The sequence below is a fragment of the Gallinula chloropus genome (genome assembly GCF_964237585.1).
Source record: "Gallinula chloropus genome assembly, chromosome: 1".
Taxonomy (NCBI): Eukaryota; Metazoa; Chordata; class Aves; order Gruiformes; family Rallidae; genus Gallinula; species Gallinula chloropus.
This window is the reverse complement of record NC_140085.1, coordinates 111,670,562-111,742,413: the sequence shown is the minus strand read 5'-3', so window position 1 is coordinate 111,742,413 and position 71,852 is coordinate 111,670,562. Positions and strand designations below refer to the sequence as shown.

At 45.4% G+C, this 71,852-nt stretch overlaps 1 protein-coding gene across 1 annotated transcript; it reads left to right on the top strand.

Annotated features, from left to right (window-relative positions):
• Positions 1–13,290: 13,290 nt before the first annotated feature.
• Positions 13,291–71,172, top strand: CYYR1 (cysteine and tyrosine rich 1; the record flags this gene model as incomplete). Its single annotated transcript, XM_084274131.1, has 4 exons — positions 13,291–13,375; positions 15,062–15,167; positions 67,919–68,076; positions 71,039–71,172. The coding sequence occupies 4 exons, from the start codon at positions 13,291–13,293 to the stop codon at positions 71,170–71,172; spliced, it is 483 nt and encodes a 160-aa protein (XP_084130257.1).
• Between the last annotated feature and the right edge of the window lie 680 nt (positions 71,173–71,852).

Here is a 71,852-nt window from a genome sequence, read left to right as displayed (position 1 = left end):
CAGTGTCTGTGGAGAGACTGGAAAAGTGTTACTTTAATGCTTTATTGTCCATGCAATCTTTTTCATGTGTTTATTTTTATGTAGTTATTCTAGTAGGTAAAAATATTGTATTTTGCCTTTTTTCTGGTTCTGGGTTACTTTTAATTATTATTCTTTCATGTTTGGGTAGGAACCAACAATTCTTACCTTTTATTCAGGAGACTAGGAACGCTCCATCTTGGGTAAATACATATTTATTCATACTTAATTGAGCAAAATTACTCCCACCGGAGCTATTAGTCTATCAGCTAAGTATGTAATTAAGCTTTTTTAAAGCATATTATGTACTCAGCAGACCAGAATGACAATACAGAAGTTACTCCAGTCTATCTGGTAAATAGGCAATTATACCTTTTATTCAAATTTTTATTTACCATTTAAGAGAGTCATTCGAGTCCATTAAATCTTCCACAGACAGTCCTCCTGTTCATCTTTGTGTGAAACGTTTCATTTATTCAGCTGAACTGAACATATATTTTGAGTTGTTAGCGGGGTGTGCGTGAAGAAATTTATGTTAACCAACATGTCATGAAAGTCTTAGTCATATAAAAAAATTGCATCTAGGACGCATCACTAACCTTCTGCCTGTTGTTGCCTCTCTTGGGGCTCCTCCAAGCTTCCCAAATCCCTACCACGAAGCATACATCAGCATTTTGAGAATTACAGAACTCTGCCACAAAAATAATGAGAATGATATATAAATATCTGGTATTCCTGTCCTGTCTATTGACAGGACAAGCACTGCAATATAGGTAATAGTAGCTGGACATGAAAGCCTTACACTGTAGGAAAAGGAACATCCCAGCTTTTCCTTGCAGCTTTTCCATGTGTTTTCAGGAACATTTCATGGCAGCCTTTATGAATTAAGTACATCCATGTTTAGCAAACGTGTTTTGGAAGTGAACCAACATTAAGAATGAGTTTGAGCGCCGTGCTCAAGCACGTTCTCAGTGTATATCAACTGCGAGAATATCCACACTGAAGAGTGATCTCTTTTTAAAAAATGTCTAGAGACCTCTATGCAATTTAAAATGCCTTAAAATGCCACTTAAATGATATAGTTTTCTATAAAATATGCAGGACCAGCATTGTAAATGGATTGGTCCATGAGCAGTGATCTGCAAAGGTAAACAAAGTGGTAAAAGCTTCAGCTTTTAGATGTTGATCCAGCGATGCTTTGAAGCACAAGCCTAACTTCACCAAACAGGTAGCCCCATACTAGTAATGAGACCATCCCTAGAAATATTAAAAAATAGACCTTTTAATCTTTTTGGGTTTGTACAGAAGACTATGCCAAAACTGATGAATGTCCAGATCCACCATATCCTAGGTGAATGGCTTACAATTAGATAAGCCGTTTACTTTCAGAAGCAAGAAAAGTGGTTACTATTGACAAAATACTATTGCAGATTTTTAATACTGCCCTCTCAGCATAAGCAACTGCAGTTTTATAGTAATTTTTAAAAAGGTTTTTGTGGAACACAGAATTTATGCAAGAAACCTTTTTGAAACTAGGAGGATGGTGGTGGTGGTGGTGGTCTTTGTTGCAGGCTTGAAGAAGAGACTGAGCAGAAATCCTGGGGCTCAAAGTAATGCTTCTTTTTTTCTTTACTCAACAGAGAGAATGGTAATAAAAAAAAGCAGCTCTTGTAGGAAACAGACCTTTAAAATCCAGGCCTATTAAAATCTGTGAAACGACCTCTCTTCTGGAAAATGTGGAGGATGCTGAGTCTCTTTCTTCCTCCAAATAACGAATGGCCTTGGATATATTCAGCTACATTCCAGCCTTCAGACAAGGATGCTACCACGAACTATACATTCACTTGCACAGCATATTAGTAAAGACTTCTTTTATCCTGGTACAATAATGGAACAAACAATGAGAAAAGTATTAAAAGCCTCATTTTTACATTCTCTGTTGGCAAGTGACCAAGATTTTTTTCCTCTCTGAATTTTGGTTATCAAGTTCCTTATGACAGCACAAGTTCATCAACAACCTCTGTGTTATCAAAAAAATTCTTTATTCCTTTTACTGCTGTGCTGACAAAGCAAAAAGTGTTATACATTTACATTTATTACTTACTGATTTATTACACCTAGAGAATTTGAAAGACAAGATATCGCTTACCTTCTACAGAAAATTCTGTCATTGGTTTTCAATGTATCTCACAAACAACAGTGAACTAAACACTGTGTGGGCAGCTGTTATTATCCAATTGAATTTGTAGTTTGACAAACAAGGAATACAAAGGTTAGGGAGCTCACAAAGGAAATCCTTGCCACTTCTGACAATAACTCTATTTTTTTTTTGCTTTCAGCCCTCTGTTTCTGTTATTTTTTCTCATTACGGCTTCCAAAAAGTAATTGGGATTTGATCCTGTGGTTCAATACCTTCCCCATTTATGAGTTTGCATTTATGCTTTCCTGCACTTCTCATCTCCTACAAGCTTTGTGCAAAAACATCCTGAGCCAGATCCTTACTTGCTATAGACTGGTGTAACGGCTCGGACTTCAGTGGCTGTACAGCACTTCTTAACAACAGCAGAGGCTCTAGTCATGAATTCCAAGCATAAATGGCGTGTTTCACGTATCTTCCCTTCATTTAATGGGTTTTTTTAATCTGAACCCTAAAGCAGGATTTACCTAATCCCCAAACCCACTGTTTTCTTATGGACAATTTCCTTTTTTTTTTCTTTATTACCCCAGGTGCAATCAGGCCCTGTAAGGGTATCTCTGTCAAGCTGGAGTTTGAATATCACTGTTTCCTGAAGAGGTCACTCCTTGACTGTTTGTCTTATGGACACAAATATTACTGGCCAATAGTACTGCCTCTTGCAAGTTATGGTTATGAAGACACATGTATTATATGTGCTAACTTCTTTTTTATGTCTTAGTAAAACTGTATGTGGCTAGTTGATGTAATACTGTGGTTATAATTAAGACCAACTTTTTTTACAGATAGAAATATTTTCTGTTCTGGACAGAGAAAATATCAATCATTGTGTGATAACTGTCTGAAAATCCTAATTTTCATTGACAATCACTTTACTGTAACTAATTACATGTAGACTTATGCATAGTCTGTGAAACATCCTTGAGATTACTTGTATTCATTGATTCTTCTTTTTTTTAATTGGTGTTGCATTACTAGCTCAGTATACAGCCAAAAGAGACCTTTGGAAAAGGTTTTGAGGCAAGGAATCGGTTAAAAAATGACCATTCATAGCTTCAGTTTTCCAGTTGATTTCCCTGAAGTGACCCTCACTGGTCATCAACCAGTTACAATAATTACCTCTGATCACTGTAAACAGGTGAAGGGAATTTTAAACTCGGGCTTCATCACAGGAATGTCTTACAGGAAGAGAACTAATGAATGCAATGTAAAAGGCTGGTATCGTAGATGGAAGGGGACTCCAGATAGAACAAAGGAAATGGAAAGGATATGCTCATTATGTATGTTGTGCCTTGCATAGACATCTGGCCCAATCTTGCTCTCAGAAAATCACCCAAGCAGAAAAGTTGGGGTTTTTTTCAAAAATGAAGCAATGGTTAGCAAAGAGCAGTTCCTCAGTCCTCCTCACCAGGTGATCCCATTGATTCCTAAGTCAGTAGAAGAGAAGAGGATACCAGGCACAGAAGGGGAGCATAGGTGCAGAACGAGGTGGCTTCTTTTGTAGGAAGTTGCCATGTAAGGCATTTGCAGGACTGAGCTCAGTTACAGCTGTCCACACTGACCTAAAGCCATTGGTTTTCGTGGGAATCGCCCCGAGCTGGCAGGAGAGTCCAGGCAGCTCTCCTGTAAGCAAATTACATGATTGCACTGGTGCATCCCATACATATCAATTTTGGCACATGGACAAATTAGGCACTGAAGAGCTGGAGAGACACAATTATGCAACAGATCAGATTTTTAGCCACCCAGTATGAATACACAGATGTAGAGTTTCCCTATGTTCCTTCCTCCTCTGTCACCCACCTTCCTGGGATCCTAAGTAAATCTGCACAGAGTGCTGTTTTCATGATACACTGAGGACAAAGTCCTGTGCTGCAACAGTTCTCACAAACCAACCCATTCTGGTGTGTAAATGTGATCTTCAGGAATAATGTCCCTACAGGGGAGGGCTGAAGTACTAGACAAAACATTGCCCCTACTGCATCAAGTGCACAGGGATTAATACATGAGAGCAGAGCTCACTTCCCTACCCTTTACAAAAAAAATAGTTACTAATTGTACACTGGGTAAACCATTGTGTGATCCATTGTAACAGGATAATTCTGGATAGATGCAATCAAATATAAATGGACATGGAGATGCCTTCTCTTCTGATTAAGTCAGTAATCTCTTGGCTTAACTCCTACAATCCATTTTACCAAGTATTTCATCATGCTGAAAAGATAATTTTTTCAGTTCCAAAACGGAATGTATATGGCTTGATTATAACGGCCCCCTTATGATTATATGCCTGTGCTGTTCCAGCCCTTTGCTTTTCAATTCCACATCTTGTGTCACCACATGAGGAACTCTGCAGAATACAATTAACAGCTGTTGTGCTGCTGATGAGGGTGACATTGCATGCAAGCTGCCTCCTAATTCAGAAGAAAAACCTAAAAAAAACCTTCTACCCCAAAAGTTAAGGCATACCATGAAAAGTGAGCCACTGCTTGAAAATGGATCGCCTGAACTGCTGTGGTAGCTGAAATCCCTAGAAAATGTTTTCTTCTTAAAAAATCATTCCTTAAAAACCTCTAAGCCTTGATCTCTGTAGGAGAGAGCAGAGCCTCCCAAGGCCCAAGTGTCTGGAAAGAGTAAAGAAGATGCATTTCTCACTTGTTAGCCATGTTGTTATTAATGGTACTTTTGATTTGTGTTAACAGCTGCTTGATTCCAGTAAGTCCTTCTTACGGCAAAAAGTCATTGTAAGACGTCCGTGGGGCGTTTCTCAGAAGGGTGAGCTTTAATCTTCCATTTATTGGTCCTTGGCACTTACTTCTGAATCCCTGTGCTTTCCCTCTGTCTCTAGCCCCAGGAGTTGGAGACTATCAGATCTCAGCATTTGAGGTGGAAGCCTGCGGCCGGCTCACATAAGGAACAGAGAGCGCGGGACACCACAGAACCAGAACAAACAGCTCTGTTTTTCTGTGCTGTCTGCTACCAAGCAGACTTGCCACTACTTACTCTTCTGCTGTAACATCTTGTGAGACTTGGAATGGAGGGGTAAGGCTAACTAACCCACCTAGGTAACAGAACGGCAGTAACGTTAAGAGGATTGCACCAAGCTGAGTGGTGTGGTTGACACAACAGAAGGAAAGGAGCCATCCAGAGGGATCTTGACAGGCTGGAAAGATGGGCCCGGGGGAACCTAATGAGGTTCAACACTGCCAAGTGTCAGGTGTTGCACTTGGGCCGGAAGAATCCCAGACACAGATACAGACTGGGAGAAGAGCTCCTGGAGAGTAGCCCTGCTGAGAAGGACTTGGGTGTCATGGTGGATGAGAAACTTAACTTGAGCCAGCAGTGTGCTCTTGCAGCTCGCAAGGCCAATGGTATCCTGGGCTCCATCAGAAGAGGGGTGGCCAGCAGGGACAGGGAGGTGATTGTCCCTCTCTACTCTCTACTCTGCCCTTCTGGAGTCCTGTGTCCAGATCTGGGGGCCCCAGTACAAGAAGGATGTGGAACTGTTGGAGAGGGTTCAGAGGAGGGCCACGAAGATGATTAGAGGGCTGGAGCACCTCTCCTATGAAGAGAGGCTGAGGGAGCTGGGCTTGTTCAGCCTGGAGAAGAGAAGGCTGTGGGGGGACCTCATTACAGCCTTCCAGTACCTGAAGGGAGCATAGAAACAGGAGGGGATTCAACTTTTTAAAAGAGTAGACAATGGCAGGACAAGGGGGAATGGATTGAAGCTAAAGGAAGGAAGGTTTAAATTAGCTATTAGGGGGAAGTTTTTTACAGAGAGAGTGGTGAGGTGCAGGAAGAGGCTGCCCAGAGAGGTGGTGGATGCCCTGTCACTGGAGGTGTTCAAGGCCAGGTTGGATGGGGCCCTGGGCAGCCTTGTGTAGATCCAGACCTGGAGACTGGTGTCCCTGCCTGTGGCAGGGGGGTTGGAGCTCTATGATCCTTGGGGTCCCTTCCAACCCAGACCATTCTAGGATTCTATGCTTCTGTAATTTCAGTTCAAATCTTGGCTCTGTCACTGACTGCTCATAGTGCATTAGAAAAGCCACGTAGTGTCTCTACCTGATTTCCTTACAGGCCAGGGAGCAGAACATGACTGTAAGAATACTGACAATATTTTTATTCTAATGTCCTTTTTTTCATGAGGATCAATAAAGAGATGCACACAATAAAGAGAGGACACAACTTGTTCTGCTCATCTTTTTGGGGAAGCTGGAAAACATCTAGCAATTGTGAGGACAAGTTTTTTTTCCTGCAGTTTATTAATACAAATCACTTGTTTATACTGCCAGTTCTAGTGAACTAGCAAGCTGCCAAGGTGCTAATGAGCCTACAGTCTGAATAGTAATTCCAGTGCCACTGGCCATGATGATTAGGAACATTGCTGAATATAGATGGTGCTGTCTTGACCCTTCTCTCTGCCTCCAACTTGAATGAATTCTACCCTGCTCCAAAACATTTGTCATCTTCTTTAACTTAGAAGTTTAGAACATTCTGGTTTGTTTTTCAATGACAGCACACTGCCACTTCTGAAAGCATCCTTACGTAAGGCAGAGAAACAGCCAAAGATTTGCTTCCACATCCTGAAGCTGCTCAAGGAAGAGCAACTGCATTTGGACTCGGGCAATTCAAACAGTGAAGCTAATAAAAGTGGCTGTCTTCAAACATGTGGCTTTAAGCCTTCCATAGCTGCAGAACTGTGATCAGAGTGGTTGCTTTTTTTTCCTTCTCCATCTCACCAAACTCCTCATCTACCACTGCTGTTCCTCTTATCAATTTATATAAGAGTTTAAGGTGTAGACACACAAGCCAAAAGAATTTTGAAATGCAAGGCAAATACAGTACAAATAGCTATATTTGCTCAAGCAAATATGTAAGAATATAGCACTACAGTAGACTACCTGTTTCAACCCCTGTAATTGCAGGCCAGGGACTAAAGGATCAGCACAGTAACTATTTCCTCCCCCTTATAGTATAGAATTAGTATCTCCTCCCTCCTAAATACAACAAGCGACAGTTCCTACCCAGTGTGCTCCTCCTTATTTGCCACCAGCCTTAGCCATTTTCTGCTACTGGCTCTTTCGTCTTTATTCAATTTCTTTATGCTGGATTAGTTTGTAATCCAGTTTACCAGCAGACTGAAATGAATAATCTATAGTCTGATGTTTGTTTCTATAAAATAGCTTCCTAGATAGGAAAGTTCTATCTGAAAGAAGAAAAGTAAACTTAGCAATATTTTTTCACAAAGTTCTCTGAAGGTCACAAATACCAGCCAAGCAGCAGTAATTCCAACGGACACGGATAAGGGAACTTGAGGCTACCACCCTATATGCTGGATGCTGCAGGAGAAGGTGACATTTGGCTGTTTGCACTGTACATTTCTTGGGAAAAAACAATTTCAGTAGTTCCCTTATATGGGGCGGGGGGGCCAAAAGGTCCCCAAACTCAGAGACCCTCCTACCACCCCTTCATTCTTCTCTTAACATAGGTGCTAAACAACAACAAAAAATTTGAGGTAATACATGATGTTTTGGGAAAACACAAGGTAGAGCAGACTTTGTAAGTGAAAAAGTACCAAGCCAGAGAGAGCTGTTCTTTGGACTCACATGTGTCCTTCACCAGCAACTGCTGATCCAACGAAACTTCCATCTGCCTATCCCCAACATCAGCTTTGAAAATCCCTCTCAGCATTGAGTGGTGGGGGCATCGTGGCTGTGCTCTGTGTGATTCTGCTTGAAGCTAAAAAAAGGACTCTCTCTGGAGCCGAATCTTGAAGTTGAGCAGGTTCGTTCCTTCTTAAGCAGGCATATTCATCTGCTTCTTGTAAATGTAATGTCTTTAAGGTCAGCCTCTGCCATGTCTTCAGAGGTCTGGCTTTGTTTGCATGGAATGTGACAGAGGCCAATGTTCCTATGAAACGTCCTTCCTCAGTGTACTGTAATATATATATCAATAATTTGTAAACAATCACCTTTAATAAAGAGGAGATAATGTTTATTAATATCTAAATATATTTTCTACAAGTTATTCATATAATTTAAATTTTTCAAGCAAAATTCTTAGGTATAGCATCCTTGAATCAACATGAGAGAGACCTTTGAGTCATACTCATGGTTCCCTGAATCCTGGGCTGCTGGATCTTCCCTAAGGCACAAATCTAAGTATTAGAATAATGCTAAATCTTGGTAACAGCCTCTGACGAACTATGGGGATTTATTGCTTTTTGGGGTATATCACTTTTCCTGGCACTGAGATATTTTGATACAGAGCTCTATTTCACGCTTTCTGGTGTAACTGAAAGCTTGGCTGATTGTTTAAAACATTCTGAGGAACATTAGACATTGGAACGGGTGCCCAGGGAGGTGGTGGAGTCACCATCCCTGGGGGTGCTCAAGGAAAGGTTGGATGAGGTACTTAGGGACACGGTTTAATTAGTAATGTAGGTGGTAGGGGGATGGTTGGACTAGATGATCTTGGAGGTCTTTTCCAACCTTAATGATTCTGTGAATATGAAAATCAACAGTGACCAGGACATCCATACCACCTTTTAGCTTGGTAATCTCCAGATTGTTGCTCATCCCCTCACGTATCTTCCTCACAGACTGTCATTCTAAAAAATGATGCTGTTCACAAAAACTTACCGTTGTCCCTTAAAATCATGTGCAGAATAAAGATAAGCTATTTCTGCTGGTAGCTGTTACTTCCTTGTTAACTCACTTCCACCATGGGTTTTATGTCAGAGATGAGCGTTTAATGGCTAACGCTTACTTTCAAAAGGAAATAAAAGTCTAGTTTGGACTATGCTCTTATATTTCTGATTTTGTTCCTGTCAAATCATACATGCTCAAAAGCAGTCTAGATATTTAAGAAAAACTACCTCATTATTAAGATTCCGAATTCTCGTATTCAACTGGAGGGAAAAAAGCCCTTTGGGAGGGGGGTTGGAAGTGAAAAACCATAAATGTTAATGCCTAAACCCAAGACTGCTGTGGTTGGTGAATTTTCCCCAGACGTTGTTAGTGTTTGCTAAGCTTCACCAAGCACTACTGATTAGTTTATTAAATAAATGTTTCATTAAGGAAACCAATAAAGCACACAAGTGCCTGTATTTATAAATAGTGTTTATCATGTCCAAATGAAGTTCAGCCTTTCAGCAGATGCCTACTGTCAGCATAGGTTTATAAATCACTGCCTGGTGCTCTCCCAGAAAGGCTACAGTGGTTTTTGAGACACTCTCAGCACCTAACAGAAGTAACACCAAAGATGTTCCACTATTTCCCTTCCTGTAGGCAAATGCATGAAGATGGTACCAACAGGGAAATTTCTGACTTGCAAGTAATTAAAAACCACCCACCTATCCTCTTCTCCTCTGCCTTGAGCTCTCCTGTAGGCAAACTGTAGGTAGAGGTTTCACTAGCTTTTCCACACATTTACCAAACCAGCGTATTTCTACCCGCAGAATCCTGCTGTTCCGTAGAACACAAGCGCCACGCTGCAGAGATCACGCTGGCCTTACCATGGCAGATAGGACTGAAGGGGACACAGGTGTGTTGTCTGCTGCCTAATGGCATTCTGGCAACACGCTCCTTGCGAGCTTCAAACAGCAACAGGCAGGAGCGCTGAGTGCATCCCTCACGTGACAGAGACGTGCAGAGACGACAGCTCTCTTGTAGCCTTCTAGGAGCTCTGTGATAAATTCCCCAGTGTCAAAGATACTGGAAGAAATCAGAAATCTCGAAGGAGATAATAAAGTGGCTTGTCTAGTAATGCAATCATGGACAACATGTATTTTTTTGTGTGTTTTAGCCATTAATAGTGTATGTGTAACTATTGCCAATACTAGAATAGACCTAACGCGTGCTAATGGAGCAGTCAGGAAAAGACATGGCATTTTGGCAAAGGAGGACAGACTTTGATATTGAAAATCCATTTTAAATATTGCATTTAGTATTCAGGCCATCCTCAGAAAAGAGATGTAGCAGGAAGAGCATCCCAAAGTGGCAATGAAACTGATTAGAAGTGTGAGAAGATTTCCGTTTAAAGGAGAAAAGATTAGGCCTTTTTGACTAGTGATAAGTAAGGGGAGATGGAAGGAATCAGAAATTAAAAGCCCAGTCCAGTTAACAGTGGAGTTGCTGGGAAGCCTCTCATTAGCTTCAGCAGAGGTCGGAGTATGCCCTCTGGCAGCTAATCCTGGTTGTTTTTTCATGATGGGGGAAAAGAGAAGATAGCGAATGAAATGCACAGTGACATTGTATTTGCCATCTGAAATACAGTGTTATCTGTTTTAATCTCTACCCCTGGACAAGGACACGGGGAACCTCTGTGATAACAAGGGTGAGATTCACAGACCTCCCAAGCACCAGAGCAGATACGAACACCCCTCCTGACAGAGAACCACACACACCAATCTTGCAGCGCCAGGAGGTGAAGGTGGTGCTCAGAGGAGGCTGACACTCCGAGGGGAAGACTAGCCCTCAATGCCACCAGAGGGTAACAGCCAGAGAGGGAAAGGCATTTTACCAGCCTCCTGAAACAGGGAGTCTGCCAGACTCAACAGCTCCCCTGTGGCCACGAAGTACATCCAGGCTCTTCTGAAGTTGGTCGGCTGGCTGCATGCTGGAAAACTTGTCGAAGATTTATCATTCCTCACGTTCAGCCAGTTAGTGAGTGGCTTGAGTTCCACAAGAGACCTCTTCAGTATGTATATAGATACGTATAAGATACCCTGTTAATTGTTTTTTAAGTGATTTCTCTAGAGGTAGTCTAGAGGTAAAGAAGTTTAAATGCTTGCCCTAAGCATGTGATTTTTTTTCTCTATGAAGTTTCCTCTAGTGCTCTATGTGTGATAATTACTGTTTCTACACTGCTAATTAAGCTTCTGGAGACAGAGACGCCTGATTATAGTGAGTTTCAAAACACTAGTGCACTGGGAGCAGAATTTTCTCCTTGAACTGTGCCTGAAGATTGGCACTTCAAGGCTTGTACGCTTAATGTAATTTTATAAATCCTGCACACTTTTCAAAACCATCCTTCAAAAAAACATTTCTGATACGATTTTCCCATCATGTGGTGCTGATACGGAGTTTTCTAAGAAGGGTAGGACCTTTGCTCAAATCTTTTGTTGCTTTTTGCTAGGAAGTTAGTCTTCCTTTCGAATCTCTCCCTGAGAAAAAGAAATAGCTTTTGGTCCCAATAGACCCTTACCTCACCCCAGCACAACCAGATGATACCAGTCTGACAGCATTCTCCCTTTTCTCAGCCTTCTACAAATGCCCTCCATGATGCTGGGAGCAGTATAAAGAGGACAGAGATATTTCTCTTTGTCAGATGGACCTTTCAGTCATTTGCCCCAAGGATGGTACTTGGGAAATAATAACTAGGGCTGGGGAGGGCTAGAGGGGCTCAAAGGACTGGACCCCTCCTGACAGAAAGACATAGCAGCTACACAAAGTTTGTTTTGTGCAAATCAGTTCTGAACTCAAAGGTGCTACTCCGGCTTACAGCTACTGGGTAGTTTTACCCGACACTTTTGGGGAATTCTGAAACATGACTTGCCAAGAGCACTGTGAAGGGGAAGGAGATGCAAGGGGAGGAATCCACAGCAAAAGCAGAAGAACAGAGAACAGATCCCACAAGAAGGCTTTTCTAAAAGAGGCTTTCATGGTGATTGCAGGTGATTAATTAAAATAAAGAAGTGGGAGATGTCAGAGCTTCTGGGTATTACCTACCACACCCGAGTCTGCTTTATCTGATAAATTCTTTTCCTTTACTGCCAATGCTATCTGTTGGCAAAGCCGTGTTGCTTGTTCAGGGATTCGTTCGGGGGGGACAAAATGTGGCCTCTGTGCCCAGGTGAAGACACCGGGAGCTGATGCAACTCCCCTGAAATTAAGTTACCCACCTGGTCCGAGTTTTCCACTCAGCAGCTAACACATAACTGAAATTTCCTTTTATGCGTTTATTTAATCCAGGCTGATGCATAAACCAGGGGAACACTGCGGGGCAGTTAAAAAAAAACCCAAAAACGTAAGAAGTTGTTTTTCTTTGCTGACAGTCAGGTTCTGGCATACATTTAAAAACACCCGAACACACTCATTTGTGCCTTGGATAAACAAAGCAACCAGCTTCCAAGCGATTTGGCTTGGTGAGCTGGGGTTTTGTTGTTGCCCTCCGTGCAGAATCCTTATTTTTAAAGAAATTAAAAAATAGAAATTCACTGTATTTTCCTGCGTCAGCCTTCCCCTCCAAGCCGCCAGCAGCAGGAAGCCCTTTATGAGCAGAAACACCTGTGGATGCTTCTCATTTTTGCGTGCATACTTCAGCCTTTCGAAGGGCATTCCTCGACTGTGCAGCTCTCCCGGGTTTTGTTTCGTGAGAGCACGGGGGAGTGGGATGGGGCAGATTTTGCCCCCCTGGGCCCTGTCTGCGGGAATCCTCCCGCAGAGTTAATTACGGCCGCACCCAAACGGCTACTGAGAGCGGGCCTGGAGAAACACTCGAGTCGGGGCATTACTGGTTCTGGCCGGGTGACATCTTTGACGCTGAGGAGCGCCGGACCGGCACAGCCGGGGTTTGCAGCCGGCAGCGTGGAGCCGCAAGCCCGGCCCGTGCTGCCGGCTGGCACAGGCGGAGCGCCGCGGCCGCGGGCCGCCGGCATCCCCGCCCCTGCCGCAGCGCTCCCCGTCCCGCACACGGCTCCGGATCACAACTTTAACCCCACCTGACAAACAATCACGGTTTTAACCCTGGCAGGGGGGGAAAAAAACCTCGAATAAATGCAGCGCCTACGTCCGAGGGCGGCCGCAGCCTTTCACAGCCCCGCAGGTCCCAGCCGGACAAAGGCGCCGGGAGGCGTGAGGGACCGTGCAGCGACGGAGCGGCCTCGCCGCCACCGCCACCCACGGCGCCGCCGGACTCGCTCGAGGGCGGCCTCGGCGCAGCAGGGGACAGCGGGCCCGGCCCGGCCCCGACGGCGCCGCCCGCCCCCGCCACCCTCCCCACCCCGGCCCGCCGCCGCCCCCGGCCCGCCTCCGCGCCGCGACGGGGCGGTCGGCGGCTCCGCGGCCGCCGCCGGCATGGAGGCAGCGGGGTGGCGCGGCCGGGCCGAGGGGCGCGCTGCCCGGGGGGTGCTGCTCGCCCCTCTCCTCCTCCTCCTGGCAGGTCAGCGGGGCCGGGCGGGTTCGTTTTGGGGGGTGGGAGCCGCGAAGCTGCAGACGGCGGGTGCGAGCCGGGCTGGGAGGGCGGCGAGGGCCGGGGCCCGGCGGTGTCCCCCGCGCTGCTCCCCCCCCCGGCAGCCGCTGTGGGCAGCGGGGCCGCGGCGCCGCAAGGCAGACGCGAGGGCTTTGCCTTGCGGTCGGTAATTCGCAGCTGGAGTTGGAAGAGGCTCTCCGGGGTGTCTCAGCGGACCCGTCTCCGGCAGGGCGTCCTGTGTGTGAGACTGGTCTGGGCTCCAAGGAGGTTAAACCCGCGCTCTTCGGTGCCGTGAGATGTCCCGGCCCCTCGGTGCGACTGCCGGGGTTGGCGAGCAAAGGGCAGCGTGAGGCGCGGGCGGCCGCTGCTCTCACTCCTTGCCCGGTATCTCGTGTTTGCCGGGCACCTTGGGGACACACCCGGCGACGCAAGAGCCAGTGCCAAAAAGGGGTAACAGCAGAAGCCTGGAGCCGCAGGGGCGCGGAGCCCTGCGAGGGCAGCAGGGAGGGGAGCCTTGGCACCCGGAGTCCCGCACGGCGGTTGCCCCCCGTTTCTGCTCTGCCACACCCGGGCCGTGCCAGTCGCTAGCCTCCCATCTCCTCCCGGAGACCGCGGCCCCTCCAGCTGCCCCAGCTCGCTTGTTGGGGAAACCGGCCTTCAGAGTGGTAGTAGGTCAGTTGTTAGGCTCTTCTGTGCTTGTGCGTTTCTCCAATACAGGAGTAAGGGCACAGGGCTATCCTGGCTGCAGCAGAGGCCCCGGCAGTGGGGAAGGAGAATCTGGGATGACGGGGGAAGTGGGGGATCCCCGAGGACATTCTTACAGTGCAGCGGCATTACCTGGAGACTGTACCGTCTTGCTTAGGTGGGGGGACCTGGCTTACGGCTTTGAACACACTGAGTTGCGAGAGCGCAGGACATGGGTAGCTTGAAAGTAGCTTCTCACAGCAGTAAAAGGATGCATGTTCTTCCATGTTTATTTTAAAGAGCTCTCTTACTGTTGTTTCACAGTTTTAGTTGTTGCTCGGTGAGGCAGAGGATCACCACTGGGAATGTTAGTGGCCCTGGCTGGGCAGAACAGATCCTGATGTGGCAGAGAGGGCACTGCTGGCCCCCATGCTGCGCACTGCTGTGCCATGCTGGCCATGGCCCTGGAGCTGTAGCAGAGTGAGGACCTGCTGTCAGCTAGCAGGAGATGAGGGACCCCCAGGCAGCTCTAATGCACACCCCAGGCTGTGGGTGAGCAGGGACTGGGAGAGGTAGCCAGTTCCCAGGCATCATCCTTCTCTCCTGCCACTCTGCACTTCAGCAAGTTAAACAGCCCAGCCTCATGTGTCCCTCTAGACTCCTTGCTGGAGTGGACCGAGGTGATCTGTGGTATCTCGACATTTCAGAATGTTCTTTTTTATTTTACATTATTAAATGTGAGAAGGAACTGACACAGCCAGCTACAAAATACCCGTGCTTTTAGCTCCCAGCTTTCTACTGAAATGCAGAGTGAGTGGCAATGGGCTGTCATTTGGATTACAGGGTCAGGTTGTGCCTCCAGTGAAGTCCCGTGATTGTATAAAACTGTTAGTTTGCATTTTCTTTGAAGCTGTGCTGCACGGCATTTTGTTGTTGCTGCCATTTGACCGCATGAATGTTATTTTTATGCAGCAGAAGATTGTCTGGCTCAGTGTGATAATGACTGCAAAGCTTACTGCTGTGATGGGACTACTCCCTACTGCTGTTCATATTATGCCTACATTGGGAATGTCCTTTCGTAAGTATGTTTGTGCTTTGGAAAAAAACTGATGTGCTGTGTTCATGGACCTGGTGAACCCCCTCGGGTTGGGGGAAATTGTGTTTTGGCATTCAGCAGTGGCAGGTTTGGGGGTTTTTTGGTTTTGGTTTGGTTGGGGTTTTTTCTTGCTTGGTACTCCCTTAAAGTCTTGTGTATATTTTTGAAGCACACCAGAAGACTTGCTAAAATTGAGGGTTATGTTCTTAGCTTGTGTACAATAATGTAATTTGTGGATGTGAGCTGTAGAGGTGGTGGGAACTTCGCTTCAAGCTCTTCAGATGAGGAAAAAAACTGAGTAGCAATCTTGTGGGTTTTGTGGAAATACTTTGTTACAACACCTGAGTCAAACCCCTATCCAACTGAGTTGGATTTGTGATTCTTTCTGGTTTGAGTACTTGTTTTTTCCCTTTTTTTATTGACTTGTTTTGTTTTGTCAAATGGTGTTTGGGCTTTTGGTGGAATATATTGAATAGATTCTAGGTGAGGATAAACACTGGGCTATGAGTAGCAGTGCTTAAAAAACACACAGCAGGTAAACAGGGATGGATATGAATATTTCCTATCCAGAGAAAAATACAGGAGTAAACTGTTGATTAAAACCACAGGCTCCAGCATAGCTGTTAGCACTGCAGCTGGTGAGGAAGATGAGAAGCCTGCATGCTAGTGGATCTGACTTTAGGCTCTGGGGTTAAATTAAGTGGCCACCTTACATTCATGTGTGAGGACAAACCTAAACAAAACATAAGACCTTGTTCTTCAAGATAGGGCATCTTACTTTCTGTTTTGTGGATCCCACCAGTAATTTCCCTCACCTTTAGTATGCAGTCTGTGACGTATTTTTTTGTATGTTTTTGACTACAACCAGAAAAGCAAGAAGTACATCATACAGACTGCTCAGTGCTTGGGGAGGAATGAGTAGGAAGATGGCAGTTGCTTCTGCTAGAAAGTCTCCTCTGTTGCAGGCTTTATTTGAGCCATGGTACCTGGGGAACATGCCAGTGTTCCCTTCAGCATATTTTATAGCACTTTGGAGAAGAAGGCAGAGTGATGGTATTTTAATACAGAATTGATGTACAGTTTTTAAAGCAGATCAGACATTTCCTGGGCTAAAGTAAACAAAATTATGATAGAGCACCAGAATCCCTCATTCCTCTGGAAATAAAAAAGCGTGTACTTAAGATTGATTACTGTTGGAGAATGACAAGTGATTTTTTTTTTTTCCCCACTCACCTAGGGAGTGTCTGCTTTCATAATCTTTTTCTTTCCTTGTTCCAAAATTGCTTTCCCATTTACATGCATGGAAGAGTGTGCTGGCTTTGAATAGCTTATTCCAGCTCGCACGTGGTTGGGTATCATGGACACAATAGCACAGTATATCCCCTTATAAGAAGGAGACGTCCCATGGAGCAACAAAGCAAGTGTATTTCATGTCCCACTTCCATCATCAGCATTTGTCTGCCCTAATGCCAGAGCTCTGCTTCGGAAAGGACTGGAGTAGGGCGTTCTTAGAGTGACTGCTGAATTGCTCAAGCCATGCCTTCAGCACCAGGTTGACACCTAGTCCTTTGTATGTTTATTTAACAAATGTAAACAGCTATTGAGTTGGAGCCAAGTGCACACTGGAAGGGTTTGTTTGTATCTGGGTTAGTTTTGAATACTGGAGGAGCTCTTACAAGTGCTGTTTGCCACAACATGTCTTGAAGGAGATGTTTGATTCTTCTCATTTTTTATGGTTAAGTACTCCAATTCATAGACTCGAAGACCAGTCAGGAATCATTATACTCCCCTGACCTGACATTTTGCATGATTCAGCCATAGTTTGGGGATTTTTTGCCCCTAAAAGCTGGTTTGGGCATGTCTTCTGTAAACATGTGTAACCTCTCATTTTGAAAATTTCAGGCATTAGTGAATTGACCATCTGTCCTGGTAAACTGTTCTATAGTTCATTTACTAACGGTGGTGGGAAATTTTTCTGGGAAACGAAGGTTGACATTCCTACTGTCAACTCTTAACTTATCTGCAAGTTTGAAATGCGGCCCTAAATAGTCATCATGACAGCTCTCAACCTTATCACTGAGCTGGGTGAACTCTGTCAGCCTCACATGTAAGATTTGCTTTGTTTGGCTTTGCTCTGCCCAGGGGTCAGTTCTTCGGCCTTCCTTTGAGCTCCCTCTAGTATTTTCACTTCCTTGTTGAAGTGTGGCTAGTGGGGCTGAGCACAGGACCTTTACAGAAGCCTTGCTAGGATTATTTTTTCCTGTATTTTTCTCTGAATATCTATTTTGAAGGAACTATCTGTGATGATCACGGGAGACATAAAAACTCTAGCAATTTGTTCCAGCTCTGAAGTCCTGCCTTCAAAGCATGCCTTCTGCTTCAGGCCAGAAAACTGTTCTTTGCTTGGGTTACTACCTTGCATTTAGCTACATTGCAAAAGATATTGTGACTTCAACTATGCTCCGTAAGGATAACTTTCCCTTTTCATTATTTGGCATTATATCGGCCTTTTCTTGTACATTCAAGCTATTCCTGTGGCAGTTTCACTTTGCCTCAGCCCCGTACGACAAACCAGTGAAACTGCATTAGAAGAAGACACAGTCTCTGGAATTTGGAAATGGCCACCAGCAACCTATTTGCTCTCATCTTTCTGTTAACAGCTGTATATTGAAATATTTTAAAGAACCGTTTTCAATCCAACAAACGATGTGTCCTGACAATTCCATGGAACGCTGTTCTTTAAATATCCTTATTTTCCCATGCTGTCAGTTTTGATCCTACTCTCCACACTGAACAGCAGACTTGATCTGCATAGGTGCTTTCAGAAGTACCCTTCTGCTGTCTTAAACACACTTAGTGGTCCTTAGTGTTGTATTGGCTCCTCTGCTTCTTCAGAGGTTGTCTGTGCTTCTTCATTTGTTTACACTAATGTTTTTGCTCTCTCCATGCCTTACAAATCTGCATGTCTTAACGACACTTCTACTCTTTATCTTCTCTGGGATGTTGTGGGGTTGTTTTTTTCACAAGCCTAACTTTCTCTGGCAGTTTTGGAAAAGGCTTTTGGCTTGCAGTAGTTCAAGCAATTCTCTGTTTTGTTTCACACCTCTTACTCTTCTCTTTCTAGACCTACCTGCCAGCGATTGCGCAAACTATAAACACCAGTCAATAATGTATATACTGATTTTTAAACAAATCAGTGTGATTAGATCATAAGCATTGATACTTAAGTTGCTTGTAGCTTTTAAGTCATTAATTAACTCTCTTCACTCATTAAATGAAATTCAACATTGAGATATTCCATGTAGGGTTTTAGAATTTTCTGTTTTAAGAAATCATCATCTTTTTAGGACACAGGAGGATTTTTTTTTCTTCAGTCAGATGAGATTTTTCAGCAAACATCTTCCAGGCTGTGTGCATCCATGATTAGCCTGGTTTTCATTCCGTGCATGAAGAACAGGTGCAGGATTTCAGGGCCTGTAAGAGATGTTCCAGTAACTCCATCTTTAGTTGGACTACAGGTATAATCTGCTGGAAGCATTTGAGATCTGTGACTGAGTCATCTGTAATCCCATGAGCATCTCTAATGTAAAGTAACACATCCTTCCTCCTCCTGCCCCCTCTTCGCGACTCCCTTTCAGAGCAAGTTGTTACAGCATTAATGTTCCAGCTATGTTTCCCTTCCCACTAGTTTTCAATAGCTACAGCCTGTCATTATTTCCTCTGATGCATATGCATTTCCTCCTGTTTATTTGCTTGGCATCTAGTGCTTAATAGTTAGCCCTTCTAAAAATGGGTTTTTTCTTGGACAAATTACGGTTTTATGTTTGTACTTGTGCAGCATAATGGGAGTGTGTCTGTGGGATGAAGGAAAAGGCACAGGGATGCGTGAGTGCTCAGGCTGTTCTCCCTGCCTGCCTTCTCACTCCCCATCAGAAGAAAGCTTGGAGGCACCATTCCCAGCCTTCAGCATCTTCCCAGCCTTCAGCATCTTCCCAGCCCTTTGACACAAGAAGCTCAAACCGCCCTCCTCCTCAGAGGCTGGTTTCTAAGCTATTGACTCATTTGTGACTGACCTTTTATCAGTTTCCCTGGGCTGCCTTTGCTTCAGCAGCTTGCTACCAGGCTAGGGACTGTGAGGACCGCAGCGTGGTTTCACTGTGACAGATGCTCCAGGTTTGCCCACAACGACAGTATCTCCCTCGCTAACCAAGCGGCAGCGTTCTGCCTTCTGTGACTCAGAGGAATTGGAGACATCTGGTTATTGCCTTCAGCTCCAGGCTCAAACTCTGGAGCTCCTCTGAGGTGGCAGTCAGTACAAAAGGGGTCTCTACAGAAGAGCACAGATTGTGTGTGTGTGTGTGTGAATGTTTCTGACAGGGCTCTTTGAAAGGCCCCAAATTTTCTGGCCCTTATGCTTATCCTGGTGGGTTTTCTGTGGGCCATTTTCCAGCTTAAGTCTCCTTCATCGTGTTGTGCCTTGTGTTTATCATCACCCATGGGTGACTTTTGAGCCGGGGGGAGCTATCCAGGCAGAGATGTCAGTAGTCGCACGCTGTCGGGGGCAGTTCTGGATGCTGCCTTTGCTCTTTCACATCACTTCACAGCCAGCAGCTGTGAGATGATGTGAAATAATCCCAGATCCCACATAAATAACGGAGCAAAGAGGACAAGTAGCCCAGCTTTTCTTTCAAATGAATACTGCTGGGCCAGTTGAGCACTCAATGGTAAAGAAGGGACTTACACCCAGGTTCAGCCCAGCGTATTTAAGAAAACTCATTGATAAACTGTTCAGCCATGGTGATTTGTCCATATTTTCCTGTGTAAATCTTTAGGCAGGGTAAACTGGAGTATCGGCTTCAGTGGGAAAAGAAAGCTAAGATGCAGTGATCACATTGCATCACATTGCAAAGCCTGTGGAGTTTTTTGGTAAAAAGTTCTTCATAATGACTTAACTCTAAGGCAACTTTTATTTAGAAAAGCAGAAGAAAATTAAACAGAACACGTGAGTCCCAGGACTTCAAAAGTAACTGGAAGAAAAAGTAAATAAAAAATTTAGAGAACTGTCACCTCATTACAGGTAGTGGATGGTGATTTGCAAGACAGTAGGTGGGAAGAGCTTACCAGAGATAATGAAGAGCCAACAGCCTGTTCAGTGAACAGCTAAAATACCAAGTGTTATTTACATGAACTTAATGTATGCTGGAGGGGGTGAGATTTTTGGCTGGGTTTTTTAATTTTGTTTTGTTTTAGGTCTAGTGATTGCACAATGTGGCCAGGAAGGAAGGAAGGCAGACGGAGAGAATGGGAGGAAAAGAGGCAGGGAATACATTTCACAGAAAAATTGTATGCATGCCTCAGCTTGCAAAACTGAACAAATGTGTGCAGTGTATGTAAGCGTGGCGTTTGACGTGGAGCACTTGATATTCAATAATACTTTTGAGACAGGCAGCTGACCTCAGAATGCCATTTTTGTTTGTGAAAGGAAGAATGTCCCTTAAGCTGATTCACCTGATAAGAGAATATGGGTGGGTGTGGGGCCCGAGTGCACCAAAAGGCAGCATTAACATTTTAAGAGTTAGGAATATAGAGATACAGCTCTGGGGTTCATAGTGAATAATAGTAATAATTAAAAAAAATAAATAAATCAGGAAGCTTGGCATTCACTGTAGATTCCAAATAATTAAAACTAGACACTTTCCGGCATCCCACAGTAAACATGTGAAGCAGCATATGGCTCGGGGATGGTTCTGTGTCTGCTCTACAGTTGTATGGTACTCTGCCTGAAATAAAATTGTCTTCCTCTTCATCAACGTCGTGCTGAAAATTTCCCATGATGGAAGCACTTTGGGACAACATGTAAAACTGCAGTTTACCTGGCAGTTGCCATTTCATGCCTCTGGCTCTGTGACTTCTGATACGATGCCAGAGGTATGCCAAAGGCATGGTTCCATAATTGGGGTTTTTTCCATTTGGCTTGAGCTGTGGCTCCTGACCAGGAGGGTTTCCCTGAATGAACACAGAGCCTCAGGATGCTTGTGCCAAGTGCTGGGGTCTGGGTTATAAACGTGTCATCGGCAAGGGCAAGACCCTGATAATTAGACTGAAAACATTTCCCTTTCGTTCTGTAAAAGAGGCAAACAGCAGTTCAGCCTGTTAATCCTTGGTCTTCAACATGTGGGGCACCTCTGGAAGCATGCCTTCTGTGCTTCAGCCTGGGAAAACCTCCATGAGAGAGCTATCCAACTCTGTCCATGCAGGGGGTTGATTAACCACAGCTTAGAGAAAGATCTAGGACCATGTTTTCATTGTAAGATCTGCTGGAAAGAGAACTGGTATTTGAAATGTGACCTTTGCAAAGTGTTTGAACTTCCAGTTGTTTTTTGTTCCATGCCCATTGTCCCAGTTCGTATCCTTCAGAGGAGAATGTGCAGTCAGATTTACGACCAGAGCAGTATCTGCTCTTGACGACGGCTGCAGAGGAAACCCTTGTCAGCACCAGAATTAAAACACAGGGCGCCTCTTCTTTAGCCCTCTGTGGCTTCTTTTCTGACCCTGTGTTGTGACAAGCAGCTCAGAATGGGAAAAACTGTTTTGCTTGCCAAACAGCAGCTCTCAAAAGATAGCTCCCGCTTGCTTCAAGTCTCCTGCCTCTTTTTCTTGTTTTGGTTTTTTTTTTTTTGGAGGGTGGGTGGGGGTGTCTGACAACTGTTTTGAAATGTTTGGGACTAATGGGACTGGGTTCTTTAATTTGTTTGATGGTTTTTGGAAATGGATGGTTCTTTATTTTGCTAGGAAGCTCCAAGAACTAAAGTACCTTTCTTAGTGAAAACTGGAATTCTTTGTAAGCAGGCGAGTTTTGTTGCTCTTAAGAAAAAAGGCTAGCACTGTTTTGTGCGAAAACTTGAGTTGTTGACATCCCTGTGGATCATCTGTTTTTCATCATTTGGCAGATTGTTAGAATTTGGCCTGAAAATGACAGCATTAAGGTATAAATCACTGGAATGCGCTCTGTGGCTTACAGAGAACTCTTACGGGGAAGGGAGGGGAACGTTCTTAAGTAATTTAATGAAATTAGCTTGCTTAAACCACACAGTTTATTTTGAAAAGATTTTTCAGTGCAAAGGAGAGATCATTTTGTGTTTGTCACTTGCAGTGGTCTGTTTTGGAAGCCTGTGGAATTTTCCCATAAGGTTCGGTCATGTAAAAGATAAATGTTTTCATAACACTTGGCAAGACTGAGGTAAAGAGTGAGCTTGGGGATTATGTTGATCACAAGAGGACTGTCCTTTCTTTGTAAGTTTTACCTTCTGTCTGTTATTTTATACCTACTCATCTTTTAATTTTGAAGTGTTGGGGGGGGGGAAGGTCCTCACTGAATTTGATAAGAATCTCTAACTTTGTTCTATCCTCTGTGCATTCCATGCTTTCGAGGGCTTTCAGATAGTCTGCGAGGCATCTGTTCATTCAGCAAAGGAGTTAAACACATTTGCAACTTCAAGGCAGCAAGTAGATGCAATGGATAGAAGCCTCATCCTCTGGAAATCAATAAGCTAATTACTTCAGTGGGGATTTCATGCACTGGTTCTAATGGGACAAGTTTGTAAGCTCAAGTACCTTGTTGAATCCAAGTGTTAGAAAAAGAACCCCATTTCTTTTCTTTTTAATAACCACGGTGCCTTCCGCTTTCACTGCCACTTCATGCTCCCTTGCTTCCAGTCCAAGTCCTGCTTAATAAGGTGGGTTGCTCCTGGAGGGCCAGGAGATACACGGGACAAATCCCACCTCAGCTGCCTCATTAGTCCCTGCACAAGCACCCTACATTTCTCTGATGCGCACGTGCCTCTCCTACCCCCACCTGAAGAATTCCTGGTTTGTTGGCTAATTCTGAGATCTCACTGAGCTCATGGGATTCTTGGAGGATTAGTCTGTTGCAGTTTGCACTGGTTGCTCTGCCATAAGTAATACCACAGCAACTTAGAGCAGGGTTATTAATAAAGATGCTTCTGGGTCAGAAGCTGTGCAAGAGAGCCATTTGGTGCTGTGCGGGGTGTAATTGCAGCCAATCCAAATAAAACCTGTAGCACTAATTCAGTATTTGAACAATATAGTCCTTGAAAGATAAATGCTTGTTCTAATCTTAATGTGCCTCTTTAAGGGACAGAAACAAAGTTCAGCATATAGGAGTTATTAAAAATTAAAGGAAGGGAACTATTAATTCACAGCACAGGCACAAGTTCCTTCGAGATTTGTAACCACAACTAGATAGAAATTCCACAGTTAATATAATCTTAAGAAATTAAATTATTTTTTCTCTCTTTAAAAGGAAAATGTTTACTTTCAGAATTACTTCCACTATCACACCCCCAGCCTCCCCTCTTCCCCCATCCCCCTTTTTTTTTTTCTTGTAATTAATTACTCTTGTAAACTACACGATTTCTCCCGAGACTTACTCCGTGCATAAGCATTTAGTATGGAATGGAGAGGCACTAACACCAGGAACTGGACAGGCATGTTTCATAATCGTGTCTCCCTCTGTTGGCTCATCCACACAGATAAGAGATTTTACTGCTGTTGTTAAATGGAGTTATTCCTTTTGCTCTCGAGGGAGGCTTGGTTTAATGCTGAGCATTCCAGCTTCTGTGTCTTTATTGAGGTCTGTGGTACAGTTTGTCATAAGCACAAGAGGTACTGAGGATCTACAGCTATTGTTGAAACATCTGTTCATCAGCCAAGACGCAGTGAACCTTATTTTTAGGTGCCTTGTGGACTTGTTACACCGCTACTGAAGCGTAAAGGGACTGTGCAAACTGTCTCTGCCCCAGTCCTTCAAACTGACCATGGTCAAGGTGATCTGATGACGGTATAATCTGGGTTCTGATGCCCTGTAGCTATTTCCACCTGCTGAGCAGCCCATAGGGCACCGCTGTTAGTACATTAGGAAGAACACAGAAAACGCAGTCCCAAATGTGTCTGCTTGTCTGCTTGTGCCATCGCATTAGCTGCAGATTTGGTCTCTGTCACTCTGCGCTGCTTATTCCTGCTGCGCCCATGCATTCGCTTTGTTCCTTCAAAGAGCAGGGTAAGGGAAGGCCTGGATGTAAGCAGTGCCCCCTTCTTCCTTTCCCTGGTGCTCACTCTGACCCCACCTCTACCTCCCACCCCCAGTAACAGGAACAGAATAGAAATAACCAGTTGGGACATGAGGGAAGCAGTTAGCCTTGGAGACTGGTGTGTCCTGAGTGGCCCGTCCCATCACGGAGAGGGAAGCTCCAGCTTCACCAGCAGATGCCTTGCACTTCAGAGGGCAAGACACCCCAGGAGCAGACTGGGGAGCACTAAGGTCACATAAACTGGGGAAAACAGGAAGGTTGTCAAGGACAAGTCAGGATTGCCACTGCTGCCAATTACCTTTTCTATGCAATGTGCATACATATATATTTATGTATATGTGCGTATGTATATGTACACACAATCATTATAATCGAATTTCTTCTGAAATTCTACTTTCCCATCTTCCTGCGACACTAAAACCATCTAGAGTACGGGCTGGCACGATGATCCTGTTCTGGTATCGGTGTTACTGGAGCACCACATCTGTGATGCCCGTTGGCATCACTTGGTGTTGGGAGTTCAAGGCTGCGTGTAGGTTGTGAGATCCCCTTGCCAGGAGCGCAGCCTCTGCAGCTTTGGCTGGGGTGGTGGATGGGGAGGAAGAAAGAGTGTTGCAGAGTGTTTGTTCCTGTATCGTGATGCCTCTGCAATAGACTCCCAAGCCTGGAGAAACTGAAACAGAAATATTCTCAATAGCAGACTGAGGAGAATTCAGAAATGGAAGACAAACATTGGAGAGACACAAAATTAATTACTCTAAGTAGCACTTACAGTGTGATGGTGTTTAAATGATACATGACAGCAGCTCAATTCTTTTGTTTGGATCAAGTCCTTGAAGTCCCTGAGCTTTTGGGCCTCTTGTCATCTGCTGCTTTGGAAATAGAAACCAAGAGGAGAGAAAATAAGCAGCCAGCATAAATTTAACACTTAACCTTTCATTGTTGGGACTAAACCACCTCTTAATAGTGTTTTGTACATGACCTTGTTGAAATACAACTCTTGGAATCTTTGAGATTTTCCTGGAAGGGTAACAAGAATTTTGTTAGTGTGATATTTTGTATGAGGAATACAGCCTTTGCTTTCCACTTGTGTAGCATATTACCTTCCAAGGGTTTCAAAGCACTCGTTTCAGTCTGATGCTCACAATATCCTCTCAGGCAACACAATAGTGTCTGGGCATTGCCTGTCTGCCATCCATGTAGAGCGTGGTCCTGCTGGTGATGGGCTCCTTGGTTCTAAAAGCGATGTAAACTATGACAAACAAAAATTATTTGGGTTATGGGAAGAATTTTGGTTACTTGGAGCTAAAGTTTGATGTCTGAATACATTAAATATAATGGATAGGTCTATTCAGATGAAAACCCGTTGGGATGAAGAATGGCCTTTTATGTAAGGAGTCCTTGTGGCCCATGTCCAGCACAAAAGCTTTCTCAGTTGTGAGGGAGATGCCTTGGTGTTAATCTGACCTAAGTAATTAGTAACCTTGCCACAAAACTCTTTTGTCAAAGCATCTCTTGTGCAAACATTGCATTTTTTTTTTAAGACAGCAGCTCTTCTTGCTTGACTTTCTGTTTGCTAGCATCTCTGCTCTGGGGCACAGCTTCTCCCGCACTGCAGTGCTGTGCTTGCTATGCTGCATGGTCCCGGTCCCCCAGGACCTCAGGGAGGCTGTGTCCAATGATAGCTAATAGATTTACATGTCTGAAAGCTAATATTGTTTGTTCAGTCCATGGCAGTAACCCTGTGCTTGGCTTGGAAATAGATGGCCTATTTACATAAAGGGAAATTATGAAAATGGATGACAATATCACTGATCTGCTTACCTCGCATTGCTTTCCTCCAGTGGCTCCTTGCAGGGATAATTTGATATTAAATTCCAGTGGAGAGTGAAAGAATAGAGCTTCAAGGGGATGGGGGGTGGATGAAAAGTTATGGCCCTCATTCTCCATTTTCAGTGTTTAAAATTGTCTGAAGTAAAGCACAATACATCTTTGTTCCTCAGCCTTCATGATTGTTGAACAAAACTTAATGATTGAATTAGCATATTTCCACAAATGTAATAAAATGTCAGCTTGGCAGTAAGGCTTTCAAAATTGCTGAATGACAGGGGTGCTGTAAATGTAGTGGCATGACTGCTGTATGTTTGGAATAGTATGCCACATGAAGATAATATGCTGAGATTAGGAGGGTAGCCATGTTGCTTAACATTTCTATTTGGTGAGCTTGTGTTGCCACTATCTTCTTACATAATTTATTTTGCATTAGAATTCCATATTCTCTTTAAGGAGAGGGAGTTTCTCCTCCTCGCTCCTCATCCCCTTTCCCAGTCATTCTACCTTCTGAAGTGTGTGGATGGGGAAGTATGGTCAGCTCATGGTGTGGCCTCTATGGCGTGGCTGCCCGTGCTAGCAGGGAATGGATCCGATAACCTAGGAAGGTCCTTTGGCATTAACCACAGAAGTAAAAATTTATTCTGTTTTGGGCCTGGGCTGTTCAGACATTCTGAAGCTCTCTGCAAGCTGGTAGGTACAGGCTGTCTCTCCTGTATTCCTTTGCAGTCACAGGCTGACAGCAGGTACTTACAAGCTGACCTCCAGCCTGGCTTTTGCTGGGTGATCAATTTGATGGTGATCAATATTGTTTATCCAGTGTGGACAGTCACCTCAGCAAGTGAACTGGGCTGTGCACTGCTAGGGGAACAGCCCTGGTTTACATCACTCCAATATGGAAAGCTACAGAGACAGTCCATTTGGGTTTTTGAGCCATACATCCCCGTTTAGAGGAAAGAGGGTCCTTTTTTACCTCCTAGGATGGAGATTTTTGTTCTGTGTGTCTGTAATTGCCCAGAAGGATGCCCCAGTAGGCCTCTGAAGAGCTCTGCAATCCTCTCTGAAGGGCTGGGAAGCGGGCTGGGAAGCCATGCCAGGGGTTCCTGCCCAGACTGGGGGGTGGCAGGAGTCTGCAGGGAGGTCACTGTGATGACCGCTCGGTGCTGGGTGCCCACTAGATCATCAGGTATTTTTAAGAGTTCAGAAAAATGAAGCCTGCAATTTTTTGCCATGTCACTTGAAATCTGTCAGGTACAGGTACAGACAGCTGCCTTACAGACAGCACCAACTAAGTTTTTGTACACTTCTGGTTTATTTTCCTTCCAGAGATCTGTTGTCATTGCCAAGCTACTTGGAATCCCAAATAACCCCAGGAACTTGCAACAATGAAGCTAGACTCTCATTAAAGGTTGACTCATCTTTTCTGTGAACTTCTTGATCCTTAAAACATGGGGAGATTGGTTCCTGGTGGCGGAGGTTTGCTGGCTCAGCCAGAAAAACACCAGGACTACTTAAGGAGCTTCCAGCCTCCCAGTCTGTGTGGAGAAGAGCAGAGGCAGTGTCAAAGAGCAAAAACTGCTCACAGCTTTTGTGTTCCATAACTGAAGGGAAAAAGCAGGTTGCACCTTGGTAGCTATGAGCTCTTCCCCCGAAAGTGCTCGCTCAGCAGGTGCCTGGCCCTGCTGCCCATCACTGGTGGATACCTACCTGCATTTCGTCCTCCCTGTCCTGCCCGCGGTGTTGGACTCTGGGTAGGGCGCAGTTTTGGGTGCATTGGTCCAGCCTGGTGCTCAGCCTTCACCTGGGGTGGATAGAGGGGCCGCTGAGGAGAGGCTGGGACCTTGACAGGGAAGACACGGAGGCCTCACAAGTGGTGACAACATGCTCTTGCTGCACAGGTGTCCTCTTGCACCTTTCCTGGTAGGCTTCCAAGGGCACCCCACTGGGATACAGCCCTTGTGTTGAGGGAAAATGCAGTAACTTTTTGAGTGAATACGAAGCAATTTCTGCTCTGTGAGACTGGTACCTGGGAAGCAGGTGACCCATCACCAGCTGCTGTTTAACTCCAAAGGAGCTGTGCCTCAAGTGAGGTTTTTCACTTCAGCTTCGTTGTGTGTCAGTAATTTAATGTGTGTTGCAGTTGCTGATTGGGCTTTGTAATGAGATGCCGGTGTTTTTCCAGACTTAATGCTTGCTCTTCTCATGGAAAACACTGGATGTGTGGGTATGTGAAACAAGCCAGCCGATTTATTACTTTTATCAGTCACTTGCATTGAGTGGCTTTAATAACTGCCAGAACCTGCAGCTCCTTCATAACCAGTAGCACCGCTATGGCTGTGGGTATATTTTTATCACTTCTTTTTTTTTCAGCTCATGTCAGGAGATACAAACTGTCAATTAACTGGGCAGAATGCTCAAGTCACTTGATTTATACTGTCATGCAGTGGCTGAGGGTATTATCCAGTGTAAGACCTATGAGGTTGTCCTCCAAAACTGGCAAACTAAATCTTTCAGGCTGCCTCTGGCCTGTCCAGAAAAACATTGCAGCAGCTCCATCACCATAAGGGCTCCCTGTGGTCTGCTGGCCACGCTCAGGAGCCAGTATCTTTTACCTTGGCATTGATAACAAAATCCTTATATTGGCGTCACAAGAGCAACACGAGCCTTTCTTTACAGATGTAAAATGGGGGATTGGAGGTTTCTCCCCCAGGGATTTTAAATCTCCAGCTCTGGGTTCTGTGCTCTGACTTACTTAAGAAGTTCCTTGAGGCTGAACTTCAGACTGGCACCGGTTTTGTAGCCAAGTGGTTCCAGTCCTGTTTTGTGGTTTTTAGCTGCTTCTTCCTCAGAAGATAGCCAGCTGATTTTACTTGTTGCTTCTGTCCCACCTGCCTGGCCTGCTGAGGGACTTGGAAAGCCTTCGTGATGACTGCAACATCACAAAGGCCTTGGCCATGAGCACATCACATGGAAGAGTTCCCCTTGCCAGGCGTTTGCCTTTCCACTCTAGCAGCTCCAAACAGGCCTGGGAAACAAAATTAAAGCAGTTTAAGCTAGAAAGTGCAGCTTGTCCATCACAGGACCGTAACGGGTCAGAGGAAAAAGCTCTCCTTTCTGTTCTTTGCATAGGCTCAGTGTCATCACTGCTGTTCTCTGGAGGGACACGATGCTGTGTGTCTCGTGCTGTAGGGATGCATGGAGACATGGATCAGCCATCCCAAGGCAGGCTGGGCTGCAGCCTCTGGGTGAGAGCTGTTACTGCGTCTGCCCAGGGAGCGGAACCGCAAGAAAGGCATCTCTTCAGAGGAGACTGCCTTGTGGTGGTGTTACTCCTCAGCCCTCAGTGCCTGCTGCTGCTTCTCCCAAACTGGGACCCCCACCCTCCCAGAAGGTCTCTGTCCCACGGCTGCCCATCCCCATGAGCAGGATCCCAGCCCTGTTCTCCATGCCCTGTGCTAGGGAAGCGCTCTCAAGGGACAGATCGCTGACCTTCCATGGAACACTGCCGTTGCGTAACTACTCTTTCATTAAGAAGTTAAAGGGATTAAGAACTGGCTGACATGTCAAAAAGCGGAGGCAACAAAGAATTACTGTGTAATGAGGGCTGTTTGCAGTGAGGTTATTCAGGGATTAGTACCAGCACTGAAAATTTTCCAATGCCAGTCAGGAACTAGGATGTGAATGCAAAATCCCTGGTCCTAAATGTGTGTTGTGTGAGAAAGATATATTTTAAATAAATGCACTTTGGAAGTTCTCAGATGACAGATTTAAGGGTGTTTCTGCAACCTTAATTTGTTCCTCTTTTGTATACTTGGCGGTGCAGCCTTCAATTAGGTGGTTATCACAGAGCAGTGGGATTTTAACATTCACAGGTATCCTCCACAGCGATGTTTTCAGTGTGTAAGTCATGTATTCCTCTATACAGGATTACACTTGGCCCCTCAATGTGCATTGCATGCAGTAGTGCAAAAGGTCCCCTCTCTGTGCTACAGGAGGTTTCAGACCTGTAAGTGGCTTGGCCCTTTGATGGCCAAAACTCTTTGCCAGCTCCTAAGAAATATGTTGCTGGCCTTGTTCCTGCTGTTACTGGTTACAACCAAAATTCATCATAACTGGTGCCAGGCGAAATATTAGTTGGATTAGTTCTCAAACAAGACCCAGAGAACAGAGTGTGCCTTTTCCTTGCAGAAGTAGTGCTGCCTGGCCAGCTAGCAGAGCTGTGCAGGGGTGGGTTTGTTGGTTTTTTTCTTGCTCTCTGTGGCATAACTTTTTGGAACACAAACAAGGTATGTTCTCATGTGAAGTTTAGCACGTTAAGGTAAATAAGAATTATAGCTTTCTAATTAAGTGTCATTTTTATTATGGTGTTTTAGGAACTCAGTGACAATGCAATGAGAAGTGACATAATTAAAAACATAACAAAATGCTTTCCAGCACCTATGTTCAAAAGCATTTAGGGATCCCAGATCCCATATCCATCAAGAGCCGTGCTTGCAGGGGAGAGGCTCTGGGACACCTCAGAAGACTCGGACTTTGTGCAGGTGGTGTCCTGTGGAGTCACCCGAGCTTTCGGGCAACTTGTTTTCTGTAACCACATGTTACCCCTGGTTTTAGAAAACCACATGTCTTTGTGTACGCTGACTTTGGGGCACTTAATGCCTGAATTTTTAATTCTTTGCCACGTGGCTCTTTTTCTTAAAAAAGGACACACACCTGCACGCCTCAAAAAGTCCTTTCATTCTCAGGTTGCACACTCATTCAGATTCTTGATTCTTCCATACTTTCCACTAAAACTTTTACTTAATTTCTGCTAAATCATGAAGCGCAATAAATAGGCTCTTACTCAGATGAGACTGCATTCCCATTTCTGAACGCTGCCCAAGATGGTGAATTACAGAGGGAAAAGGGGAGGAGGTTGGATTGCTCTGTGATCTCTGGTAGCTGAATATAGGTTGAAAACTCCTTTGAATTAATGCCATCAGATGTAGTACAAAATACCTAGAGTGTCAGGGCATCTTCTCAAATAAAGGTCGAGAAGAGAGTGAAAATAAGCTCTATCTTGTTCGGAATAGATTTCAGTAGCAAGATACTCATTTTCTTAAGCTACTTAGCATATTTTGTAGCAGTGTTATATGTGATCTGTGAAACAGGATTTTTTTTAGTTGTATTTCAGCAAGTTATATTCATGACTGTCTTTTTAAAAATAAAATTAAAAATCTGCCTTTATATGTCTGGCTCGGGCTTAATTTCTACAGTCTGAAAACAGATTTCCAGTGGTCAGTAAAATGCCAACTTGATTTATCTTGAAGTCAATAGGAACCTTGTTGAGGCTGTAAAACTGGACTTGGTAATAAATGCCTCAGGTTCACGTCCACAGCCATGGTTGATGCGTGGTTCATGTGTGCCATTTTAATCTGGGAAATAAAATAGATTGAAATGATGGCTGGAACCCAATTATCATAGCAGTGCCTTATCAGTGTAGAGTCTTCGTTGTGTCCTTCCATCTCTTTGTGAGCCAGGATGTTGGACCGTCCAGCTTTGTACAGTAGGTGGGCTGTAGAAATTTGTCTGAACACTGACTGCTTTACTGCACAGATCTGGCAACTTTTAAGAAGACACTGCCTTGACTTAAAGCCTCACAGTCAGGGTGAATTTACTGTTCCTTTGGTGGTGGTGGGTGGGGGTGTTTAAATTCTCCAAGTGTTTGATTATTAGCTCTCAAATCAGTTGTTGCCTGCACCTTGCCACTGAATAGCTCTGCCAAGTGCCCGGCTTGGTTGACTTTCGGAATCACACTAGTTCACGGCATTGTCTGTCATGGAGGAGCTGACAAAAGGTGGTGGCAGGGCTCAGCAGGCAGGTAGGAGAAAGGGAGGGTGATGGTATCTGCCCTCTCCAGGGGTGCTGCCAGGGAACCAGTTTCACTCTGTTTCAGGGCTGGGGGGAAGGAGGTTGGAGGAGTATCACCTTCCTAGCAGTAATCCTTCTCTCTCGTCCTCCACCTCAGCAGAAGTGGCATTTGTTTCTCACTCCTACCACTGTATCAATCGGTCAGCATCATGACTGGGACCAGCTATGGTGGCTTAATAGCCAGTAGTTATGGTTATGAGGAGCTGGATCCCTTTCAGTTAAAAAAGTGGACTGAAGCTATCGAATCATGTTGCTGCTGATCTAACAGCAGCATTTCTGGACTGATCACATGGATATAAATTTTATTACAGCTCCCGTGGACGGACGTCTCAACCTCTCAAGCAATGCATTAAAAAATGAGTATATTCTCCATTTAGAACCTGGAGCAAAGTCATATACTAAACATAAGACTGCAGAGTTTGGCTCCAGGAGAGGTACTTTGATGTAAAGGTGATACATTTTGAATCCATTTGCTTAATGCCAGGAAGCAGGACGGTGAACACTGCGATGTATAGTCCACACCTGGCAGTTTCCAGTGAATTAGTTATATTGCCATGAAAAAGATGGTGTGTAGCAGAGGCAGGGCCTGCAAAAATAGCTAATGTGCTGTCAGCTTTAGGGCTCCACTTAAAAGGCAGGGTGATAATGGAAGCACATAATGTCGCTCAGACATGAATATCTACTGCCGTGGTCTGCAGGTCATGCTGTAACTGCTCTCTAAATTTAAATAGGTACTTACTGTGTGTGCCTGCACCAGATGGCACAGGTTTAGCACAGCCTGTGCTGCACTGGGTGAAGCAGAGCCTGTTTTGGTGGTGGTAGGGGTATGTCCAGCAAGATAGAAATAGAAATACAGACTTTTGTTCCCCACGTAGCACCTTTCACTGCAGTTTCTGTCAAGTCACAGAGATGGTGCTCTGTAGGAATTAATGAACAAAGGGGAGTGATGACCCCAGGTGAGAAAAAAGTTATCAACTTGAGTAAATGCTTGATTTTTTTTGAATTTTCCTTGTACTGAGGCAGTTGGTTAATGACAGACCAACTATCCTTAAAAAAGTAAAACCATAATTTTTTTAGACACTCGCTTTAGTACTCTCCTATTACCACTTCAATACAGGGATGCAAATGTCTTGTCTTCAGAGGATTTGTATCTGCTACCTTAGCTGTAGTACTTCTGTCCTGATGTTTAAACATTGCCATTTCCAAGCCAGGAATTTAAAATTCCACAGATACTCCAAGTTATAACTAATCTGTAGCATTATGTCGCTGGACTTAAGGGGTTTTTTGTGGTCTGTTTCAAGGAGGATTCTTAGGAATTGCCCATTCGCTCTGAAAGCTGTGCTTGAGGCTGCATGGCATGCTTGGGCACTCAGCTCCACGCTCCAGGGAGTCTCTTGGCTCCCTGGGCTGGGTTCACCATAGTCCTGGCATTTATAAGGACCTCTCCACACGTAGTACCTCCGCAGAAGTCTATTTATAGTGCAGGCTCACAGGAAATATAAATTAAGGTATATGCTAACAGCTGATAGAGAGAGGACGTGTGTTAGGGCTGAGTGGAAGGCAGGTCAGTTGACCTTTGTTTTACCAAATAGGAAATAGAAAAAATACGTATGAAATCACTCCTGTGTCTCATGAAAAATACAAGTAATTAGTTATTCGGTACTGAAAGGACTTCAGAAATGCTGTATTCCTGCTTGTGAGGTGATACGCATCTGGAATTATTTTCCTGATGTTTCAAAGGAAGTAAAATTGGGTTTGTTCTCCCGAGAGTCAATTAGTTCTCTCCTGGTAAATATTTCTAAATCTGCAGGTAAAAAAAACCCAAGTAAACCTTCATCAGTGCTACAGAGAACAGGTCAGTCATGTAACTGCTTCTGCAGAATTCGTTAGCAGAGTAACACCTCAGAGCAGAAGGCTAATTTGCAGAGATTTGTGCTCTCTAGCCCCAAGTCCTCCGAGCTCTGAGACTGCTGCACTCACTGAGGACCCCGGTGCCCACGAGGGACCAATTTACCTGCAGCTGGTTTTGAAGTCCCACCTCCTGGTTTCTAGCTAAAACCAGAGTTACATTTTACAGATGTAATCTGGCAGAGCAAGGGGATCTGTCTACCTGTCAGTGGCTTTTTCCACCGATTCCTTTGTGTTACAGGAATACTGGTTTGGCCCTCAAGTTGTCAGGTTTGCCACCGTCAGTCCCTGGTGGATTTCCAGGGACCAGTTTTGTGACAGTGTGCTACTGTAGACTGTGACCACCATTTTAATTGCAGAATACAAACTGCTGCCAGGAGAAAGATAAATTATGGTACTAATAGTGTGTGTGTGCGGGGGTGGGGGTTGGGGGGGTGGTGGTGTTTCTTTTCTACCAAAAAAAAATGTGCAGGTGTGGTGTTGAGAGCTAATGTAAGGAAAAGCAAGATTATTCTTCAGATATAAAAATATCTGCTTAGTTTAAGTTTGATTTTTAAAGAGAAATTGGTTCCGAGCTGACCTTTTGTATGGATGAGGAGCGGGGATTGGGCTGTGAAACCCAGGATGTCAAGCAGGCTGCAGATTCTTACAAGCTGCACTCATACATACAGAAAAAAATCATTACCTTTTTTTTTTTAAAAAGCAGGAGCCTGCCCCTGTTCCCCAATTTATAAATATTTCATGCTGAAATAATGCATGAGGTAGCAGAGCTCACACCCCGCTGCAGGGCTGGAATCGCTCCTTTCGGATTCTGATTGAAGTGGATCACTGGGGAGCCGTGCGTGCGCTGCAGCCGGCGTAGCCAGCCAGGCCTGCTGCTGTAGGGCTGGCTTCCCAGCACATGAGGGAGGGAGAGCACTGGGCTAGCAGGGACTAGAGTGTGGTCTGTGTGGCTCGCTTTCTGCGTTGGCACAGGGGCTGAGCTTGAAGAAAACGGGGGCGGGGGGGAAGTACCACGATGTGTAATGTTATTCTCTAACACAGTTACAAATGCATTGCCCTCTTCGCCAGGTAGTGGGTAAGTGAAAGTAGTGTGTGGCTTATTATGAGGAAAGCTCTTTTTTTCCTTTTTTTTTTTTTCCTTCCTTCCTTCCCCCCCATTTCCTTTTCAGGCCCAGAGTTTCATATTTTGGGCTGCTGGTGGTTAAGTAGGGTAATTAAAGAGGTAGTCTCGAGAGGCCATTATGGGAACGAAGGAGAAAACCTCTTTTCCTCCTTGTGGCTTTGGGGAGGAAAGGTAGATTCCCTGAGCATCAGGTCCGGAGCGCTTGGTGGAAATGGGGTTTGGCTGCAGCTGCCTGTGGTGGTAAAAACCGCGGGCGGGTGAGCTGCCCCCACCCTGAGCATCCAGGTGGTGGTGAGTCTGATGGCTGGGCTGCCCCCAGACCCCCAGGAAGCCTCAGCTGCCAACCTCCAAGCAGGGCATGGGGAGAGGCAAAATGAAGTTCTGGGGATGCCGTGCAAGGAATGCATGAATGCCCATTACAGCTTGTCATTTATCATGGAAATTAGGTGTACAGGGCAGACGATATAGTGTAATTCAGTACTATTTGTATTCCCCAAGTCAGCTCATTTTATCTACATAAAACACTTAATTTCCTGTGCTTCGTCTCTCCTAATACTTGATTTTGTCATAAGCCCCACAAAATATGGGGATTCCTGGAGGTCATATGTTTCTAGTTATCTGAGAGGGAAGATGTAAAAGAACTAAGGCTGAAATAAACACTCTGTCAATTAGAATATTATATGCTTCCTTTTCTGAATCACTGGTAATTTGCATGATCTGGTGAGAACTACTGGGAAAAAGCCCTTGGAGAAATATTACAAAATGCCCAGACAATTTGCATATTTAAACAATTTATTCTGCAATCTGTTAAATTTTAAACGATCTGTTGAAACAGAAAATATAAATCACTCGATATTTTTGTAGAAATGAGGTTTCTTCGTTGAAAGATAAAAGTTAATTGTACATTGTGCTATTCTGTTAGCAGGGTTTCTTTACCCTTTTAAACCTTTATAAGGTCAGTAACTATTGTTTTAGCGAGCCAGTGGCTTGTTGGGGATTATCTGCATTGTCCCTGTCTCTGAAGCGTGGGAGAGAAACACGTGTTCTGAGCCATCCTATAGTTTTTGTGACTCATCAGAATCATCTCAGTTCGTACTGGGATTTCCTCCCTCTTCCTACATTTTGTGAATGTATCAAGGAGACCTGTAGTTCACTCTGCCCTGGTCAGGCTTCAACTGGAGTATCATGTCCAGTTCTGGGCTCCCTGGTATAAAAAAGACAGGGATCTCCTGGAAAGAGTCCAGTGGAATGACTAAAGGCCTGGAGCATCTTCCCTACGAGGAAAGGCTGAGTGAGCTGGGACTGTACAGCCTTGAGAAAAGAAGACTAAGAGGGGACCTGATTAATGTTTATAAATATATGGAGAGTGGGACACAGAGGGAAATGGCCAGCCTCTTTTCAATGGTCTGCAGAGACAGGACAAGGGGCGATGGCCTCAAGTTGGAGCACAGGAAGTTCCGCACCAACATGCGGAAGAACTTTTTCACAGTGAGGGTGACAGAGCCCTGGGACAGGCTGCCCAGGGAGCTGGTGGAGTCTCCATCTCTGGAGATGTTCAAGACCCGTCTGGACACCTATCTGTGCGATATGTCCTAGGGAAGCTGCTTTGGGAGGGGGGTTGGACCCGATGATCTCTGGAGGTCCTTTCCAACCCCTACAATTCTGTGATTCAGGATTAGGACCAGTGAAAGTCGCAGGGAAATTCATGGCTCTGCCATTGGTGTCCCAGACAGCCTTGGACAAGCTGTCTCAGCCTATAAACACATTGAAGGAATCAAGTGTTCCCAAATCTGTGGGCGTCTGTGCATGGTCTTTTTTTTATTTTCTTGGGTTTTTTGTCGTTCCTGGTTGAGTAGGTTCAGTCTTGGTTGAAACCCAGTGGTACGATTAGTCATAATAAAGAATATTCTTTGTTTACTGGATGCACTTTGACAGAATTTAAGAGTGGAATTAAATCAGAATTACCTCCACATTTTATGCTGCCCACAGTCCCAAAGCTGCTAGGAACCAGGTACCGCTTTACAGCTCTTTCAGAAAGAGCAGAAAATAATGTCTTCCCCGCCCTGTGTTTGCAGTGCAGTGCCGTGAGATGAAGTGAGTTGTCTAAACATTTAAAATGAGCGAGGGATGGAATTATATCACCACTCACAGCCCATTTCTCCTGATATCTGGTCCCTCGCTCCACTAACTGCATCTCTATGCAAATCTGTACCAGATGCAGATTAGCGGGGTCTGGCATAGCTAATGGACTCAGTCCCTGCTCTTACCCTCCAGACACTTGGCCCTAACGTTAGAATTTGGTTTCTTTAAAAGTCATTTTCATTGTTTGAAAAGAAACAGGCCGTTCTGGTTGCTGGCGCGGGAGACTTGGGAACTGATTGGCAAATTTGAATGCAGAAAACAGCGTGGTTAAAATCCAAGCGCGTATGTGATACCAGTTGTTTTTAACCTTACTGTAATCAGCTAATTTCTCGTGGATAATTAAGCACTTGGAATTCTTTTGTCTTGCATTAGCTGTTTCAAGCATCAGGAACAGAGTGGTTTGTTGTTTTTCTCTACAATGTGAACTCATAATTAGGCTAACACGTAAAAGCACGGGGCTGGCAGGGGAGAACTACGAAATGTGAAACTTTAGTAATGGGAAAAGGATAGAGCGGGTGCCACTGCCTCGGCAGCCTGAATTGTGTTGACATCTCCGGTGCTTCTGTGGTGGGGTCACCTTGTCTGGCTGCCAGATGCCCACCCAACCGCTCTCTCATTCCCATTCTTAAACAGGGAGACAGGTGGAAGACAGTAAGATGAAAAACTTACGGGTCTATGTGAGGACAGGAAGATCACTTACCAGTTACCGTCATGGACAAAACCAGACCCTAACCTGGGGAAAATTAATGTATTACCAGGTAGAATAGAGTTCTAGGTGACAAACAAGGACAAAACCTAAAACACCTTACCCCCACCAACAACCCTTTTCCCAGGCTCAATTTTACTCTTGCATCCCAAACTCCTCTGCTTCCCTTCTCTAAGAAGTGCAGGGGGACTTGAGGGACTGGAGGGTTGCAGTTGAACCATAACAGCTCCCCTGTGTTGCTCCTTCCTCTGCATGTGTTTCTTCTGGTCCATTGTGGGCTTTGCACAGGCTGCAGTCCTTCAGGATGAACCTTCTCCAGTGTGGGTCCAGCCCACAGGCTGCAGCTTCCTTCATGACATAATCTGCTCCAGCATGGCCTTCGCCATAGACTGCAGGAGCCTGAAGCACCTCCTTCCCTCTCCCCTTGAGGCTCACAGGGACGATTCTCACCCTTCTCCCCTCAGCCCTGGCTGCCGGGCAGCGTTTTGCCCTTTCTTAGCCAGGCTTTCCCTGAGGCGCTGCCATGGTGGCTGCGGGGCTCAGCCCTGCCCTGCGCTGGGTGGGTCAGAGCGGGCTCCTCACAGCGGCCCCCTGACAGCCCCTGGGTGCCTGTGTCCAGGAGAGTTTCAAAACCTAAATCTATTTAGGATCTAAATTAGTTTAGGTCCTCAAAATCAACCCTGCAGAGATAACGCTGCATTCCTTCCCCAGCTTGGGATGGCCAGGGTTTCAAGCATTAGTAGTATCCGTATCTCGGTCTTGCAGGTAACAATCAGCTTGATGGTAGCGTCCTTGCTGAGTCACGAGCCTCTCTGGTGTGAAGCAGTGCTGGTGCTCTGTGTGTTTGGGGGTGCCCTGACCCAAACAGCAATAGATGCAGAAGAAAGTCCGCTTGAGTGAAAGCATCAGGCAGTGTCGTTGAGTTCATCAGCCTGGAGACAGCCATGGTCCACAGATAGCTGTCCCAACCGGTGGACTGACCACCCTCCAGGTCCTTTTCTATCCCTGTTCCATTAACGTCTGCTGCCCTGGATGAGCTGGGAGAGAACACAGCTGGGTCAGAAGGAGGAGGGGGTATCCTGTCAGCCGCTCCCTGGGGCTAAGAACCCTGGCTCTTTCCTGGCATTGGCTCAGAAGGTGGTGAAGAGCAAGCAAAGAGGGTTTCATGGAATCATAGAATGTGTTAGGTTGGAAGGGACCTTTAAAGGTCATCTAAAAGTTGAAGACTTTCTTCTCCAGCACCCATCTGGCTGCAAGCCCTGCTCCTTTTCTCTCCTGTCTCCATGGTAGGCGGCTGAGGCTTTTCCAAACAACCTTGCTCAGTGGCAGGCCACCCTTAATATTCCAGTGCTTCTCACTCATGAAAATGTAACATGGTTCGAAATTGGGGGGGGGAGGGAGGAGAGGGCAGGGTAACCTGATTTTTAATCATGACATTAAAATTACATTAATTGGATTTACCACACAAAAATCCTGAAAAGCTTTTGTAAGTCAGAAATTAGATTTACAAATCCTTCCATGCCTTTGCAGTGCAAATCCTGCCAATAAATCCTAAATATGCTTTCAAATATAAATTCTTTCTTTACCCTTGGGATGGAAATCACTGATTTATGAATTGGAACGGTAAAAATCCAGAGTTTCTATCAGGTTTACAAGTTCTGGCATAATTTTTAAACAGAAAATTCTGGTCTTATATTTTTGGGGGGGGGTTGTGTCACTTTATCCACAGAAGGACAGTGCACCGTTTGCATCTGCCTCTACTTCTGCATGTGCTGCCATAGGCCCTGGTGGTTTATTTCAGCCTGGTTTGTCAGTAAGAAGCGTCCTGCTGGACACGGTAGGAAGGAGAGTTGTTCCCTTTGGTGACTTTAAGTGGTTACATGAGAGAGGCAACGGAGGGTGATTGATCGCTGACCCCCTTGGCAGCTGCGTGGCTCCCTTTGGGTGGTGCATTTAGAGCTCAGTGTCTCCCAGGGCCGCCTGTCCAGGCCACCGTCTTGCTCCTGATCCTGGGCTGGGATGCAGAACTGGTAAAGGTCCTATGAGGATCCGAGGGATGGGGAGCTCAGCAGCAGCTCTTGGCAGGAGATCAGCCTGGCCAAATGTGGAAACCAGCAGGATGAAAACAATCCCAAAAGGCTGCTTAGAAGGAAAAGGCTCTTTTGCCAAAACAGTAGCAGAGACTGTCGTGTGTTTAAAGTGATTTCTCTTACAAGGCTAAATTTACTTCTGAACAGAATGGAAAATAACTTCTGCGTGTTAAGTTCTCTTCTCCTCTTCTGGTAATCATGTTTGCTTCTTACTGTGGACTGTGCTGGTCTCCATCTTCTCCACTATTTTCCTTAGTCCTTGCTCCCCTGGGCAGGTTGTTTAGGTCCTGACAAAGAGAGAAAGCGTAACTGTGTGTACTGAAAGCTACAACTGTGTGTTCACTCTGCACCGATGCAAGCTCTTGCTCAGGGTTGCATGGCTGGCCTTCTCCATGTGCCACTTCACAGTTTTCCTTTGGAAAAGTTTGGTCTGTGCAGCCAAGGGCACAGCCACAGCTCAGGTAGCGTGGCTGGGAGGTACTGGTCCTGCAGTAGCAGCGTTCACTTTGTTGCTTTACACTTTGAAAAACTGAGTAACTTTCTGGAACAGCTCCAGGGGCTCCGCATGAAGCTGTTGTTTTCAGAGGCATTGCAGAGGTGGCAGGCCCCTTGGTCAGCGGTGGCTTTTATGCAGCCCAACCCTATATGGGAGCAGATGCCTTCAGATACTGACTGCCTTCCTGCCCTGTTTGAGCCCACCACTATCCCAGGACCCCTGCAAAAGTGAGCACAAGAGCTCAGGGCGTGCAGCAGTGTTGCAGTCTGCCAGCTCACCCTATGTGCCACTGCTGTGGTGCAGGCAGGGCCCCAGGCTGCCCTCACAGAGTAGCTCCCAGGAACTGGCCTGATCATCTCTCTGGCTTAGGCTTTAACCGAGCGAACACGTAGGCACAGGGATGTGAATCGGGAGGAAGGAGGTGTGGTGAAAGAAAGGAGAAGGAAGAACGTAAAGCAACAAGGAAATCTTTGTGCAATGTCATTCGAGATTCCCAGCTGAAAGCAGGCTGGTATTTAACAGTCACCCTGTTCAAAAAATCTCAGTGCTCAGATGGGAAAACCAAACTCTTTCCCCCCCCACCCCCCATCACTGGACGTATTGTCACTAACAGAAAGCTACCCTGAAGACCTCTTAGCTCTACTGCCTTCTTTGGAAACTGCATAATTTTTGCATAATTTGTCAGTACAAATGTTGCATTGTATTCCTTGTACTATCACTGCACTCCTTATAATCCTGAAAAGAAATGTTGACTCAGACACAATTAGCAATGGGGGGAGAACCTGATAGACCTGGGTCAGAGGCAGGTCCATGCCAGCAGCCACTGCCAATTTGACGTCTTCTCCACAACTCAATTCTGCATATTTAGCATGCTCACTGTACTGTTATCTTGTACAAAGCCAAGAATGTAAGTCATACTGTCTTCCTCAGAAACACCTTCTTGGAAACGCCTTGGAAATGCTTTGATAAGGTGAATAGTCACACTCCTAAGCAGCCAGTGGGACGACTTAGAAGAACATGGTTGCAGCCTGGTTTTAACTCCCTCAGAGGCAGAGTTTCTTTTACTTTTGACCAGCCGCTATCCCCTAGAGATTACCTGAATAATTTTAAACCAAAAAAAAGGTAGATTCAGACAATATAAGGAGGACATTTTTTATGGTGAGAGTGGCAAAATACTGGAACAGCCTGCCCAGGGAGGTGATAATCTGCCCCATCCCTGGAAACATTCAAGGTCAAGTTGGATGGGGCTCTGAGCAACCTGATCGAGTTGAAGATGTCAACTGATCATTGTGGAGGGAGTCGGACTAGATGTCCTTTAAAGGTCCCTTTCAACCCTAACCATTCTATGATTCTGTGATCTGTCAAAGGCATCTTTGGCCATTCTTCTGTCATGCTCATGGAGATGAGGGGTAGGGATGAGCCATCTTAGTGCAGACATGAACCTGGGACTTCTCAACTAAGAGGATTTCCATTGCTAACACCCAGTGTGTAAGGCACTGATCATCTGTGCCCAGAGGTAAGAACTGCACACAGCAAGGCCAAAATTGCCATAATTGCAAAACCTCACGAGCAGGCACTACAACAGTTAGCCTGGCATGGTTTGAAGTTGTTTATCCTGAATATCTGCAGCCCAGCTGTGTCAAACATGCACTGCCCTTACCATGTGTACACAGCACAGTGTGTACATGCATATTTGTTCTTGGGAACCAATATTTGTTTTCAAGGTGGTTAATAAGAAGCTTAGGTTCAAAAAGATGACAAAGCAAAGCTCAAATGTGATGCTGTGTTGCCTTATAAAAGTGTGAAAAATATTAGCAGAATGTAGACTTACAACTTTCAGAGGAAAATCAGAGGCTTAGCTCAGAGCTGCTTAATGTTTTATTTTATTCCAGCTAGAATTACTTCAAGAATGACGGATACATTCTTTATAACACATGCTGTTACTTGTACCGTGGTCGAGCTTGTTGTAAAATATAGAGTCATAGAATATCCTAAGTTGGAAGGGACCCATAAGGATCATTGAGTCCAACTCCTGGCTCCAGACAGGACCAGCCAAGTCAGAGCATGAGACTGAGTGCATCGTACAGACGCTTCTTGACTGCACCAAGCTGGGTGCTGTGACACTTCCTTGGGGAGTCTGTTCCAGTGCCCGACCACCCTCTCAGTACAGAACCTCTTCCTGACATCCAGCCTAAACCTCCCCTGTCACAACTTCATGCTGTTCCCTTGAGTTCTATCGCTGGTCAGTAAAGAGAGGAGATTGGCACTTACCACTTCACTCCCCTCGTCAGGAAGCCACAGACCGTGATGAGATCTTCCCTCAGCCTCCTCTCCTCCATGCTGAACAAAGAAAGGAACTTCAACCTCTCCTCATAAGTCTTCCCCTCCAGACCCTTCACCATCCTCACTGCCCTCCTCTGGACATTCTCCAGTATCTCTGTGTCCCTCCTGTACTGTGGCACCCAAAACTGCACATGGTGCTCGAGGTGAAGCTGCACCAGCACAGTGGGACAATCACTTCCCTGGACCGGCTGTCCATGCCATGCTTGATGCACCTCTCTCTCAATGTCATTTTGAAAGCAGTTTATGATCAATGCAGGCACATTCAAAACTTTATGAAAAGCAAGGACAGGTGTAACTGTTGTGCTGATACCAAACTCAGAAATGGTAAATGCAGACGTGGTTGAGAGTTATTTCTTTATGAGAGATGCAGGATATTTTTTTTCCTGGTTTGCCAGGAATGCAGAGCTTCCACGACAAAGGAAATAGGGAGTAATATAATGTCAGTAATCTTCTGTCCAAGTCCAAGATATGTATTATGCATGAATAGTTTTGCCTGGCAGGCAATGAATTTCAAAAAAGGTTGGATTTACACTGCATAGATAACATTGAAAGAATTATGTTGCTAATGCCGTCGTGGTTTCCAACGTTCATGTAGACTCAGTGCCGAGGGAAAATAAGTGTTTCCAATCACCAAGTCCTGAGCCAAGAGCCTGCTTGGGTCCTGAAATGAAAGAAAATGCATTAATAGTTCCTGGTTTATTTGAAACATGGGGAAGTTGACACAAAGATTAAAGAACTGAAATGGTGAAGGGGGGAAACACATTGGCTGGGATTTTGATCATATTTGTTCTACAAAAGCTCACTTATATTTTATTACATACCTTCTTGACCTTTCAGCCTGGTTCAAAAGTGCACAGCAGTACCATTAAGATTCCCAGGGGAGCAGGTACTGCGTTCCTGCCTTACGTCCCTGCCACCATTTCACTCCTGGGTTTTAAGGTCTGAGTATGTAATAATGATCTGAGAAATGCGTGTTACTTGTCAAACATCTCACCCTCTGCTACAACACCACTTGTGTGAAAGAAGGAGCACCACAGAGGCTGACAAGGGCTTAGGCCATGCGTAGCCCGTGGCGCATGGTGGAGTCCCAGCATGGCAAGGGCTCAGTATTGTTCCTGAAAGGCTCTGCTACAATCTGCCATGAGGATTTATTTCATGGAAGCATTACAGACTCCTTTTTCCTACCACTTCTAACATCAGTGCCCAATTTACTTTCCCCTCCTACACACACACACATACAAACTCCCCACTCCTTTTATCTGACATGTTTATAAAGGAGCAAAGTGGGTGTAAACTCCTACCCTCCTAATTTGCAGACTTTTTACTGTCATTTCCCAAACGTGAATGGCCACAGTACAGTGCAAAACACTATGAAGAATGGGATGTGCTACCAGATTTTTTTCCCTGCTTATTAAGAGATAGGTGAGAAGACCCACATCTTTTCCTCCAGGGATTGACTCCATTTCACCCAGTTTCTTGCCCCGTGACTTAGTGCCAAGTGAAAGAAGTATTCTGTGTTCACCCAGACCTCAGGAAAGCTGGAAGCCTTTCCTCCCCATCTACAAAACAAGCAGACCTGTAAAACTCTTTGCCTCTGATTCGCTAATTCCATTGACCCTCCAGTTGAAGGGGAAGAAAAAGTCTAAGGGTTACCCTGCGGAAGGGGGGAAACGCCAGGAATGTACTGTTTCTGTCAGCTGCGCTCAGCGTATCTGCAGCCCTCGATGCTTGTGTGTTGAGTATGTCAAGGATTAGTGTTTCAGTAAGTGTCCTGTTGGCCAGAGAAGCACCCAATAATCCCAAAGTCTGTGTTTGAGATGCCTGGACAAGATTGAAACTACCTGTGTAGTGTGTTCTGGGGCTACGTTTTTACATTTATTGACAGCCTTGCTTATATCTCAGTGCCCTGACCTGTAACGTCTTCAGCCTCGGTTCTTATTTAGCCTGGATCCAAACTAATGGATCATGGAAATTTGCTGCTGGCCAGAAATGGCTGTACATTTATTTATGACTGCCAGCCACCATGGGTGAGAACTCCTTTCGAATAGCGAAGGAAATTGCAGCCTGGAGTCAGATTAAATCACTGGAGGACTCTCGAGCTCGGCACTAGTTTCTGGAGCATGTTCTTTATGGTTAGACCCTTTGAATGCTTGTGCTAAGGGAAAAGGAAAAGATCCTGCAACCTGCATCAAACTCTGCGTTTTAGTACAGATCTTTTTGCTCTGGTGAGAAAGCCTCTAGCACTGCTTTTCAGTATCTCCACATCAGTGCAGCAAAACTTGGAAATTATAAAGCTTTATTTCACAATAGGGAGATGGATGCCTGTGGGAAGCAGCCAATATGTGTGACTGGAAATCCTGGGTTCTTTTTCAGGAACTGCTGCAGTTCAACCTCTTGTACTCTTCCTTTTAGGTAAACCGGGGTTGTTGTTTACTTACCGTACAGGAGTGCTTTAACAAAGCTAACATGCTGTCCTAAAGAACTGTAAAACCTTGTTAGGGACACCAGAATCAACCTCTGCTACTTAAAAAATGTGGTTTCTAGTGTTTATCCTGACAAAGTAAATCTGCTACAGAGCAGTGAATGTATAAGGAATCCATTCGTCTTTCCCGACGGTGAAGAGAAGACAGGCACTGAAGGCAAAATCCAGCCTGTGACCTCCAGTTGGTCCAGACATGCTATTCCTTCCAGCATGACACCTCCATTTGACTTGATTGCTTCAGTCAAACTGACTCAGATCCTGTCCCCAGGAGGGAGGCTGATAGGATGGGAAAGGACTAAATATCATTCACATCTCCCCGTTGCCCCAGGACAGCAGCAAATCTTCGTGCCAGCAGTGCAACTTCTAGGCTATGATTTCCTTGGCTGCATTTCCCAGCTTTGCCCTTCTAGCACTGACCAACCTCTTCACAAGCCCCATGTAATAGGGTGCTGCACACATCCTAAAACAAAGCACCTAAGGTTTCTCCGTGGAAGGTTAGTAGGGTGGGCACAGGTATTTGTGAGAGGCGTGGTCTAGCTTTGTCTTCATTAAGTTTAGATGCTACGTGGATGTTTGCCAAGTTTAGCCCTGAAGACAGATAATGTTTCCTCTGGTAACGCTGGGTTTGTCTTCATTTTTCTCTTTCCCCATTAAATCATGGAGGGGCTTTTTTTCTGGAAATGATGGGTAACCAGTTATTATCAAGTTTTTTTTAAATGTTATTGGACTGCTAAATAGGGATTTTTTTTTCCCCATTCTATTTTTGCTTTCTATTTAAACTATTGTCACCTATCTCCAGTTTTCCAGGATGACATTTTAATGAATGGCCTGTTCCCTCAGCTCACTTCACAAAAGCTGTTCTACCTCTGATTTTATGTCATGTCAGCTTGAGACCAGAATAGGTGAGCTTAACCTCTGAGCACCTGTGTGTTACGTTTTTAAATATAATGTATTCTTCACCGGTCTGCACCAGTTCTCGTATCTCTGGAGCGAGTTGCTTTGTATTTGTTCTCACCAAGGAGGAAATTTTGGAAGAGGCAGAACTTTCTACTGCCCTGATTAGGAGGTCACATTAACATTACCAAAACAAACCAAAAAAAGCTCAGACATGCGATGAAAAACTATGTCATTGGCCCTAAAATAGCAGTCAAGGTAAACTCACTACAGTTTTGTGTTTTCTTGATGCATCAGACTGTAATTTGTGGCAGCTGAATCAGTAACTGGCAGGAGCCTGTGGTCCCTGCACCGTGGATGGGAATCTTTGGGGAGGAGGCGAAGCAGGCAGCTAGGGGCCAGCTCTGGGGAGATTTCTAAGAAAGACCCTCCTTTCTCATCAGCTAAAAATCTGACTCCTCCTGCCCTAGGTGCTGGGTACTTGGATAGCTCAGAACATTTCTCTCTGAGAGCCGGAATCGCTGAAGGAAATTAGATTTAGGCCTCTAGATCATTTATCTGCTTGTGGTGGTTGGACCTTGGGTGGCTGCCAGGTGCCCACCCAGCTCCTCTCTTACTTCCTCGCTGCAACAGGACAGGTGGAAGAAAATAAGGTGGAAAAACTTGTGGGTCAACATAAGGATAGAGATGTCACTAACATCATGGGCAAAACAGATTTGACCAGAGGAAAATTAACTTAATTCTTTGCCAATTAGAGTTGGATGGTAAGAGACAAAGATGAAAACTAAAACCCCTTCCCCTTACCTCACCCCCCATGCCAGGCTTCCTCACAGGCTCAACTTCACTCCTTCATCCCCAACTCCTCTGCCCTCCCTTTCGTGAGTGGCAAAGGAGGGACAGGGAATGGGGGCTGTGGTGTATCTGTAACAGCCCCTCCCTGCTGCTCCTTTCTCACCACACTTTTCCCCTGCTGTGGCATGCGCTGCAGTGGGCTGCAGTTTGGATACCTGCTTGGTACAGTGCTGTAGGAGTCAGAGAAAACAATTCTGCTGTCATTGACCATAATTTGACATACAGGAAGTATATAGTAAGGGTCATTTGAATGCTACTTAGGAGAAATTATTCTAAAACCCTCTGAGGTAGGCCCTTGGTGATGCCAGCTTTCATAGATCTACATCTTCTCAAGCCAGCTGGGGATCTGAGGCAACTTTTTTGTCCTCTGGAAAGAAAGGAAAAGCTTTTTTGTGTATTGTGAATATTGTCACACATGCATGGTAGTCCATTAATTAAAATGAGGTGAGGCTCTTTAGAAAGCAGAGATCTCTCTCCTCACCTCCTGCTTTCCCTCACCCTGAGGTGGCTTGTTGGCCCGAGGCTGAAGGTTGAGTAATGGAACCAGAAGCTCAGTGCAAAACACCAGTCAAACCCCCTGTTTTGGTGTGCATCTCTGGAAGTCCAGGTAAGCTGTAAGGCTTGGAAGAGCAGAGTGTATGATCACGCGTTCTGGGTCAGATACGCATTTAAACACTCTCTTACTTCAAATCAGACCTAACTGCTTGTGGGTAGTGTGAACTATCAGTGATTGAGCATGATTTACATTTTGTTTTTGTAGAGTTTAATTCTGTAAGGAACTAAATAAGCTAAATGAAACAGCTTTCTGTGCAATTAGTAAATGAGGAACAGGCAAAATTGAATCATGGCTGTACCCTTTGACAATTAAATAGGGAGAAAGGAACACTGTGGTTTAAATCACATGAGCTGAATTCCAGCTAAGCCTCTCATTAGTGGTGAAAACCTTTTTCTCTGAAATCTCCTGAACCATTTTTGAGGGGGGCAGGTAGGAAAATGCACTTTATCAAATTGCTGTTTGGAAATGGAAGGATTTAATTTATCTGTTTCTCTGGTTTCCAAAAGTTACTATTTACAACAGAGTCTCCAGACCACTGGTAATCTGGTGATGGGTCTAGCACAGCCTTCAGTCTCTAAACAGATGTTTATCTGAGCATTATCAGATTCCTTTGTGGTGGGAGGGTCTGTTCATAATCCCCAAACCCATTAAAGAAATGAGGGGGTTGCAAAACCGTTTTGAAATAGATGAAACACCTTTCAAGATAAGTTGCTGATAAAGGAAAGCAAAAGCACAGTGGGACTGACACAATCCCTTGGATACTTCATGCTACTTCTTTGGCAGCTGCAATATTTGTATCTTACTATGGTGACTGCACCGTAAGGGACGTACTGAACAGTAATTCCAAAATAAATATCGTAGATATTAGAAATACAGAGAAACTACTTTTTATTTTGCTTTCTTAATACTCACTTTTTAAAATGCAAATTGCTTCTTAAAAATACTGGTGGCTTGTCATTGACACGGTCCTGTTAGAATCTTTGTCGTCTTTGGTGGGTGTGGGACATGAAGGCTGAAAATCAAGTGATACCCTGATGTTTGAAATTAAGGTCTTATAAAACATGCAAGTATGCATGTTGTTTTATCTATATGAGTTCTCTGATTGGAAAAAAAATAAAAGAAGCCATAAATGTCTTTTTTTGTAATGACCTATGTGATAAAGCTGGGTGGAAACACAGCGTGGAAAAAAGGATTGTTAAATAATTCCTAAGCAAAACCGAACTACAGAAACAGTGCAATAATTAAGTAGCTAGGAGATCACATACTTCATTACTCACAAGCTGGCAGGTCGTAAGAAAGGCACAAGTGTGTACTCATGGCAGGAAACGCGTCCGTTAAATGGCACCATTAAGTCACATACCCGGGTTATTGTATTCTCTTGCTTTAAGGGTTTCGTATCGACTTTACTTTCTATTCCGTGGTGTAGACAAGAGGAAAGCATTGAAGACAGGCAGATAAAAATGCATTGACCTGATTTGTTAAGTCATGTTTTCTGTTCAGGCAGACATATGTAGCTGAAGTATGAAATAGTGAAATTGCAGAAAAGCCTCTTAGAGAGTAAGCTGTCCATTGCAAAAGCCTGAGAATGAGATCTGTGTGATAAAACACCTTCATACCTCTTTCCTCTAGTCTTCTTACCTCTTTCCTCTAGTTTCTTCATTATACACAGCAATGTTTTGCTTTCCTCCTTGTCTTGAATTCTTAAATTTTTTACTTTAGTGTTCCTGGTGGTGCCTTGCTTTTGTGCAGTGATGAAATTTCCTCGATTGCCGGTTGCTAATTAATGCAGCTGACACTCAACTGCCGTCCTCATCCTCCATTACCCTTTTTGCAGTTGGTGCCTGGATGTACCTTCACCCTGTGGCCAAAACTTAGTGGCTTCCAGTGATGGGATCTCATCCTGTGGTGGGAGTATGCGTGTGCCAGGTGACAGAGCCACATTTCTCGTACTTCTGGATGCTGTCCTGTTGGGCAACCAGAATTTGGGCTCTTCCACCGCCCCTGCCCTTGCTCACTGTGTGCACCATTGCTGTCACGTTCCTAAGGCGCGCCTGTCCCAAACCTTCAGTCCAGCTGAAATCTTCATTATTGACGGGAAAGGTGAGAAATGGCAAGGCTGTTGTTGGCTAAGTGAGGTGCAGTCGAAAGGTAGAGAGCACCTCTGCTCGTGAAACTCTGATCCCCGTTAGGGAAATCAGCGTGTCTCATTAGCTGCCCTTAACTTCAGACTTAGACCTGCTCGGCAATTATGACATCTAGGCTGTCGGTAGTTAAAACTCTTCATTCTTAACTCTGTTCCCAGCCTCCTTCCATTTCAGCTCATGTCACGTGTTGGATGCTGTGCATTCTCCTGCTTCTGCCAAGCCCAACATACTGCCACTTATTTTCCTCTTCCTGCTCTCCCCGCTCCCTGCAAGCGCTGGCGGCCGGGTGCAGCAAAGCGTTTAAACATACGTTCAGCTCAAAGTGATGAAGTGTTTTGCTGAGTCAGGACCTTTGCATTGAACTTGGCCTGTCTGAGCGCCAGTAGCCTTTGAGGTTTCAAAGGCAAAAAGGAGAGAGATCCTCAGCGGCACAGAGAGGATCAATTAATTCTTTTATTAGTCTTTTCAGTTCTTCAGTACAGTTGCTCTTAGATTCTCATTTTCTACTTCCTCTGCCTCATTGTATCTCCTGCCTTTATGCTTCACCACACTCTCTTCTCCTGTCGTTTGCTACTTGTCTTCCTCGGAGTTGGGAAGCATAATGCTGCTTTTTACCTCAAAAAATTCGCCGTACAGCACGATTAGTTTGATTGAGTTGGCGGTTCAGATTGGCTGGTCCATGACGTGCTTCTGGTACCGCTCCCGTGCCACAAGACCTGTGAGAGGGCACTGTCTCACTTCCCTTTGTCCTGACAGCATGAAAATGTCCATGCTGCACTAAATGTTGGCTTAATGCAAGAGTGTTCCTGTGTTTTGTATGTGAGCAGTTGATGCACGCAGCTGCTTCAGGAAGAAAAGAATTTGGAGAAGTTTGGAGTGGAGGCTGCTAATTAGATCCCTCTCAGTTTTGGAGCCCAGAGCTTTCCCAGAGCGTCGGTGACTTAGCACTGACTCAGAGAGATGTAAGTCCTTTTGATGTCTTTGCATTTTTAGATTTTTTGTTTTTTTTTTTTTTTAAACCTCCTGCAAGTTAGCTTTGAATTCAGCACTTTTGCTGGCGTTGCACTCCCAGGTCACCGGGCACAGGCTCCCGCTGCCACAAGCCCCCGTCACGTGGCTGCTTTCATAAATGCGCCAAGCTCGGTATTCACACCTCTCAAGTAGCTAAACCCTGCTGTGTCTTCTGGAAGGCTGCTCAGAGCCATACTCTTCTGGTCGCTCAAAACCTCTTCTTTTGCAAGCTTCTTCTACAAGTGCACTAATTCTAGGAATTTATTTCTAAGTTAACCCTGCCTATGCCACTTTGATATAAAACTATAAACCAGCTTTTCTTTGGTCCCTTCTTAAGTGATGGTGTTTCCAGACTGGAGTTATTTTGGGGAGCTGCTGTGGGGCAGAGTACATGTCCTTGCATGTATCACATTTAAGTTCCTGACAACTGTGTAGGCAAAAGTGCATTTCTTGATTCAAGAGTATGGTTCTTGTGTAACCAGCAGGGTACATTTATGCCAAGGGATGGAATTTGGTCTCTTTTCCCAGGGAAACATTTTTCTGTCTTCCATCACCATGCTGCTGACTGACCTGTCACTCTTTCCAACAGTTAGTTGTCCATATGTCTGAAATGACTGTAATGGACTTGGGAAAAAATAAAAATATATATGAGCATATTTCATTCTTAATGAAAACTGCATTAACATGTGGTTTATTGGCTGTGGATGCTTTTGATGTGGAGTGTTTTGCGAGCCATATAACGGCATTCAGTCCCTTCCCTCACACGGCTGCACAGTGGTGTAAAGATTAGATTAGTAACAGGTCGTGACATAGCAGCAGTACTGAAAGCCTCCAGGAAGACTCCACAAAATGTTATGTTTACAGATCGTTCTGTCAAAACAGCTCAGATCGCTGCTATGTCTCTATTTTCGCTGCCAGATGTATTTGCATGGATAGGAGCCCTTCTGGCTGGCGGGTGCCGCTGCTGTTTCACAGAGCCATGACGAGCGCGCAGCCCCGTTGAGGAGCGCAGACCCACTAGAGCGTGCAGTATGGCAAAGGACACCTGAAGGTTGGCTGGGCTTTGGTGTTCCCAGTTGTGTTTAACTACTGTCAGTGTGATAATCACAGCATGGGAGAGCCTTCCACCAGGCTTTCTTTTCAAATAGTCCAGCGAGTCAAAGCTGTTACCTGAGGCAAAACTAAAGTGGAAGGATAACACTTTAATTGTCTGAGAGGCGGTGGGTTTAGACTTTTATTCAGCAAAGCACATGGAGCCTACTGACTTCTTTTGGCGTGTGATATTTAAACCTAAGCATCTGTCGAAGTTCTTTCCTGAGGATTCCAAGCGAGGCCCTTGAGGAGAGCACTTCTTACCTTCCTGGTGTAGGAGGGGGAAAGGCATTGGGCTCTGTGCCTAAAGAAGTCAGGGCACTTTATTTGCTACATCTCAATAGTGTAAAAAGCAAGGCAAAGTGATGCTGAAATGGTGAGGAATGGACCAGGGCAAAGGTGTGTCTCTTCTGCATCTCTACAGGAATCAGCAATTTCCTCTCTCCTAGGAAGGGGAAGAAAGGGTCCTCAATCTGCTCTCCATCGCTGCTCGCTGGGGCTTCCCGGTCCTTAGCCCAGGCCATGCAGGCAGATCAGCAAGGATTTCATGTGCTTGCAAGGAAAGTTATTGCTGATTCCTCAGTAACTGGCTCTTCTCCAGCCCCCAGACAGCTCCTGAGGTGGAAGAGGTCATATCTAGCTCAACGTTACTTAATGTAGCACGTTTTTATTGTATGGTGACTTCTGCATCCTCAGCATAGCTGCCTTAGATAAAGCCACTCTCGTCATTTTATGAAATCTGTTAAGAGCCACAGCATGTTTTTGTAACTACAGTTTAATTTTCAGGTTTTTTTAGTTTTCTGACTCATAGTCCTTTTCTCCAGAAACATAAAATGATTCATATACCCAAGCACTTAACTCTTTTTGCATTTGTAAATGGCACTTCATGCATGCTTAACGAGGGTATTCCAAACCCATAAAACCATAATTTGCTTATGCTACATCATAAGATCTGAATCCTGCAAAGACTTATGTAAATACTTGCAAGTGCGTTGTAGGGTTTTGCAAATGGTGACTGAGGACCAGAAGGTCCACTGGCTTAGTCTCTGCAGGTCTTTGTGGTCCTCGTGAGCTCTGACACAGCACCTGGGAAGAGAGAATAAGAGAGAAAAATGGAATTGGAGCTGTAAATCTGATGCAGAAAAGAATGCAGAAGAGGCTCTTTTATTGCTTTCACAGGGGTAAGAGTTGAATATTAAAGTACATTAGAGAAAGGAGATGGAAAGAGAAGATGAAAAACATTTTTTTTTCTTTCACTCTGCTCCAGAATTTCTAAAATTAAACTCTCAGTGTCTTAGTATTTTTATTGGAAGATATGAGGGAAAAATCCCTATGCTGGATAATTCAAAGCCCAAATAGATTTATTTAGACTCAAAATATACAGCACTAGCTAGCACTGCCTCTTTAAAAAGCTATTGCACTGTTACTCGGGCAATGCACATAATTTATGGTTTTCTTTTTAAAATGGAGGCAAATAATTTATGACGCTGGGTTTTTAATGTCTTAATCCAGACTTTTTCTCCCAGCTCTTCCAAGAGCAACTTCAGATTATTCAATGTCCAGAAAAATCCTACATCTTTTTCATTTGCCCATCCCACAGACAGAATTCTAAATCCAGTAAAATCTGCCAATTTGAGTTGAAATTTAATAAATCTTAAGTGCATTTAGGGGCCACGGTTTATGTTCTGGGAATCAGGTTTCTGCAAAAGTCAAAACCTTGTTTTTCAGGTCCATAAAGTAGTGTCGTTTGCAGACATCTGTTCATCTTCAGATATTTTATTGCTTTGTCTTACTCTAGGTTATTTTCACTCTGCTGTTGTTGTGAAAAAAGGAGTTCTGGTTACAATCTTCCTCTTCTGTGTTGCATAAAAAGGCAAAATTCTCTCATTCTTCCTCCCTCAATTTCCAAGAAGAGGAAAAAAATCCAAAGAAGAGTTAATAGGCTTCTGCTCCAGCAGTAATTTATAGCTCACTCATGTCAGCAGAAGAGTACAAATGAAACAGTACTGTTGGTTAGGGAAGGACCATGAACTGCACATCAAGTGCACTGAGCTTTGCAGGAAGTCGGAAGGGCTCGGCTTTCCGCCATCAAAGCTGGTTTCTGGTTGCAGAGGTAGTCACCAGGGCACAGGCACCAGCCCTGACACCGCTCCAGCAAGCAGGGCCACGGTGCTGGTGTCCACACGACATCCCACTGAAAGGAGCAGGAGCATTCCTGGCCTTTCCAGCAGCTGTGGGGAGGAGCTGAAGCCTCCGATTTCTTTCTTCTCTTTGGATGCTTTTCCAGTGATGTTGTTGCTAAACATGGTTTGCACTCCCAGAGCTGCCACGTTCAGGTGACTGCTGATCCCTCCCAAGACAGGGAGAGGCAATTCATGAAGAAACAGCGGTTCCTGAACAGAAGTTACTCTGGATGATCTGAGGTCCCGTTCAGCTATTGCGCAAGGGATCAGGATATATCCTCAGATGCCAGGGGAAGATCTGTGATCCTCCTTGAGGGAGAATGATGGGACTCCTGAAAAATGGTCCATGGCATTTGTGTGGTGGCTTCTCTCTCTGCGCTCTGTGGTCTTGATTCCTCTGAAAGCTCCTACTTGGCTTGTGCTGTCTCTGTCGGGAGCTGATTGTGCACTTCTTTGCAGTGATTCACCAAGTGTTTATTTAGGGGCTGCATTGCATCTAGGCAGAAATCTTTCAATATTAAAGTATGTCTTACTTAGTAATTTACATAAGCTACTCAACTGGCATCTGGACTACGTTTGTCTTCAGAGCTGACCACCAAGAAGGAAAAAAATACTTCTGTTGGCCTCAACTTCTCCATAACTGGGAAGGAAATCTTGAGTCAGCTGGTAATGTGCAATTTTATACGAAGGAGGGACTGAATGCAAGGTACCAAGTTTGGGCTTTTGCCTCCATTAGAGTATTTTGAGACTGAGCGCTTGAACCATGGTCTTCTTTGGGAGCCCCTGAGGGGAACCTAGAAAGTCCAGCCTTCAAGAGCTGTGTTTACATAATACAAACAATTTTCTCATTAACAAACCAAAGAGTAACACTGTCATATATTCAGTGACCTTTTGCTTGTCAAAAAGAAGTGGGTCATGGAAAGGATTTAACTGGCAAGGAAGTAGCATGTTGTTACCTCAATTCACTGGTTCACTGAGTTTCAGCCAGAGATTCAGGCAGTTGAGTTTGACAGCAGGTTGTGCTGCTAGTGGGAGGGGGCAGGGGAAGCCTTTCCAGTGCTGCCCTCCTGTGCCCCCTAGTTCTGGTCTCTGCTGTGCCATCGCAAGCACTTGTGGGAGACCCTGGAGGATGCCTTCTCCGGGAATCAGGTCCCAGGTCTTAACAGCTGAGGCATGCCACCCCAGTGAATGTTCTCTTTCACCCTGCCACCCAAATGAAATAGGAGAGTGCTGCCACTGGGTTTTTTTCATCGCCCTTTTTGTTGTTTGTTTTCTGTTGGGTATTTTTTTCCCCAGAATGTTCAATAAAAAGGTGTGGTTGTTATGTTAAGGGGTAGAGGGGTTTCTGCCAACAACCAGTTCTTTTTTTGTTGTTGTTTTTTTTTCCATTAGTTGGTTTGTTTCAGCCAAAGGAAATCTGGCAGCAGAGGATGGTTATTAGCTCATAGCTCAGCCAGCAACTACAACTTGTGCTGCGGTGCTCGGGGTAGTGGCTGGATGGTAAACACAAGGCTGTTAAGAAAGAGGCAGGCTTGTGTAAGGAAAATTAAATACAATAAAGACCAACATTCACCATGCCTTATCTGTGCACAGCTTTCCAAGTGAAGTTGATCGGGATGTATGAAACTGAAGATGGACGTCAAGGCTAACAGTAAGAAAATGTGGGAAGGACACAGAAGACATGCAGGCAGAGCTCTCCTTTGGTTTCCACATCTGGTGTTTACTTCTCTGTTTAGCCAATTGCCTTGGGAATCATGAGGAATGGGTCTTTTTTCATCACAACCATCATGGTTCTTTCTCTTTTAAAATTAAGTAACCTGTGCATCACATCCATCCTGCCTTGGTGCTCCTCTGCCTCACAGAGCAAGAATTAAGATCCCAATCTTTTCACCTTTTCTTTTTGTTCCTGCTCACTGGGTTCACTGACTGAAAAACAGGCCTGTGCAGGATGTTTCCTTGCACATCAAAATCGCATCACATGTGGCTGGCTTCGGGGTTTGTTACAGGCTCAAAGCAGGCAGCCAGCATGCTAAAAGGTGCCAAACTATCAACCTTTCTGGCAACCGTGACTTTACAGGCTTGGCCTCAGGCCAGGTAAAAATACAGTCTAGATGTATGCCTGAGTAAAACCAGGCAGATTTGACTGTCAGTAGCTCAGAGTTCTGAGGATCTGACAGGCCAGAGGTCCAGAAGTCACAATAGTAAGTTGGGCTTCTGCAGCAAGAGCTTCCTGGGAGGGGAGCCGTGGGATTCTCCTGCGCTGAGCTCATGGAGTGTGCAAAGTCAAGTGTTTTCAAAAGCTGGTATAAATAAAAATCACTGTCAGAAAGAGTATGTTAAGAATTACCTGAAAGATAATATTCCTGGGATTCTCCTAAGTGTTTATACCCGGCTGCCAAAAACCAGCCGTTACTGGGGGTTCCTAACTTTGTGATCTTGGAAGCCCACCACGTGGTCCTGGCCTTGTGTGCTTTGATGCTCAAAGGGCTGGAGGTTGGGCAGCACTTTCAGCCTCTCCCGTTGTTGATTCAGAAAGTGTTTTAAATGGCAGGCTCAGCCAGCAATGCAAACTGCAGGCATAAAAAGAATACAAGTCCCTAAATTAAAGCAAAGGCTACATTAGATACAGTTGTGCCATAATTTTCTACTGAGGTGAACATCAGGTTGGGCCCTGGATTCGTGAGCACAATGAGGAACGTTTCGAAAAGTGGAAATTGCATTACAGCTTCTGTTTCCTTTCCAGGGAAGCATGTGAAGCACATTACAGAGTGAGGGAAGGTCAGGACTGCGGGGAGCAGCACAGGATGTCTGGGAGGGATAGGTGGGGCCAGAGAAGCTGCTGCAAAACAAGGATAGAGAAGCAGCAGGAAAGCATGAGAGTGAAAAGTAGTAACTGGAAACCTTACAATATCTTAATCAGAATTCCTTCCCGTTAAAGGTCAAATAAAGAGCTTCCCACCCCCCCCCCCCCCCCCAATTACTTCTGTTTTTCTGCCATTTTTAATCTCTGGTTTTAGTTTAAATATGCTTTGTTGTTTGGTTTGGGGGTAGTTGGGGTTTTTTTTACATCTTGGCAATGTTCTGAAAATTTTGAACTGCCAGACAGACAGATTCAAATGTTTCAAAACCAGCATCTGCATGTATGTATGTGTGTGTGTCTGATGGCAGTGCCAGGCAGGCTGGGACTGACCAAGGTGTATTTGCTTAGCTGTGATCAGCTAATAACACCACTGGGTACTGAGTATTGTGCTTGCAATATTGCAGCCTGCGCCTCCTGGCTGTATTTCATGCATCATTCCCTCTGTCCATAAAAATACTTACGAACCAGGCCAAGCAATGAGACTTAAGCAGGGAGGAAGCGATGCCATCCCTCCCTCTGCCCCCTCTCTAGGGCAGCAGGGGGATCTCAGGCCTGTTGTACTTGGGCAGGGGTAGCAGTTTGGGAACCAACTAGAGGAAAAGCCCGCTTTCTCTACTCTCCCTTCATTTAGCAGCTGCATTGGCCTTTCCAGGATCACTTACTTGAAGCACGTTGCAGCACTGCTGGCCAAGCAGCACCTCCAGCCGTGTGCTGGGGAGAGCAGCGTATGGCTTGGCATAAAGGGAACAAGCACAAAATGCCTACGTATTTCTCAAAAGGCAAATTGCCTGAAAAGTCTGTCTGACGACAGCCCAAACCAGAACAAGCTGTAATTACATATCCTTTAGGTTTGCAATTCATATGATTTTTCTCTCTGGGTTTGCAAGCGTGCCACAGTTACGCCTCAGTGGCTGAGCAGCCTTTTAACAAGCAGTAGAAGGTGCCCTATCGCTCAGGCACTGCCAGTGCTAAAAACAGAATGTACTGTCCTTTAAACCTGGGCAAGATTATGTAGCGTAACAACATGGAGCCCTCTCAAAGAGATAACCTGTCCACAAGGAGCTGGGAGAAGGGAGATTGGGAATTGGGATGCTTATCCCACTACCTTTTTGTTGTACGGCTGCTACTGGGGATGTTTTGGTGCTTGAGTTAATAATCTTGCAAATATAACAAGGTAAAGAGGGAACGGCACAGAGGAAACTATTTGGAAGGAATTAAACATTAACAGCACACCTTAAATACAACCAAGTAGGAGGAAAACGAAGGGAAATGCTGTTCTGGTACGGTCTGTACCCAGTTTTAACAGGCAGGCGGGGTTTGTTTACGGAAGCAGACAATCATCTCCTTCCTCCCTGTGGTAAAACATGTATTTAAAGGAAGTATGAGTAGGAATTTTCTCTAAGTACAAATTGCTAAGTAAAACCTTCAATATAGGCCTGGTCTATTTGAGTTGGTACTCTATAAATTAATTTAAGACAGGAGGCAGCAGCTAGTTGATTATTTAACTGGTTCCCAAGTGGATTGCTTTACTGTCCATGCCACCCTGGTGTCTGCATTCCAGGGTTGTAAAACTCTGGTGAGAAGGCTTTGCCAGGGGTTACTCCAGCTGATTCAGATGCTCCTCCATCAGCTTTTATCATAGAATCAGAGTCATAGAATGATTTGGGCTGGAAGCAACCCGTAAAGGTCATCTAGTTCCACTCCCCTGCCACGGGCCAGGACACATTCACTAGCCCAGGTTGCCCAAAGCTCCATCCAACCCGGCCTTGAACACTGCCGAGGAGGGGGCAGACACAGCTTCTCGGGCAGCCTGTGCCAGGGCCTCACCGCCCTCACAGGGAAGAATATCTGCCTAATATTTAATCTAAATATGCTTTCCTTCAGCTTAAGGCCATTATCCCTCATCCTGTCTTTCCATGCCCTTGCAAACAGTCCCTCTCCAGCTTTCCTATAGGTCTCTTTAGGTACTGGAAGGCTGCTCTAAGGTCTCTTCAGAGCTTTCTCTTCCCCAGGCCAAACAAGCCCAACTCTCTCAGCCTATCTTTGTAGGAGAGATGTTCCAGACCTCTGATCATCTTTGGGGCCCTCTTTTGTATCGGCTCCAACACCTTAATGTCTTCCTTACCCTGAGGACCCCAAAGCTTGACACAGTACTCCAGGTGGGGTTTCACCGGAGCAGAGGGGCAGAATCACCTCCCTTCACCTGCTGCTGACACTTCTTTTGATGCTGCCCGGCATACAGTGGGCTTTTTGGGCTGCAAGCGTGCATTGCTGGGTCATGTTGAGCTTTTTGTCAGCCAACACCCCAAGTCCTTCTCCTCAGGGCTGCTTTCAATTCGTTTTGCCATGAGGTTCTTAAGGTACCCTAGCCATAAAGCCAAAATGCCCTGGACAGAAAAGCCAGTCTCTCAGATAATCACTCACTATGTAGTTTTCTCCTCAGGAAAAAAAAAAAGGACAACTGTGGAGATGGTCAAACTGCCCCACCCCCACCCACCCAGAATGGGTCTGGCGGAGGCAGGAGAAAACGGCACATGACCCCACTGCACTTCTGCTGTTGGCCCAAGTAAACTGGGGTTTGCCAACCAAATTAAATAAATAGCTCAACACCTCTTCCTTCCAAGTAGCATCAAGTCGGAATAAGAGTCAAAGGAGTACTTTTTTCAGACCATCAGTGGTTGGATCAGAAGATCAAAGATGATTGATTTTTTTTTTTATTTTACCTGAGAGAATGAGTTTTTAAAAATCCCTTATCAGCTTCTTTTTTGAATGCCTGAAAGGGGAAAAAGTAAAGGGTATTTATTAGTATTAGCAGTAGTAATCCAAAATGCATTGCACGCATTATTATTAATATTATTCTAGAGATGCAGTGCCAGCAAATCACAGATACAGAGAGTTGGCAATAAATTAATTGGAGAACTAAAAAAGTACTGGAAATTAGGAAAGATGATGAGATGGAAGAGATCAGCTGAGCAAAGTGAAGACTTAAGAGCGGCACGTCTTTCTTGCACTAATATGGTAATGAAACGTAGCAGAGGCAGAGTGGGAATACTGATCTTCGGATGCTTCTAACAACTTCTTGCAGTATTCAGTCAAATTGCTGTGAAATTGCTAACGTGAGCTATTACAGGATGAAAAGACCTTTATGCCAGTATAAATGCTTCTCTGGTGCGGAGCTCTGTCACTTCTGTAATCATAGTTTCTAAACTGATAGGGTATTAGAGTGAGCTGGGCTTTGGAAACACTGGTGGCTGAAGTTCACCTGTGTGAGCTTCAGCCTGTGTCCACTGGTAGAGGACACGAGTCCAGGCACCATGGCAGGAAGTCCAGGGCCCCTAAGCACGTTGCCATGCATACCAGGGAGATCCACCCCAACTCCCACACGAACTGATGGGCTCTGGACTGACACTACCCCTCGGAAAGTAAACTTGGTATTATGGTAAATAGTGCCATAAAACGTTAGTTCCTGGCTGTTTGGTAGTCAGGGAAAAGCAGATGTAACACCCTGGATTATTTAAGAACAAAATAGAGAAGGAAACAGCAAACATGATCGTGCTTTTGTGTCGTACGTGCTTCTGCTGCAGCCCTGAGAAAACAACAGAAGAGGATGAGAAATGGTGGAAGGTGATCTGAGCCATGAAGCGGTCCCTGCACGCAGAACAGCCATGTAACATGGGGTTCCTGCAGGATGGGGAAGAGTTGGCTGCCAGGCAGTGGGAAAGGTCTGTAAAATCCCAGGCAGGGCAGAAGGGCGTCTGATGAGCTGAGAGCTAGGAGGCTGAGGTGAAATTACTGAGCATCCAGTTCGGAACAGACCAGAGGACACAGTTCTTCAGATCACATAATTAAGCTGGGGAGCTCTTTGCCACATGAGGCTGTGGATGCTAAAAATTACAGGACCTCAGGATGAGGCTGGGCAGGGTTGCAGAAGAGAAATAAAAAACCAAAATAATCTCTCTGGGTCAAAAGGTGCTGAGCTGTGGAACACTGAAGGAGCCCCAGAAGGAGAATTTTCTCCCTTTTCTTATGCTCTTCCCAAGGACTCTTTTTGCCTATTTGCCTGTAGTGGCTTCTCCAGTTAAAGAAAACCTTTAAAGGTGTTCCAGGGAAGAGAAGGGCTAAAGGAAAATGGGAATCAAGAGAAAACATCTATTTGTGAAGGACAACAAATGCAAGAAGGGCAGGAGTGTGAGGATGGCACCACCTAAAGCTGAAGAGTTGGGGGCACAAGGACAGCCAGCAGAACTGCGAGCAGCACTCACTCCCTCCGAAGTACCCAGGGGTCAAGGAGTGCTGCCAGGGGAGAGCATGTGAGGGTGTGCAAATGGAAACTCTTCCCACAGCATCCTTGGAGGAGAACAGCGGCAGCAGCTGAGGCTGTCCCGGCACACTGTGGAGGTGCCAGTGTGGAGGCATGAGTGCAAACCTGAGGGGTGGAGAGCAACTGAATCCTCAGAACAAGAGTTATAGGGGGAAGCTGAAGCAGCATTGGGATGCAAGGACATGGCTGGAGGTCTCTAGTGCAGTGAGGCTGGGCTGGCAGGCATCTGTCCCCTTTGCCTTGACTGGTTCGCCCTTACCTGTAACTGGAGCCAGACCTGTGCATGCCCCCATGCTGAGGACACCTCAGAGGCAGGAGGAGGACAGGGAGACATGATGCACGGCACCCCTCGGCCACAGTGATGTGGGCAGCTTTTGGACATCACTTTGCTGGAAATCCTTGGATGGGAGGCAGCAGGGGCAGAGTGGGAAGGACTCTCTCAGTGGTGGTGGGATTAAAACATTCTGTGGTCTTTCTGGAAAAGCTGACTGAAAGGGGTTTTTTTTCTGTTATTTGTAGTTTTATACTATATAAGTTAAGCTCCCCGGCAAAGTTTTATGCTCAACACCGTGCCATGTGTAAAGTTAGGGCAGAACCTAAGAAGGAAGAACAGAGGCCAACAAGCTACAAAGTCCCTGCCATTCAGCAGTGCAAGTCACGTATACCTGCCTCCCAAATTTTGGTAATGTGTTTAAAAATGGATGCCTATTCAGTAATGATTCTTCCTTCAGGAAACACTAACCTATTGAGCCATAAGATTTTTAAGCCTCTGAGATCCGCTGTCCCCAAAGTGGAGGTGACCGCTGAGGCGGTATTCATCTTGAGCAAGTTTGACACCCACTTTGCTTGCCTAACTCCTAAAGTAGAAGCCTTCTGGAGGGGGAAGGGGCAATAAATGAACTCCATCCCCACTCATTAAGACCTGAAGGAGCAGGGCTGCTCTTCAGTCTTTCTCCTTTCTCCCAGCCATCTCAACCCAAGCCATGAGAGCCTGGAGCAACCACTGGTGATGCCTCTGCCGCCTGTGTAGAACACCCAAGTTATCAGTTCCCTGACAGATGGCTTCTCTGACCTCGGGCACCTCAGCCACACTGGCTGCCAGGTCTGTGAGAGCCCTGCCTGGCTCCAGCATTGCCAAGACCTTGGTGCCATCCAGCAAAAAGCCTGATCCCCTGCACAGGGTTCTGCTGGGCTGGAAATGTTAAGCTGCAAATGAGATTTATATTCTTTCCAGTGGGATGTTGCCAAATGCAAGTGGAAAGCCACCTCTTTGAATATCTGTAAAGGCCTTTGCATAATGTTTTCCTTCAGATTGTTTCATTTCAAGGTTTTTCTCTCTATTTCAAACTTCCTAGTTGCTGTGTGACTCTGCTGTGTGCTTCCTAGGTCTTCTTTTGCTTTACAGTGTCCTTTTTCTCTTAGGCGCTTTCCCTTGAACAGCTCTATGGATGGTTGCATGAAAAATTGCTGTATCCCTCTGTGTCTCTATACAGAAATCTAAAATATCAGTGAGAGAGAGACATACCAAGGATTTTGAAAATATAAAATAAGGGATATTTACTTATAGGATGTTTATTTCTAAAAATTCCCTAATAGCACAAAGATAAACTTCATCACTGAAAAAAAAAAGCTTATTTTCCATCATATGTTCTAGTCATACCATAGGCTTTTCACCAAGAGAACAAAAAACATTTATTTTTGTGCTGTGTGCCCAGAACAGCTACTGCACAACCATCGTCCTGTCAAGATTTGAGAATGTGCACCCTGAGGTTTAGCGGCAGGGCTGGGGGGCAGGAGGGGAGGGAATCATTCCTCACACCATTCCCTTGCTGCACTGTGGGGTCCCACCCATGGCAGACAGTCCTTCATGAACTTCTGAAAGGTGAGTCCTTTCCCACGGGGCTTCAGCTCTTCACCAGCTGCCCCAGCGTGGGTCACTTCTATGGGGTGTAGTTGTAAATCATAGAACGTCTCTCAGTCTGTCAGGCCCAGACTGCCCCAGCCTGGTCCTCCATGGGGTCACAACCCCACCCCCACCCCTGCCCAGCAAACCTGCTCCGGCATGGATCTCTCCCTTGCTTATCTCTGTGTCTCTATCTCAGTCCACACGCTGCAGGTGATTGCTCCAACATGGGTCACAGTATCTTCCCTGTCTCCATCTACTCCAGTGTGGGGCCTCTCCATGGGCTGCAGGTGGGATCTCTGCTTCCCATCCTCTTCCATGGTCTGTGAGGAGACACCCACTCCACCATGGGTTTCTCCATGGGCTGCAGGGGCATCTCCCTCTCCAGCACCTGGGGCACCTCCTCCCCCCATTTACGAGCCTTGGTGCCTGCACAGTTTCTTACATCTTCTCACTCCCGTCTCTGGTGGCAAAAATCAGCTGCTTGCATTTTTTTTTCTCCTAAATGTGATTCCCAGAGGCGCTGTGACTTGTCACTGATGAGCTCGGCCTTGGTCAACAATGACTCTGGCCTTGAGCCGGCTGGTCTTTGCTCTGTGGGGCCTGCAGAGAGCTTCTGGCTGCTGCTTGCAGAAGCCACCCCTGCAGCCTTCCTTCTCCACCAGAACCCAGCTGCTCAAAACCACAACATTGTTTTACTGGGGACTGTTGCAAGTGGCAGGGGCTGCAGGTTTCTGAATCAGGATGAGTTTATGCTTATTCTCCATGAGAATGTGGTATGCCGTTATATACGTTCTGCTACATGTGTTTGTGAGAGTACATCTCCTGACATTGCGTCAAACAGGTCCTTGTCAACTCAGCACTTGATCCTTTGAACAGTTTCACCTGTGTGGCACTGGGTCGGATCTGCAGCCCACTGAGACCAGCAAGAGCCTTTCTGATGGTACTTGGTCAGGCTGCAAATGGATTTAAAAAGTGACCTACATGTTTTGCTCCATATCTCAGGATCTCTTTGTGTAACCATCCATAGGTGGTCTATATTTACCACTGCAGTGTGAAAAGCTGAATCCACAAGCCGCGGTGGGTCTAGCTATTTAAACTGCCTCTTTGTCCTGATTTCAGAACCATGAGCAAGACTTGCACTTAACAGTATTGTCAGCAGAACTGAGCTGGTGAATTTTTGGTGATCATTTTTGGTTCTTGTTCATGGCTATTACCAGCAGGAGGTATGGTGGGGGCCAGCAGGAGAATGCCTTAGTGTATATTCCTCATTTTGCTTACTGACCCAGGTTTGCTACCCTGGCAGAAGTGGGTTTTCCTTTCCAATAGAGTTGTGTTTAGACTGAGAGGCCTTTTCCAGCTTGGAAGTTTTGCCAGTGCATTTCAGCCCTTTGTGAGTTTCAGATGCAGGCAGATTGATGGGGGCTTTCTGCAGCTGCATCTCACCCTGCTGCTGTTTCCTCACAGAGGCAAGATAGTGCTGGTCAGCCAACACGGCCAAAGGGGCACTAGGAAAAGCTGTAGGACTGCAAGTAGCTCCTCAGATCTCAGTTGTCACACAAAGCAAGCTGACAAATGTATAAATATCTGCTGTAGTGTCTCAGGAAAGGGGGAAAATCCTTTTGAAGATGGCCTCAGACACTGTTTCCTCTTTGTTCCTTTCCTTACTCTTTTACTTTTTATATAGAACAATCGCAGAATTGTCATTTAAATTAGAGGAGCAATGCTGCTTTGGAGCAGTTGCTGTTCATGCAGAAGGGTAGAGTGGGCTTTGGGTCTAAGGCTGATGTGTCTGGTGCATGAAGAATGTTTTCTCCCATTGCTCAGTGCAGATGAGCAAACAGCATCCACCTGATCGTTTCTGGAATAAACGGGACACCTTTTCCTTTGGAGACAGCTCAGACAATCTCTATTTAAACTGTGTTTAAAATGGGCTTTAGTCATATAGGACTTTTAGTGCTGGGAAGGTAATGTATGCTGTGTGTGCACTCAGTATTGTGTATAACCCACCTCTGTTGGGGTTTAGAATGGGAGCTGGGTGATCCTCAGGGTGAAGTGCAAGGAGCTGTTGGGGTTTATGGGATTTGAGCAGGTCAGCCTGGCAGGGCATATCTGGGATGCTGGAGCTGGGCAGCTGTGGACCAGGCACGAAATGCAATGCAGGATGTGAGGCCAGTGGTCAGCAATGGCTGGTTCTGCTTCTTCCAGCCAGGAGGGGGATTATTTCAGCGTAACAGTTCCCTGTGATTCTGTGAGTGCTCAGAGTGAAGGGCACAGTGATTCAGCTGCTAAATGGATGTAGTAAAAGCAGTAGCAAATAGCTGTTGTTTATAACAGGGGCACTGTGCATTATGCCTGATTTTTTAGTAGTGGTGTTATAAGAAAACTTTCCAGAATTAAGAGAATATTGTGTGTAAGTGTCTTCTGAATCAATTTGCTTTGCATACCACTGTTTGTGTCAAGGTAGAGATAATGTTCCCAGAGAGAGCAGGATGGCAAAACTGGAAGTCCTTTGGTCCCATCAGACTACCCTTTTTATAGATGCAAACCATCCAGGATGTGGAAAGTGTGTGTGGAGGGGGTGGTTTCTCAATTACTCATGGTGGTTAATACCAAAGCACTTGAACACATCAGTGTTTTGAGCTACTGGTTTTACAGCCAGGTGCTTGCTGCCATCAGTTAAGGTTTCATAAATTAGACCTGCAAAATATTAACAGGTTTGCTCTGCCTGCACACCATTCATTCATTGCTACATACAGCAGAGAGCAATTTAGCTCCCTGGCAGTGTATTTTAGTAAGACAGCAAATTGTCTGTGTTTACTTATGCTATGCAATTCAGTAATTGTACTGCAAATCTTGGCCAAGTTCCTGAATAGTTGGGGCCTAAAAACAAGCTCTTAAATTCATATTGTGGCCAGCAGATTGAGAGAGGTGGTTCTCCTCCCCCTCTACTCGGCTCTGCTGAGATTCAACATGGATCCTGCATCCAACTCTGGAGCCTTCAGCACAAGAAGGACATGGCTCTTTCAGCTGATCCACAGGAGGTCCATGAGAATGATCAGGGGGCTGAAGCACCTCTCCTACAAAGACAAGCTGAGAGAGTTGGGCTTGTTCATCCTGGAGAAGAGAAGGCTGCGGGGAGACCTTATAGCGGCCTGCCAGTACCTGAAGGGGCCTACTGAAAGCTGGGCAGGGATTGTTTGTACGGGCGTAGAGTGACAGGGTAAGGTGCAATGGTTTTAAACTACAGCAGAGTAGATTCAAATTAGATATTATGAAGTTCTTTACTATGAAGGTGGTGAGACACTGCAACAGATTGCCCACAGAGGTGGTGGAGGCCCCATCCCTGGACACGTTCAAGGTCAGGCTTGATGAAGCTCTGATCAATCTGATCTAGTGAGGATGTCCCTGATTACTGCGGGAGGGGGGCAGGCGGTGTTGGACTAGATGGCCTTTAAAGGTCCCTCCCAACCTAACACACTCTGTGATTCTATATTCCTAAATAGAACATCTGAATTTTCAAATACTGAGTGCATCCTTTCGCTGACTTTTTGGAAGCCAGTGGGCTACCAGGGTATTGAAGATCAGACCTGCTACCTGTTCCTACACTTGTATGGGGAAGCTAAACTATGGTTTAGACTCCTTTTAATACTTGTCTTTGTCGTATTGCAGTGCCTCTTTTGTTCTCTACATTGCAATAATTCCTAGTGGAGTTTATTCATGTTGACAAACTTATCAGTTTGGATGGATTAAAATGTCCAGTAAAAAAGTTGCCAGCCAGGTTGCTATTTGAAATCTGTGCTGGAAGATGAAGAGATGCACAGAGTAAGAATATTTCTGGCAAGTCACTGCGGGTTTGGCTTTTTTTTTTTTTTTTTTCATAAAAGGGCAGGCTATAAATACCATCTTTCATATAACATATGCTTCACTGCCTGTGCCTGACAACAAACCTGAGTGAACTAGGGTTCATCAGTAAGGCTGATTTTGCCTTCAGTATTATTGGGAGCTCTTCAGTGCCTCTTGGTGAGGTTTTTCTCCCGTGTATCAGTGCAATAAGGCTTCGTTTCCTCTCTGTATGTAATTTCAAGGAAAGTCTGATTCATTACTTCAGGGGCTGAGCTAAATTCTTTCCTCTGGACCATTTTAAAAGAAATCGTTTGAGCCTCAAATACTTGCGCTGTCTGCAGCAGCAGGTGTGTGAAAGAGTGGGCATTTGCTTTGCTTCTTGCTGCTCATCCTCAAGAAGAGGAGGCTCTCCTTAATCTGTGGGCACAGAAGCACAGCAGAAGGACTTTTTGACCTAAGATAAAACAATGACAAAACCATTCCTGTGGAAGCACAGCATGCAGACGCTTTGGGATGCTTCTGGAATATATTACTGGGGATAACTTGCTTTTTCTTTTCAAAAGAAACTCATTCCAATGCCTCAGAAAAAAAAAAAAGTCTTATGGGATGAAGGGAAAGAAATTTTTATTGGTAATATTTAAAACTTTTTAAATTCATAAAGTCCTGGATTGGGAGGATTTAACATAGGGTAAAACAGCAGAGTGATCTGGTGTGATTGCAAAGGTGACTTTGAAAGAGTTTCTTATTTTGGTCTTGGGGACCTTTAATTTCTTCCTTTCAAGTGCCCTGATGGACCAAAATTTGCAGTATGTTCAGGAATCAGTATGCACTTTTTTTTTCGCAAATGGGGGCTGCTCCTGAGAAAGGAATTTTGTTTTGTAAGCACTGCTTGCCCGAGACTGACTGCGTGTTTCCATTCCCCCTGCAGAGGCACGGCGATAGCTGGGATCGTTTTCGGCATAGTGTTTATAATGGGAGTGATTGCTGGGATTGCCATCTGCATCTGCATGTGCATGAAGAGCAACCGTGGCACTCGAGTAGGGGTCATCCGAACTACTCACATCAACACTATCAGCGCCTACCCGGGTAAGGAAGCCAAATGACCCCCCCTGCACGAGGGCCTGCGTTGTGGCAGGAGCGCAGCTTTGGATGGCTCCAGCTCTGCGATGTATATGGGGCCTGTGAGTGAATGCAGCAGGAGGCTCTTCTCAGTCCGGAGGGGAATGGCACGACTCCCTGCTGGGAAACGCCAGACAGACAGCTCAGCGTGCGCAGCCGTCCTCAGCGCAGCGCTAATTGATTCAGCTCCTCAGCGGGCTAATGAGATCTGGCCGGGTGCCAGGCTCGCGCAGCTGTATGGCTCGCGCTGCCCGCAGTGGCATGGCGAGCCCTCGCTCGGGGCGGTGCTGCATTGTGCAGGACAGACCTTCTCCCTGTGCCAGAGGCTCTCTGGCAACGGATCAGTTGTTCCTCTTTTATGTTCTGGTTCTTGTATTTGCTCTTGCTCACGTGCGGTCAGTTCCCTTTCATTGTCCGATATAATGGGGGCCTGGCTTACCACAGAGACAGAAAAACCTGGACAATAAGGTCTGTGGATCATAGCGCGGAGAACTTCGAGAGGTGCCATGTGGAGCCTAATGCAGCCGGAGCTGGCTGGTACTCAGCCAGGGCTCACATGCCCTGCTGGGTGCTGCAGGATCTCAGATGACTTCTACAAAGGCACATGGGCATCTTCGCAGGGTGTTCCCTGCTGTCTGTCCTAGGAGGGGCTGCTGGCTGGCACGCAGTGCTGGATGCAAGCTAGCTCTCTGCGCTGGCCTGGCACCATGCCTGAGCTGATAGGAACTTGGTGCAGAGATGCCCATTGTGCCTTGGTCAAAGTTAGCTGAGTGTTGGACATGCTCAGTGTGGGCCTGTCTGTGGGTTAACATATTTGGCTATAATGTTTTTTTAAGGAAACACAAGGAGAGGCGCAGAGCATAAGTGAGATCTGGCACTGAGCTAATAAGCTGTCACGGCTCCAGGGCACCCCCACGGGACAGTAGGGATCCCTCACAGGTCTGCCCCAGTGCAGTGCGCATAGTAAGTGGGAGCCAGTACCTCAGGCTGTACCTGAGCTAGCTCAGTGCACAGCTGCTCTCTTGTCAACTCATGCCAGTCTAGGATTGGGTTACAGGAGTACCAAAGGTGGATCTGCACTGAGCCACCTGGGGTCTGAAAGGCTCAGCTGTCTAGACTCCCCACTGCGTGGAAGTGGCCACATTGTTGTAGATCTAAGCTGACCCTGGAAGAAGTATAGTGGTGTTTATGCGATGCAGCTATGTCTCTGCTTCAGTGATATTGTTAATAGCAAATCCAGGACCGATTGCCTTGGGATAACTGGAGAGTTCTTTGTAATAAAAGGCAATGGTGTGTCATGGATTATGTCCCCTCATCCCACTCTTAGGAATCCCCTGCCTTTAAATTCTCTCCTGTTGCAAAGCTTGTAGCAAACCCCAGGTGCATTATGTATACTTACAGGCAAGCTATGCAGTATTTGTTATGTGTTCCTTTATCACATCCACCGGGCGCAGTATCTTTCTCCCTCGCGCTCTCTTCAGTTAAACTGAAGCCATCTATAATCATCACCGCAACCTCAGTTTGCATGGGGAGATGAGTAATGAAAAAACCTGCGATAATTCTCAGCCGTGAATTGCTGAAGAGCTACTTCAGAACCTAACAGTCACTGCAAGCTGTAAAAACAAGAGCCAAATGGAGACGCTGGAGCTGTAGCCTTTTCCTCCCCAAGTCTGCTCCTGCAGTGACTCACCCCTATCTCTCCACCTCCAGGCAGTTTGACAGGCACACTCCTGGTTCCTGGTGTAAAGATTAGTTTGAACAGTGGTTCCTCACAGCAGCAGCAGGTTTTGGAGGATAGGGAAGCTCTGAAAGGAATTCTGTGTTCCTTGCTGTCACAAATACTTCTATAGTAATGACTGACCTAGCTTTGGCTGCAGGGTTTGTGACCTCTCCCCTGCCATCACCTGTTCTGGACCAGAATGGCAGGCAAGGGGGTGCCTTTCCTTTTGGCCTCAGCCACAGCAACAGCCGGGTGTTCAGGGAGCAAGGAATACTTTTCATGGTACACTGGGACACGAGTCTCTTTCCACCACCACAAACATCACTGGGTTTCTGTTTCCTCTCTACTCAAATGCAATTTCACTGCCAGTCTGCTTGAGGCATCTTGAGAAGCACCTTAACAGTGACATGGTGACGTGAGCAGACTCTGGACGTTAGAATTTGTAGACACTACTAAAACGTGGTCTTGATAGAGAGCCTTCAGTTCCTACCATGCCATGGTTCTGTAGCACTTACTGTCATTTTGATCACTGAACTAATTCTCCTTCTCTAAGGTTAGTAGAACTAGTTGAAAAAAATGTTTTCAGCTGCCTGTGAATATTTTTGTTGTTTCCTAATGCCTGACCCAGTTTGCAGATGCTGGGCTTTCCTCAGATGTCTCTGTTGGGGTGAAGAAAACAAAAGCTTTGTTATTCCTCAGCCCAAGCCCTGGGAAGATGTACGATTGCCCTTGGGGGTGCGATGCTGCTGTGCTCGGCATGGCATGGCACACGTCTCCTGGGGACCCAGAGAGTGTTTCAGAGCTCTGTGGAGATCAGCGAAGGGCCTGGCTACCCTGTCATTTTGAGACAACATAAATCCATGTTGCTGACAGAAGGGGCAGCAGAACTTTTTCCCCTGACAAAATTTAGCTCTGTCACGTCATCCTGGTATCATCTGCCGTATGGCCACTCAGACACTCTCACCAGCACCACGTGTCGGTGGGCACACCACTGGGCAGTGAAGGGATGGGCAGTAAGCAAGGGCTTGCCCTGGCATACAGTGACTGCATAATGACAGGACGAGAAACAAGTGAGTGCATTGCCAGGAGACTTTGCATCTGTTGTACAGAAGTCTGAATGTCAACTGGGAAACAGTGGGGAGCCTGCATCTGAGAAAAACAGAAAAATAAAATATTTTTAACTATGTCTTCTTTTTTCTCCCTTTTCAGTGGCTCCACCACCATACAGTTACGAATACGAAATGGAGTACCCAGCTGACCTACCTCCACCTTACACTCCGACCCCACAGACTTCGATACAGTATCCCCCACCCCCTCCATACCCCGGATATTTGGGGAAGTAGTTAACATGGCTGCACACGTACAGTAACTGCCTGTTGAAACAGCCAGCGCTGTTGGGACAAAATATTATCAGCTCAGGGACAAATAGGGTGGGCTCTGCATCAACACCTATGGCCAGGTGTTGAAATAACCAGGGAAGGTTGTCATGGCTCAGGATGAAGAAAAATACTGTCCACTCTGGACCATCGTTCATGATTAAACAAGGTGTGACCAAAGAAACCATTCCTGCAGGTTAGTGCCTGATGAGTAGTGCTGGCATCAGTGCTTACCTTGAGACGCAGCCCGTTTCAGCACCTGGGAGTGGGAGTCTTCCCATGGAAGAACGTGCAAGTGGTGCAAGTGGTTCAAGGTGTTTCAGAAGCACAAGAGGCAGCTGCTGGGGCTTATTCCCAGGGAAGACTCCAACTGTGTTGTCTTCGAGTATGTGTTACACCTTCCCTTGAAACGAGGGAAATAATGATCAAGGAAGGCTGAAGCTATTTTCAGTTCTACTTCAGGCTGATAATACCTGATAATTAGCTGTGCCTGTTGATCTCATAAGCATATTACAAAGAGAAGCGGTGTCAGAGTTATTCAGTAACCAAAAAACGATGGATATTATTTTTGGTCAAGTGCAGGTGGTTTTAAGTGCCTACTTTAAGCAGTTTGAGAATAGTTTGTGGCCTAAAATGTAAACATAAAA